The 72,089-nt window shown below is 39.6% G+C and overlaps 1 protein-coding gene across 1 annotated transcript; it reads right to left on the bottom strand.

The window, feature by feature from the left end:
• Positions 1 to 38,671: 38,671 nt before the first annotated feature.
• LOC126481364 (vesicle transport protein GOT1B) lies at positions 38,672 to 66,964 on the bottom strand. Its single transcript, XM_050105073.1, has 5 exons — positions 66,655 to 66,964; positions 65,766 to 65,857; positions 54,811 to 54,989; positions 41,287 to 41,368; positions 38,672 to 39,690 (listed from the first exon to the last, which is right to left on the bottom strand). The coding sequence occupies exons 1-5, from the start codon at positions 66,677 to 66,679 to the stop codon at positions 39,646 to 39,648; spliced, it is 423 nt and encodes a 140-aa protein (XP_049961030.1). The 5' UTR covers positions 66,680 to 66,964; the 3' UTR covers positions 38,672 to 39,645.
• Between the last annotated feature and the right edge of the window lie 5,125 nt (positions 66,965 to 72,089).

Genomic DNA, 72,089 nt, shown 5'->3' with positions numbered 1-72,089 from the left:
AACCCAGGTGAGTATCGTCCATAGCGTAATACTGCCTCAAATGGCCTACGTCCGTGGCGTGTTGGATGATTCGAGAGACTGTAGGACTGGCATATGTCGTGTAGAAAGAAAAGTGATTCATCCGACCTGGTGACATGTTTCCATTGATCCACGTTAAAATCTCGATGATCTGTGCGCATTGCAATCGTAAATGATAATGCCATTGGGACAACATGATAACACATAGAGGTCGCCTGCTGCGAAGCCCCCTGTTCAGCAATGTGTGCTGAACAATGTGTTCTGGAAAAATTGTGCCTGCACCAGCATCGTACTCTGTCTTCAGATGTGCAACAGATCGGCGCTTATCGCACTTTATGATGAAAAATGGGATGTGGTTGGGGTCTTCTGTGGCACTACCTCCAGCTCGGAAAGCACCAGTTAAAGCACAATGGTGTGACTTAGAAGAGCTAGTGCATGCGGAAGTCCGTCACTTTCGGAATTCAACGGGACGAGATATGCTTTCTATTGCCGTAACGACACAATTCCCAATCCACGTTATCATCTCTGTGCCCTATTTCACAACGGAAACACACAACACTCTGCATATAGTAGGTGCACAGCATCAGTAGCAATTACCAAGACACCAAAGTTGCCACTGGGTAACCACCCCCCAATGAATATTTTTATTCTTTAAATAATTGAATTCCATTTATAAAAGAACTTCAAACTCTTGATTAAAAATTTGATTTGTAAAGAGTTAATGTGTTAAATTCTTGATTTTAAGCATGTAAGCGAGAAAAAGTTTAGGATATGTTTGAAATTATGCTTACAGTTTGTTGGTAGTCACTAAGTGCTCTCATTATGAAGCATTGGATGAATATAGTCTGCGTAACCTGTGCTCCAATTTAACCAAAAGCTAGTCGTTTACGCACATCAATGTTTACGACTTCATACCTTCTGAACTCTGTCTCGTATAATGGCACGATTTTGCAGGTACATTCGCCGCGCAGGATTAGCCGAGCGGTCTAGAGCGCTGCAGTCATAGACTGTGCGGCTGGTCCCAGCGGAGATATGAGTCCTCCCTCGGGCATGGGTGTGTGTGTTTGTCCTTAGGATAATTTAGGTTAAGTAGTATGTAAGCTTAGGGACTGATGACCTTAGCAGTTAAGTCCCATAAGATTTCACACACATTTGGACATTTTTTTTTTTTTTCAGGTACATTCAGTGATATATGTAGGTTCTGTCTGCAAAGTATGTTGTGAATATGACTAGTAGTAAAGAGAAGTAATAAATTAAAATGTCGTGCCTGATGTTGTAGTTTTACTTGTTGCCATTTTAAGCAAAAGCAGTTAAGTCCCATAAGATTTCACACACATTTGGACATTTTTTTTTTTTTCAGGTACATTCAGTGATATACGTAGGTTCTGTCTGCAAAGTATGTTGTGAATATGACTAGTAGTAAAGAAGTAATAAATTAAAATGTCGTGCCTGATGTTGTAGTTTTACTTGTTGCCATTTTAAGCAAAAGCTAGTTTTTTTACGCATTTAAATGCTATTACGTCATATATCCATATATCTGAATTATGTGTCGTACAATGATATAATTTTGCATGAGCGTTTAGTAACATACGCTGATAAGCCAAAATATTATGACCACTGCCCACCGTGACGTTGGGAGTCGCCTGGGTTGCGGGAAAGTGACACGGTAAGAAAAGTATAAAAGTATGTAAGCGGAGCAAACGCGGACGGGGGTCACCCTAGTGAAGATATGGACTGCAAATGGGGAAATTCATTGAGATAAGCCACTTTGACAAAGGGCAGACTATTATAGTGTTTAGCCTGTGAACGAGTATCCCGAAAACGGCGAAGTTGGTCGAATGTTCACGTGCTACTGTAGTGAGCATCTACGGAGGGAGGCAGAAGGACAGTGAACCTACTACAAGGTGCTAAGTGGTTGGACATCCACGACTCTTCACAGAATGTTGGTTTCGGAGGCTTGCCTGCTCTGTAGCGTAGAATAAATGGTGACCTGTGGCATCTCTGCCGAAAGAGCACAATGTTGATGCACGCACAAGTGTTTCGGAGCATGCCGTTCATCGTGCATTGTTGAACATGGAGACCAGCAGCTGACCATTCCTACGTTTCACATGTTGACCCAACGACATCGTCAATTACGATTACAGTGGGCACGGGACCATCGGGATTCGACCGTCGATCAATGCAAACGTGTCGACTCTTTGGGTAAATCACATTTTTGCTACACTAGGTCGATTGTCGTATCCACTAACACCATCATCGAGGCGAACAGCGACTCTAGACGTGCAGGCTGCCACGGACTCAGGCAGGTTGGAGCAGTATTATACTATGCGAGACATTCTCTTGCACTTGTGTGGGACCTGTGGTACGCTATGTGATCAAAAGTATCCGGATACCTGACTGAAAATGACTTACAAGTTCGTGGCGCCCTCCATCGGTAATGTTGGAATTCAATATGGTGCTGGCCCACCCCTAGCTTGATGACAGCTTCCACACTCGCAGGCATATGTTCAGTCAGGTGCTGGAAGGTTTCTTGGGGAATGGCAGCCCATTCTTCACGGAGTGCTGCACTGAGGACAGGTATCAATGTCGGTCGGTGAGGCCTGGCACGAAGTCAGTGTTCCAAGACATCCCAAAGGTGTTCTATAGTAGTCAGGTCAAGATTCTGTCCAGGTCAGTCCATTACAGGAAAGTTATTGTCGTGTAACCACTCCGCCACAGGCCGTGTATTATGAACAGGTGCAAGGTCGTGTTGAAAGATGCAATTGTCATCCCCAAATTGCTCTATAGCAGTGGGAAGGAAGAAGGTGCTTAAAACATCATTGTAGGCATGTGCTGTCATAGTGACACGCAAAACAACAAGGAATGCAAGCCCCCTCCTTGAAAAACACGACCACACCACAACACCATCGCCGCCGAATTCTACTGTTGGTACTACACACGCTGGCGGATGACGTTCACCGGGAATTCGCCATACCCACACCCTGCCATTGGATCGCCACATTGTGTATCGTAACTCACCACTCTACACAAGGTTTTTCCACTGTTCATTCGTCCAATGTTTACGCTCCTTACATCAAGCGAGGCGTCGTTGGTATTAACCAGTGTGATGTGTGGCTTATGAGCAGCCGCTCGACCATGAAATCCAAGTTTTCTCACCTCCCGCCATCGGCGGTCTCTGTCATAGCACTTGCAGTGGATCGTGATGCAGTTTGGAATTCCTGTGTGATAATCTGGATAGATGTCTGCCTATTACACATTATGACCCTCTTCAACTGTCAGCGGTCTCTGTCAGTCAACAAACAAGGTTGGCCTGTACGCTTTTGTGCTGTACGTGCCCCTTCACGTTTTCACTTCACTATGCACATCGGAAACAGTGGACCTAGGGATCTTTAGGAGTGTGGAAATCTCATGTACAGACGTATGACACAAATGACACCCAATCACCTGACCACATTCGAAGTCCATGAGTTCCGCAGAGTGCCCCATTCTGCTCCCTCACCATGTCTAATGACTACTGAGGTCGCTGACATGGAGTACCTGGCAGTAGGAGGAGCAGAATGTACCTAACATGAAAAACGTATGTTTTAGGGTGTGTCCAGGTACTTTTGATCACATAGTGTATCTACCCAGTGCTTGGTCAATTATTCTTTAACTTGGGTGCTAGTTCCTCTACGTGCTCCTGCCCTGTGCTGAAAGTTTCAGGTTCCCCATTGACATATGACACTACTGACTTTTAGTTTATTGAACATATGTATCTTTCTGCTTGTTTTAGTTATCGTTTGTACTTTGGTAATCATTGATACCACAATACATCAAGGTCACTGATACCGGTTTCGATGTGGACATCATCAGAGAGGTCAGGTCTATTTGTTGCCATTAGAGCTAATATATTTCCATCATGATTAGGTTCCCAGGCAAACTGTTTTAGGTACTTTACATAGAATGATTTAGTAATATTTCTCCTCTGCTTATATACTTTCCTTACTCTGTCTCGTCCTCATAACGCCACCCGGCGGTTTTCAGTCCTGTGGTGGACATTAGCCATAATTCTGTTCCTCAGTTTGTCTTCTGCAATATAAAGAAGGTAAGCAACTCTGGAGAAACTTGACAGCTTTTCTTCGCAAAAAATGGAAGTCACGATTAGCAAGAAACGCCGGAATAGTATGCTATATAGGGAATTAAGTTTTCAAGGTGACGTATTAAGCAGAGGATGAAGTGAATGAGCTATAATTGCTGTGCACTGCTTACTTTATGGAGGTGAAATAGTTAGTGATGTCGATAAGTATAAATAAAATTATGCGACTCTATTTTTGATGACATGTTTGAGAGGAGCAAAATAGAGTTTTGTCCGAATTTACATAACAAACTGAAGAGTGGAAAATGGGGAATGGGGTATCAAATTGTCCAATTTGAGGTCTAGTTTTGCGAATAGACATTAAATTGCTTGAAAGTAAGCAAAGAAAAACTTAATTTGTGACTTGAAAAAGTTTTGTCCGAATTTTCATAACCAAATGAAAAGTAATAAATGGACAAATGGAATATTAAATTGAACCACTTTCTGAGCAAAACTCGAATATAAAAAAATTTGTGAAAAAAAAGAAAGAAACGGTTAAGTGTTCTGTGAAAAGATTTGTCAAAAACTAAGAAATCAAGTAGATTAGAGACACATTTCACACGCCTCTGAATCGTACTTTAAATCATGTACAGTAAACGAGGTGCTGCTTGAGAATTAAAGGTTCAATGTTTAATTTCGAATTTTAATTATCTTCTAGTACTCTTTAGAATTGTAAGATCCTATGTTAAACACTGAACTTCATATTCGTAGTTGGCACCTCATTTACTGCACATGATTTAAAGTATGATTCAAAAGTGCGTGAAATGTTTTTCCAATTCTCTTATTTCTCACCTTTAGACGAAACTTTTCACAAAACGTGTCACTTTTTTTCAGGATGTGTTCGGAACTGTTAGTTTCTTTCTTCGTAGGGAGGATAGAGGATTAAGTTTGGAAAGGTTAAAAAGGAAAGGCAGATCACTCAGACCTCAGAAGGAGGGGGGGGGGGGGGGGGGCTCTCATCCTGTTACCTGCTGGTAACGCACGATTCATAATCCCCCCATAATCACATTCTGTTGTAGACAACAACCTATGTATGCGTGTCGAAATAGTGTATAACGGCACAGCTGCGGAACCAGGGCTCGGTTCTGAGGAGGGGAGAGTGTGGGCAGAGAGGGGACAGGGGTGACACAGTTTCTTATTGCCCCCTTCTACTCTCCCTTATATACCTTGCCGTTACCCCGCAATTTTAACGTGCCACCTACGCCTAGAAGTTTAATAATAATAATTACAGTAAAATATATAAAGTGTTTTAATACAACAGTAATAGTTTGTTTACATCAGTGTTTAGCACATCACTCTAGTGTAAATTCCAAGACACTGCATTTCAGAGATATGCATGATCTTCAAAGCATTTGCCCAAAAATTTGTATAGCAAATGTGCCATGCAATTGTTTTACAAACTTTAAGAGTGTAGGCAGTGGGGGGTGGGCGTGGTAATCACGACGATAAATAATCACTCACACTCCTGTCACTTACTTGAATACTTTTATTGTCGCGGCGTATACACAATGCGTGTAGCATAGAGCACATACTACAGAGGACTGATTTGGCAAAGATGCAGGTGTTCTTGCTGTGGTAGGGCAGCGATATTATTGGGGCAGCGATATTATTGGGGAGGGGGAGCGGGGTAGAGCCAGTGATTCTCTGTCCCCACAAAAGCAACAAACTCGATCTAATTTGACAGTCTCATAATTTACACGACATAAAAATCGAACGTGCACCAACCACTATCACTGTTTCACTTAGCACTACGACTGTACACAGGCCCGCAAGCCCGCATCTCGTGGTCGTGCGGTAGCGTTCTCGCTTCCCACGCCCGGGTTCCCGGGTTCGATTCCCGGCGGGGTCAGGGATTTTCTCTGCCTCGTAATGGCTGGGTGTTGTGTGCTGTCCTTAGGTTAGTTAGGTTTAAGTAGTTCTAAGTTCTAGGGGACTGATGACCATCGATGTTAAGTCCCATAGTGCTCAGAGCCATTTTTTTGAACAGGCCCGCAAACTATCGCTACGCGAGCCGCAAATGTATAAATGGGCGCCCTTCTCCATTTCGGACGTTTCCTGCAGTTGCTCTGGCTGCAAACCCTTCCACGAAGGTGAGTCATCAGCCAAGGAACTGGAAAGTACACTGTGTCAAACATAGCTTGGAATTTTCCGAAATTTCTCGCCACTTTCTGGATTCTCGGTTTTCATGCTACAGTATCCTTCGACAGTTAACTGAGAAATTTGGAAACTGACATGCGTAATATACATTAAAGGCTTTTAGTACAACGATCTTTGGTTAGGGGTCATGCCCTCCGCCTCATGACCCCACCAGACCCCTCTCGGACCCATGCCTGTAATGGATTAACTTACACTAGGTTGACTAGGCGTCCTGGCTTTGTCGGACAGTCCCAGTTTTCACATAAATGTTCCGGTCCCCCGAGAAAATCATTCGGCGCCCACAGTTGTCCCTATTTTTAATCAAGAAACAAAATGTGTGCAATAATATTTCTCAGTTAATTAAGTATTTGTGAAAAACAAGTTTCCTAGAAGTAGAACGTTGTAGATATAGATTTCAAAGACCCAGGAAGAAAACCACAGTAGATACGACAACGAAAAATGCACCACATTATAGAGCATCCCAAAGAATTTATTTATTTATCATCAATACACCTCTAGATGTGAGCCATTTGTAGCACGAAGAATATCGAGTCTATATTCAATTTCTTGCCAAGTTCTTTGTGACATTTCATCTGTTATTGTTGCAATCGCATTAGTGATATGATGTCGCATGCATGCGGTCCTTCACGAGTCCCCACATGAAGAAATCAGGTGGCATAATGTCGGGTGAACATGGTGGCCAGGCAACAGGTCCTCCACATCCGATCCAACGATTGGGAAATTTCCTATCCAGGAACTTGCGAACAGCCATTGACCACTGCAGCGGAGCTCCATCTTGTTGAAAAATGATGTTGGGTTGCAAGTCTTGTATCTGAGGGAACACAAACTGCTCCAACTTGTCCAGATACACTGACCCATTCACTGTTTGTTCCACAAAGAAGAACGGTTCAATAATCCTATCGTGCATTAGCCCGCACCAGACAGGTAGTTTAGGGCTATCATGAACATGTTCAATGACAACGTGCGGATTTTGTGAACCCCAAATCCGAACATTATGCCTATTAACCCTTCCTGATAGATGAAAGGTTGCTTCATCTGAGAATAAACATCTTACCAGAAAGCTGCCATCCATAACAATACGCTGCAGCATATCTGCAGCAAATTGTTGTCGGCGTGGTTTGTCGTTTGGCGTCAGATGCTGCAGAATTTGCACTTTGTAAGCACACATATAAAGACGCTGTGAACTACACGATGCAATGTTGATCGAGGTACATCAAGTTGGCTAGATGCTTGACGAATTGACTTACGTGGGCTTCTGAGAAACGTTTGTCTGATGTTCTCCATCACCTCTTCTGAAATTCCATAACGTGCACTGCCAGAATGTTTCAGAACACTTCCTGTTGCCAGAAACTTCCTATACCAGTCCTTAATTGTTTTCACATCAGGTGTATGCTGTTTGGCACGAATACACACTTGCCCTAACAGTTTGCAGTCAAACAAAATCTGAAATTTTGGTATCAAATGTACAATTCGTATCCGATTACTGACTACTTATATTACATAGTTTTTAGGATTAACAAATTGTACCTAAGTACTAAGTAACTCACTAAATATTGCAGAAAATGCATCCACGCTATTATAACAAAAAATATAGACAGTCTTTTTTATTTTGAAGAAAAGTAACTTATTTATGCGTAATATATCTACGTTTTTCCTTTCCGATTCACAAAACGAAGATATTTTCAGGCTGTGGGCTTTTCAGCTGCTGCATCGTCACTGGCCTATTATCGATATCAAAATATCACGAAAACTGACGAGAAAGGTAAGCGTAAGTGTAGTAATGAAGTTATCTATAAACACAAATGTCCCGGTTTTTCCTCTTTGTAATCTGATCAGCCTGACTTAATGCGGATTCATGATGGTTTGTTCTTTTCCACGTAGCACAATGTAGCAACACATTAGCACAAAATTCAGCGTTGTAAAAATAATGATTTCAATTTTGTGTTGATGTGAGTTTGTTATACTGTAGGTAGAAGGGCTTGCTTTCAGCGTGCTGCTGTTTCATTGTACAGAGGGGGGAGGGGGGGCGGAGGGAGAGAGATGCAGGGTGCTGCGTCGCTGTCGGAGAAGCTAGTGTGTTGACCAGAGTGCGCCGCAGCAGACCACGGGCCTTACAGTTTGTAGGTACAGAGATGCTGAAATAGAATGCGGTAGGGCGCGTGACTGCGTGGTTATTAGTGCGCTGGCTGGGATCCAGGTCTGCTGACCGCCCACGGGCGGCAGGGCAGTTCGTGGGAACCCTGTCCTTCCCCGACTGTCGTTCGCTTGCCCCATTCACTCGTAAGTCAACGGGTCGGCACAGTCGCCACGCTAATCGCGCTGGTTTCTTTGTCCCTAAAGAAGTCCTCTGACGAGACGTGAAAACGCACGTGGACGAGGAGCTGGTGCAGTCACAGCGTGGAATCCCACTACGTTACGCACCGTGAAATACAGAATCTGGCATGAGAGATTTTTTCCTCGTGGAGTGGAACTCGGCAATGAGATGCGACATCATTTTACGTCACAAACAGTACTTCGGAGCCCCCATATTTTATGGCGTTAAACTTCTTATTTGGTGGGTTTCCTTTCTCATAGCGTGCATGGCATTAAGATAAGCTGTTTCGAAGAATCAGAAAATTGAGGATCTCTCGAAAAAGCGTCGTTTCAGCTACGGTTTGTTATAATAAAATGAAGAAACTGCAAATCGGTGGGTAAAGGCTTCCTGCAGTTCATTATATATATATATATATATATATATATATATATATATATGTGTGTGTGTGTGTGTGTGTGTGTGTGTGTGTGTGTGTGTGGTACGACACAATGAGGCTCGGTATAAAGTGCGTTTTTCTGAAATGATTTGTATTAAATATCAAAAATGACATCTATATAGGATGTTCATTTTAACTGAAACCACTGAACTTCTCGAAAACTACACATCGGATAAAAAAAGCTATAATTCATTTTGATTATTAGGAGGGGGCAACTTGAACTCTTCAATGGGAATACCCGTTTTTATTGTAGATTACGATTCTACGGTAAAATCTACATTCTTGTCTGAAGCATTTTCTTCGTTTCGCCACAGATGGCGCTGTAATCGGAGGAATAGAAATGAGTACACAATCGTAATTTACGACATGCTACTCATGGCCTTTGAATATCCAGTGGCGCGTGGGACCCCATCTCCATGCTGCGAGGGTAGGACAGGAAACCCCATTCGCAAAGTTGTATTTCCCTACATATCGAACAGGGCGCTACTACACGCGCCACTGTGGCCTCGTAGCGAGCTACGACGTATCATAACAGCAGTACACTGCGACCAGAGCTCACGTACCATACAGATAGCGGCTCTAAACATTACAATGCTGGTGCAGTGTTTATTGCCTGCACACCTACATATCATCTGGAGAGCAGGCATGTAAGTGGACGAAGAATGTTCCAGCCACAGAAAAAAAAATTGAAATGATCTTGATTTATGGAGAATGTAAGAGAAATGTTGAGGCTGCTGTAGCCTTGTATACCGAGCGTTTTCCAGAGAAAGCTCGCTCACGTTCGTTCTTTTACAAGGTTGTGAACGCCTGTATGATGGCAGCGTACAGACCAGCAACAGGAAACGAAGCAAACGTTACAGGAGAAGCTCATGAAATAGCTGTACTAGCGGCAGTGCACCACAATCCACGGGTAAGCGCCCTGTAATTACACCGCAATCCCTGTATGTCCGTCTGTAGTATCGTCACAATACTGCATCGTCGTAAGTATTATCCATACCACGTGTCGCTGCATCAAGAACTTCATGGCGCGGATTTCCTTAACCAGGTACTGTTTTTGTGAATGGGCACGTTAACAAATGCAAACAATCCCCATGGTTTTTGCTGAGATACTATTTTCTGATGAGTTTACATTCACAAACCAAGGTAGCATTAACCGGCGTTACAAGCACTACTGGAGTGTAGATAATCACCGCTGATTACGGCTAGTTGACCATCAACGAATGGTTCAAATGGCTCTGAGCACTATGGGACTAAACATCTGAGGTCATCAGTCCCCTATAAATTAGAACTACTTAAACCTAACTAACCTAAGGACATCACACACATCCATGCCCTAGGCTGGATTCGAACCTGCGACCGTAGCAGTCGCGCGGTTCCGAACTGAAGCGCCTAGAACCGCTCGACCACCGCGGCCGGCTGACCATCAACGACCTTGGTCAATATCATGGGGAATAAACTCATTGGCCCGCATTTTATCGACGCCACGTTGAATGGGCGCAAATATAGAACTTTTTGGAACATGAACTAGCGGCACTACTGCAGGATGTTGCCTTGGACGTTCGACAACGTATGTGGTTTCAGCGTGACGGTTGCCCAGCGCATTAAGCAATTGAAGCAGGGGAGGTATTAGACCGTATTTACACTGGTCGGTGGATCGGCAGAAGGTGCCCATTTAACTGGCCTGCTAGGTCGCCGAATTTCTTTCCGTGCGTATATTTAAAAGACAAAATGTACCAGAAAGTGCCAACAGGCCGTGAAGATATGGTTGACCGCATCAGAAACGCCTGTGCTGACATCCCCACAGATATTTTTCCGTCCTGTGTACGGTTATCTGAAGAGCGAATCAAGAAGCGCATTGAAGCTTGCGGTACTACGTTCGAACACTTACTCTAATTAGAAAAAGAGAGCAATGTTCGCCTAGAGCCACGGCCGTACTGGCGCAACGAGTAGTGTCCTGTTCGATATGTCGGTGGAATACAACGTTGCGTATTGGTTTCAAATTAGAAGTTATGAAATACTGACCTGTCCTACCCTCGTAGCATGGGGGTGGAGTCCCACTTGCCACTGGATAGTCAAGGGCTATTGAGTAGCATGTCGTTTTTTGAATTTCACATTCACGAAATCGTTCACACAGGAGAATCGTACAAACCTATCGTCATTGGACCATTAGACAGACTCCCGCATGGTAAGCAACTCGGGCGTAGAGAAACAACTGAAAGATTTGAAAGTAAATAAATTACCAGGTCCCGATGGAATGCCTTTTCGATTTTACATATGGAATTGTCCCTTTACTTAGCATGCATTTATCGTAAATCTCTCGCCCAGCACGAAGTCCCAAGCGACTGGAAAAAGGCGCAGGTGACTCCAGTGCCGTATATAAGAAGGATAAAAGAACGGACCCGCAAAATTACAGACCAATGTCACTACCTTCTGCCTGCTGCAGAATCCTTGAACATATTCTCAGTTCGAATATAATAAATTTTCTTGAGACTCAGAAGCTTATGTCCACGAATCATCATAGTTCTACAGAGCATCGCTCGGGCGAAACTCAGCTTGTCCTTTTCTCACATGACGTACTGAAAACTATGGATGAAGTTCAACTGGCAGATCCCATATTTCCAGATTTCCTGGAAAGCATTTGACACACTGCCCCATTGTAGGCTGTTAATGAAGGTACGAGCATATGGAATAAGTTTGCAGATATTTGAGTGGCTCGAAGACTTCTTAAATAATAGAACCCAGTGTGTTGTCCTCGACGGCGAATGTTCATCGGAGACAAGAGTACCGTCAGGAGTGGCCCAGGGAAGTGTGATAGGACAGCAGTTGTTCTCTGTATACATAAATGATTTGGCGGACAGGGAGGCAGCAATCTGCGGTTGTTTGCTGATGATGCCGTGGTGTACCGCAAGGTGTCGAAGTTGTGTGGCTTTAGGAAGATACAAGGCGACTTAGATAAAATTTCCAGTTGGTGTGATGAACGACAGCTAGCCCTAAATGTGGAAAAATGTAATATGGATGAGTAGGAAAACAAACCTGTCATTTTCGGATACAGTATTACTAGTGTCCTGCTTGACACAGTCAAGTTGTTTAAATATCTGGGCATAACGTTGCAATATGAGATGGAACGAGCACGTGAGAACTCTGGTAGGAAAGGCGAATGGTCGACTTCGGTTTATTGCGAGGATCTTACGAAAGTGTGATTCACGTATAAAGGAGACCGCGTATAGGACGCTAGTGCGCCCTGTTCTTGAGTACTGCTCGAGTGTTTGGGATCCGTACCGCGCCGGAATGAAGGAAAAAATGGAAGCAATTTAGAGGGGGCTGCTAGATTTGTTACCGGTAGGTTCGAACAACACGTAAGTGTTACGGAGATGCTTCAGGGACTCAAATGGCGATACCTGGATGTTAAGTGACGTTCTTTTCGAGAAACTATTGAGGAAATTTAGACAACTGGCATTTTAAGCTGACTGCTGTGCGATTCTACTGCCGCCAACATACATTGCGCGTAACGACCACGAAGATAAGACACGAGAAATTAGGGCTCATACGGAGCGATATAGACAGCCATTTTCCCTCGCTCAATTTGCGAGTGGAACAGGAAAGGAAATGACTAGTAGTGGCACAGGGTACCCTTCGCCACGCACCGTACAATGGCTTGCGGAATATCTATATGTATGTAGATGAGGATTGTGTACCCATTTTTATTCCACCGATATTACAGCAGCGTCTGTGGCGAAACGAAGAAAATGCTTCAGACAAAATGTATGCAGTTTTTGACGTAGAATCGTTACATGCAATAAAAAACGAGGATCCCCATTGAAGATTTCAAAGTTGCTCCCTGCCACGCTTGTGGTGGGGTGGGCGGGTCGAGCGTAGCGTCATTGGATGTCCCTCTCCCAGACAAATAAATTGGAATTATAACTTTTTATGATTCCGTGTGTAGTTCTCGGGATATTTCAATGTCTTCAGTTAAAATGAACATCCTGCTGGTACAGTTCAGACAGTGTGCGGCATATACGGAGGCCTCTTTGCAAAGAGTCGTACCGCAGTTAGTTGACGGCGTCGTGAGCTGTAACGAGACAGGAGACAGGATCGTGTTCACCTTCGTCCCCAATTTTTTTTTCACCTTTCGTTTTCTGAAAGACTCTGTGTCTTTCTTACTCATTTAACGGAAGTATTACGTCAGGAGTCAATTTTTGTATTATAAATAATGTATTCACTGCAATTCTTGTTGCATAACTCAAAGATTGGAATGTTTCCCTAATGGCCAGAAATCATAACTGACTGTCAGACTGTGTCAGAAAGCAACCACAAGTTAACATTGGGAGGTTTTGCTACTGTGAAATGACGGTAAATATATTTTTCAATGAGGATCAATAGCCTCAAAAAAGTCTCCTCTCCCATTCAGAAGAAGTTACGAAACGAATCCCGATCTTCAAATATGTGATGATGATGAGCGTGTGGCATTGTCGGTCGAGAGGCCCCATCCGGGAAAGTCCGGCCGCCGAATACAAGTCTTATTTCAGTCGACGCCGCATTGGGTGACTTGCGTACCGGTGATGAGGATGAAACGTTGATGAGGACAACACAACACTGAGCCCACGAGTGGAGAAAATCTCCAACCCGGCCAGGAATCGAACCCGGGCCCACTGCATGGAAGGCAAGCACATAACCACTTAGCGAAGCAGGCGGACATATGATGAAGTACGTTATTTCGGAGTCTTGGTTGTCAATGCAACATCGAGAATAAGGATATTAAGTGTGTGCAAACTGACAGACCTTAATTTAAAGCCGAAATGGATGAAAATTCAACTGAGTTATCGAATAACTTCTATTATTTTTATAATATGTATCTCAGATGGTTGTACAGCATTAAGTAGCGTTCCTCTACCAGCACTTCGCTGTTCAAGTCATCGACGAGTCCAGACTCTTCTCCGCGACCGAGCGAGGTACGCCTGCACGGTAGCTGAGCTAATCGATCAACAACGAACTTGAACGGATGTCTTACGACGTCCGCCCCGAGCAGACGCAGCGAACAAAAATGAGATTTTTAGTGGCTAACAGAATTAATGCAGCTGTTACGTGCTTCCATTTTCGTAGGCATGTAAGTTGCGGGCCAACTAAAGCCGACAACGGCAGATGGAGAGCGCAGACCACATTAACCAGCTCGTCCCGTGTGCCGACGGCTCTGACTCTCGTGAGGTCAGAGTCACTTCTGCGTCCACATCAAAGTTAGCTGTCTCATACCTTGTGAGGACGGCTTATTAGGGAGCGTTATCCCACTGCTTTCCCTCAGGGGAAACTAGAACCTGAGCAAGGTGTGGAGCGCTAGTTTTTTTCCGCAGTGATAAAACAACAAACTTCTAATTTGGTCCACGTAATTATTTTTGCTTCAGTAGCGAGTACGAAGGCAGAGACATTCTGTCATTAGCATAGCAAGAACGCAAGAAGCAACTAATGTAGAATAAATTACTCTAACTTCAGATGTTAAGGAAAGAAGACGTGTTTTCCTGGAATGTTCAATTCTTTATGTAGGTTACTTAGGCGACAAATTATCACGATCAGTGCCCACCATAAAACTAAATGCCACTCAATGACATTGTTGGCACTGGACTAGCTAAGGGAATAGGTATGTAGAGCAGAGACGAATAGCGAATCACTTTAACGGCGGTAAGGGCTGCAATGCAGTGTTCCACTGCCATAAGCAATTTTAACTGACGAGAAGATTGTTGCAGCCCGGCACCTGGGGACAAGCATCTCAGAAACGGCGAAACTGGTTGACTGTTCGCATGTTACTGTTGTGATAATCTATAGAAAGTGGCTGCAGAGCAGGGAGTTGGCGACAAGTTGTTGGACGTCCAAGTTTCATTTCAGAATGTGGAGGTCATAGGCTTCCCTGCTCTGTGAGGCAGGATCAGTGGTGATATGTGGCAGGACTGCAGGACTGAAGAAAGAGTACAATGCTGATGCAGGCACAAGCGTTTTGGACCACACCCTGCAGCATATGCTGCTACGAGCCCTCATGCTGACCCAACGACATCACCAATTGCAACTGCAGTGGGTACGGGATCATCGAGACTGGACCGTGGATCAGTGGATATGTGTCACCTAGTAGGGTGAATCACATTTTTTGTTACACCGTATCAATACTTCGTGTCCAGATACGTCATCACCCAGGTGGATGGCTGTTCAAATCTCGTACAGTGCCATGGATGCAGGCTGGTGGGAACAGTTGTATACTACGGAGGCCAATCACCTTGGCTTCCATGGTACCTGTGGTAGTAATTCAAGGCACCACAACAGCTGTGGACAACATGGACATATCACAGACCAGCTGCATCTCTTCATACTTGATGTTTTCTTCAATGGTGATGCTGTCTTTCAGTCACAAGGCCAGAATCTTGCAACAGCAGTCTGGGGAACTTGATGTCTGGTTGATGTCTTGGCCATTTATGGGATTTGCATCACCTGTGCATAGACATATGGAGCCACATAAGTCTGGAAAGTTACCAGGAACTTGTCAATTCATGCCACACATAATCGCTTCTGTATTACATTGCGAATGTGGACCAGCAACCTATTAAGCAGGTGATCAAATTGGTTTGGTTCATTAGTGTACAACACTGTTATAGGATGAATCTATAATAAATATACAAACAATAAATCTTGGTGAAAACATTTCACATTTGGCTACATTATTTATTTTCATCTGAGGTCAAATTCATGTTGCAAACACGTACTTTAAAGTGCAACAAGAATGATCTCAGAGCTAGTCACCCATCTACATCACATATTGATGCAAATATGGAGTGTGAAAGGCAGTTATTGCAAGAAGACTGTCATATAACTGTGCATGCAATATCAGAAGAAGATTTAGGGAAACAGAAACTTAATGCAAAACTCATCCCTCACACACTAAAAGATGAACAGAAAGAGGAAAAGAAGAATTTCTGCTGACCTACTAGATAGAGCCAGGTGCAGTCCTACATTTCTGTCAAAGATTATTGCTACCAGTGTGACCCTCACACAAAGGGTTGAAGGGCCAAATGTCAGAGTCCTGGATCACCAGCTTTGAAAAAAGTCAAATGACAACCTTCCAGAACAAAGAGAATGTTGACCACATTCCTTGACAGTAAAGGATTAGTTCACCATGAATATGTTCCTCCAGGTCAAGCAGTGAACCAAACTCTTTACATCAAAGTCTTTAATGTTTGCAATGAGCAATTCGATATCATCACCTCGATTTGTGGCGTTCTAGGACACGTCCTTACTGCATGACAAGGCAAGACCCTGTACTGCTTTTTCTGTTAACAAGTATCTGGCCAGAAGATCTATTATTGCCATCCCACATTTGTCCAACGTCTTGCAATTTTTTCTTGTTTCTGCAAGTGAAAAGGCGACTGCCAGGAAAGCTTCATCAACATATCACATACGTCCACCAGAATGTGGCAAATGAGCTTACAAGCATCACAGTTGAAAATTTCCCTGCTTGCTTCCAGGACCTCCAGAAACTTGGCAACTGTGTGCAGATAGCCAAGGGGGAGTAGGATTATTACTTGGGAAGTGCACTTTTCTGTTTTTAAAAAGAACCTGTCCTGGAACTTTTCTGATGAAGGGAGTATATATGTCTCTGTCCCCTTATTATTCAGCTTTGTCAGACTCAAGTACTACATCATGACTCATTCTAACTCTGTTCAGAAACACATATACATATCAGCTCACTAGTACAGACAAGAGCAGGCTGCTCTTGTTTTCTGTTATCTCACACATACAAAGGCACCCAATATTTCTGTTGCTCTGTGCTTAACTAAGTCTGTTGCTCTCCAAAATGGAATACACTTTTCCTCGCATATTGGTACTGCTGCATGGCACTCAGTACTGTGACATTAAGACTTTGTTGTATGTGTTTAGGTATGCTTTCCAACTCCAATAGCACCAATAAAACAATGGAATACACTTTTCCTCGCAAATTGGTACTGCTGCATGGCACTCAGTACTGTGACATTAAGACTTTGTTGTATGTGTTTAGGTATGCTTTCCAACTCCAACAGCACCAATACAACAATGGCTACTGTACTATTGCTCATTTGTGGTAGACTCTTACTTACAGTACACCAATGGCTGTTAAGCATGTCTTGTCACATAGCTTCTACATTCCCTTTCTGCTTTCCTAATTTCTGAAAACTTCCAATCCTGGATAGAGTGATTTTCAAATATGTATGGTCTTGCTAGCATATCCATGTTTAACCTGTCAGCTCATCTTGTGTTAGCTAGAGAAATGTTATTGTAGTGTAGCAAACTACTTGCCGTGGCCCTGCAAGCTGACATCACTATGTTTACTAGTCTCAAAAACTTACTGCCAATCCTGTGTAATATACATCAATGGGGCATCTTCCTCACATCAGTAATGTACATTCCCTTATGTTTAATGTTAATGCAATTTGATACTCATGACAGCTGTTCCTAATGTACATGGATGATAACCAATGTCTTTTAACAAAAAATGTAAGTTTACAATAGCATACCTGTCCATGTTAGAGTATTAAGCTGAAGCCAGTCAGACATGTTACTGTAAACACTGCATGCCAATGTGACAAGAAAAACTGATGCAGCTGTCCTGGCTTGGTTCAAAGTATTTAGTGGGAGGTTGGTTAATGATACAAAAAATGAAATAAATTAATAAATATGACACTTGCATAAATACTGCATTAGAATAGCTTATCAATGGGTCATGTAAAGCAGGACTTAAAGAGTAGCATCTCACAGTTAAAGACAAAACTTCCCAGGTGAAATAAATTCAGAAATATTCAAACAGTGCAGCTTAGTTTGAAATGAAGTGAGTGAGCAATTTAGAAATGTAAACAAGGACTTGAATCAGTTAAAAGTATTAAGTGAGCTGGAATTTAAAAAAATACATGATCAAATCTCAGGCACTCAAGAAAGATTAGGAGTGATGGAACAAAGCCGATTCAGATGAAGCTACTATTTCTGGCTCTACTCTTGCTACTTTGGAGGAGCATATAGTTGACCTAGTCAATAATAAAATATGAGAAAGGATTGAATCATCTGTAATAACACCTCATTCTAAGGCAAAAAGAGAGGACAGTGAGTGAGCTAGGCTACAGAAAATTTGGGATGAATTCATTAAAACTAAGGAAGTAGATTTTAAGCAAACATTTGTGTGGCCATGCGAATGTACTAAAGTACCAGTATACCATGCTCAGCAACCTGGCCTTGAAATGTATTTAAAACTGTGACAATGCTGATGAAGATTTAAGACTTGAGCAATGTCTGTCAAGGGAGGTTTCATATGAGTGAAAGTAACAAAGCGTAGTGTGGTTTTTATTGAAATTGTGAGAAGTATTGGAACAGGAATATGTATTTGAATGGAGAATTATTTTATGAAGATGTTCAACATAAACTATTATGCAATTATCTGTAGAAGCAGTAAAGTTTATTAGTAATGCATTCTGAATAAATTTAGGCATGCTACTAGATGCCTGGTGCCAGACAGCAAGAAGCGTACTGTTCAGTGAATGAGAAGCCTAGATTTAAAATGTGTCGATAACCCAAACCTCGGAAGTGTCTGGTTATTTAATGCATAGGACAACACAGTGCATGTCTGCTGTGGTGTGCCTCTCAAAAACCAGTATTTGAACTGGAAGCATTTTTATTTAGTTTACAATGATGGTTAAGATTTTTAATTCTTTTTATTTACCTGAGGCAATAACACTATCTATAAAGTTATTTGTTTATTGTTGGAGAAATTTAAAAGCAAGCATCCCTAATTTTAAAGTCATTGACATGATGTTAATGAAAGTCTTTCATCACAGTTCACAGTTAAAGAAAGATATGAGCAACTTTTCCCATCATTATGAAGGTCCATGCAAAATTATAAGGATTCCTCTCTTGAAGGCCTTTTTTTAGTAGACCCATTGAGCTGAAGAGAAAAAGGGCTCTATAATATAGGTACAATGAAAACACATGTATCATAAGAGAAATTCCTTTACAACATAGTTTTAAATTAGTAACACAATTTAGACAGCAAATAGACTACAGGACCTAGAGGAGTTTTTCCTTTTTCTAAGTGTAGCTGGCTGTTAGCTCTGTCACTTTTTGTTGGGGGGTGGGGAATCAAGGAGAATGTATCCTTAGCTATGAAGTGTAAGCATGAAGGGCTAATGTCTAGATTTGATTGTTGCAACATGTAAGAGGAGAGCATTCGCTGAAACATACAGTAGAACATTCAGAGTCACAGTAGTGAGGGTATGTACCAAAGTGTAAAATAAATACCTAAACAAGGAAACCAGGTATGAATACCAACTGCTGTAGGATTAGGTTACCCCGACACAAATGTATAAAATGAGGAGGTAGAGTTTTAAGCGATATTAATGGGCTATGGTACCATTAAATGGTACTCATTAAATGAGTGTAGAGATAATCTTTCTATGGAAAGAGGTGTATCTTGATGATTACCACACAACTTAGTATTGTTAGTTTTTAGGTTCCTCCAAAGCAGCAATGTAGAATAATTTACTTGGGGTGGTTAATCTGCTCCAATGCTAATTTAAAGATTACATAATAGGAAGACAAGTGTCTAAGTTTTGTGCGCTATTCTCCAGGTTTGTATTACGGGCACTGAAGACCTTGCTGTTGTGCACCCACAAAACCTTATCATCACCATCAGCGTCATCAAATCATCGTCACCGTCATCACCAGCATCACCAGCATCATCAGGTCTGGAAAGTAGGTAACTGATTACAAAACACCTAACAACAAATACTTGTTAATTGTTGAAAACATTTAACTCTTCTGGTTCAGTGGCAGAGTATGAAGGCTGAAGGTGTCTGCTTAGAGAACTGGCCTCATAGCAATGAAAATGGTGTTCCCCATAGTAACTATATAGGGCCATATACCAATATAGGTCTGTGATTTTTGTAGAGTCCCATATACTCCTTTTAGAAACACACAAAATATTCTTTTTAAATTTTATTGGAGATCAGTAATGTGGTTGGGTATATAAGAAATTTTTATTGGAGGTTTTGGGTAATTTAATCCATGGAACTGGTTTAATTTGAATGTGGAATTTACAACAGAAAATGTGATTATTTTGTCATGTTGCTTACCCTCTCCACATGGTGTCACCAATAAGGTGAATGCTGCATGTGTACTCTTGACTTCCAGCAGTAACTGCAGCATTTCGAGAAAACTGGTTCAATCAGAAAAGGTTGGCAAGCTGCTGAAATAATAAGGTGAGCAAGATTAAATAACAGAAAGTCTTAGCCCCCAATTAGACTTCATGACCCAGTATCACAATATACTGTGAAATATCACAGTGTTCTTATGAAAATTTCCCTTGGTCACATGGGTGCTGACATAAGATGGCCAGGAGTGGTGGAAAACTGCACTGGAGACACATTGGCTGTGGAGGTACCTCTTTGCAGCCAGTCCCTGCTATGGTGGTTGTGTGCGATCCCCACTATGCTTGTGGTGATACAAGTACATTTACATTGATCTATATAGAACTGAAGTAATATTTTAAGTGTTAGAAGGTCTTAATTGCTTATGGGAAACATCTTATATTCTTTAAAATAAACTAATGTAAATACTACACTATTATGAAAAAGATAGATTGCTGCTTGCCATGTAGAAGAGATGTTGAGTCACAGACAAACACAGCAAAAAGACTGCAATAAATGTGAGCTTTTGGCAAGAAGGCCTTCTTCTAACATAGAAAACACATGCACATTCATGCAAGCACAGCTCATACACACATGACCAATGTTTCTGGCCACTGAAGCTGGATTGCAAGCAACTACACCTGATGGGAGAAGCAATCTGAGTGGTGGGGGTAAGGAGGAGGTTGGCATGGGGTGGAGAGAATGAGAGATACCAGCGTGGGAGAGGGAGTAGTGCTGCTTGTGGCACATGGGGGTGGGGGGGAGAGGGTAGGGCTACTAGATGCAGTCAGGAGGGTTGAGGGGTGGGGTAAGGCGATTGGAAAGGTGGAATAGAAGGCTGTCTAGTGCTGGTGTAAGAGCAGGGATGGGGAAAGGGGACAGGTGGCAGTGGACAGTGACTAGCAAAAAGGCTGTAAGTTCTGCATTACATTTCGGAATCCTCAGATTTACTACAAGAAACAAACAACTTTTTACTCAAAATTTTAAAGTAGTGCCTAATAATGGATTATTACCTACACCAAATAGTTACTAAATCAGTGTTCCTGATTTTATATTATGTGTGGATGGTTCAGCAGTTAACATACCAAGACATTTTCAAGGTGGAAGTGTTGACAGATACATAGTCAGTGACTGCAGGGCAAAGTGTAATAAAGTTTTTGTGTTCAAAGAAAATGTCTCCATCTGGAATTAATCACCAACTAGTGGAAGTTAACAGAATGAGTGCAATGTCAAGGAAACACATGTGGTTTCAGTGCCAAGAATTTTATAAAGGCAGAAAAAATTGGCAAGATGGGGAAAGGTGAGTGTGGCCAAGCACATCCACCTCAGCTTGCAAATGTGCCATGTCGGAGGATTGATGCAGGCTGATCACTATATTCTTGTGACATATTTGCAGTGTAGTGGATAGCATGCACAATGCATTGGACTACCAGATGAATAGTTCTCACTGGTTACTGCAAAAACACTCAGACCAGAATAAAGATGTGGGTATCTCTCTCAGGCACTCAATTCAGTACCAAGCAAAGGGTGTTCCATTCCTGCACAGGAAACAAAACATGGGTGCATCATGTGACATTTAAACAAAAAATGTAATAACTTAAGATGTAATTCAGATATTTATTGACATGTGGTTCTACAAGCATGGCAACTCAAAATGTTTTCTGTGTATGTTTGTAGCAGTTGGTAACACATGCACAGGCATGTAACTGATATGTTCACGTGAACACTTGCATAGTAGCCTTGTGGACTCCATAGCAGATGACGTTCCTTGTGTGTAGGTGATCTTTAAACAAGATAGTTCACAATACCATTTTGTGAATATTACGAGGGAATTCTCGGCTGATGAGTTCCCAGATCAGTGGGCTGGCAGAGGTAGTCCATCAATTACTTGATGCCCTAGAAAACCAGACATTACATATGTGTGTGTGGGTGGGGAAGGGGGGGGGGCTTTCCCAGTGTGTTGGCACCTGGCTGCTGACCATACACCCTGCTGCTGTTGCTGCATTGCTAGACTCTTGGATTCCCCAGCTGTGGAAGGTGTGGCCAGCAGCAATTGCTGAGAGAATGTCTGGCTGCATCATGTGGAAGTGTCTGGACCCTCACATTGCATTCCTGGCACCCAGATGCTTAGGCAGCAGTTTGTGCCCTAATGGTGGGAAATATGTCTGTGACATGAACATGGTGCTGAGCAGCATAAGCTTGACATCACATAACCGCCCAGCTGCTAAAAAGTGCTAGTGGAGTGGTTCAGGTGGGCTTAAATTCTGCTGCTACCCACTGACTTTATGGTAGTGTCGGTGTTAGTGTCTCACACTGAATTATCTGGAATAGAGGCAATGACCAGTTGTAATAACTGGCAGCAAATCGGGCTGTAGTACTTTCTGATGACTGGCCCGGTTTTGTGATGTGGGAGGCCTTGACATGGGAGTGGTGGTCCACTTAGCACGTGGGTCACTTACCAGCACAATCTGACTTCAGTGTGTCCTGATTACCATCCTGGTGCTCCACCTCTGGCTCCAAATCCCATTATAACTATTTCCCTTTACATATATTTCACTTCTAAAAATTCTGCTACTGGTTAGAAGCAATGATCTAATAACAATGCCCTTAGGGTTTTACAAAAAAGTGAGAATGATGGTGCAATATAACTTTTATATAATGTAGAAGATGCTGATGTCCTTAATGATTGGTCATGAATTTTGCTGTGCATCATGCTCTTGCATATCAGATGGAGAGTGTTCCACTCCTGTGCCATGTCACAACAGGGGAGGAAACATGGGTGCATTACATCATCATGTGATCATCTGCGATGGAGAAATCAATTTCATGGGGATACCTCATCTCTCCCCATATGTTCAAAACAATCGTATCTGTGAAGAAAGTTAAAAAGCACAGTCTTCTTTGATACACAGTGTGTGCTGTAGACGAATTTCCATGTCCATGGAGATATTGTAAGTGCCACAGTCTTATGCTGGCATGCTGAAATAATTGCAGATGCTGATTCAGAGGAAATGACTGGGCTTGCTTATGACAAGTGCAAAGCTGCACGATCAACAACCTACAAAACGCAATCTCGGTTGTGCACAATTTGGTCACATTGTCCGGTAGACTGAACTGGAACACCCTTCATACAGCCTAGATCCACACCAAGTGATTTTCAGCCTATTTAAGGAAGCACCTGTCTGGTCACCACCACAGAACCAATGCCAAGTTTCAGGAGACTGCTGTTCAATGGTGCCTAGACCCTGAACTGTTTTCTTTCATGTCATAGGTAAAGTAGGCAACATACTACAGGACACTGGCAGTCAGTCTATAGAGAGGAGGCTTATGGAAACTTGGTGTGGCGTAACAGAGACCATTGCCTAAGTGTGTGGAATCCATACCAAATGAGGTTAACGGGTGATACTGAACATATTCAAAGAAGAGTCACACAAATTGTCACAGGTTTTTTGACTCATGAAACTGCTAAGAACTGGCAGATGCTTGCAGCCTACTTAACAAAGTTTCAAAAATCACTATTACTTCCATTTGTGCTGTCGAAGTGGGCAATGCAATTGCTGGTCCTAAGTTCCATGTGTTCAGTAACTGTGGATGTGATTCCCTGTGACTGACTGGCACGACTGCCACACATCTACATCTACATCTACATCTACTCTACCTCTACCACTACCTCTACATTGATACTCCGCAGTCCACCTGACGGCACACGGCAGAGGGTACCAGCCTCTATTTCTACTAGCCATTTCCTCTCTTGTACCACTAGCAAATAGAAAGAGAGAAATATGACTTTCTACATACGTCCATTTGAGACCTAATTTCTTATAGCTTATCTTCATGGCCCTTATGCACAATGTATGTTGGAGGCAACTGAATCATTCTCAGCTTCAGATGCCGGCTCTCTTAATTTTGTCAACAGCATTGCTTGAAAAGAATGTTGCCTACCCTCCAGGGTTTCCCATTTGAGTTCCCAAAGCATATGTGTAACATTTGCTTGTTCTTTGAACTTACCAGTAACAAATCCAGCAGTCTGCCTCTGAATTGCATGTCTTCCTCAAATTCAACCTTGGATGGATCCCAAATACTCAAGCAGTACTCAAGAACAGGTCACACTTGCATCCTGTATGCGGTCTCCTTTACAGTTGAACCACACCTTCCTAGACTTCTCCCAATAACCTGAAGTCAATCTTTTGTCTTTCCTAGCACAATCCTCACACACTGTTCCATTTCGTATCACTTTGCAGCATTATACCCTGATATTTAAATGATATGATTGTGTCAAGCAGGTCAGTATTGGATCCAAAAATTACAGGTTTTTCTTACCCATCCACATTAATTTACATTTTTCTACAGTTAGGGGTAGCTGCCATTCATCATAACAACTAGAAATTTTCTCAAAATCATCTTGTATCCTGCTACAGTCACTCAACTTAAACACCTTACAATAAACCACAGCATCATCAGTAAACAACCACAGATTACTGCCACCGAGTCCACCAAATCATTTATTCCTGCAACACTTCCCTGAGGCACTCCAGACAATATACTTGTCTCCGATGAACACTCACTGTTGAGGACAACATACCGGTTTTGACGGCTTAAGATGTCTTTGAGCCAGTCACATATCTGTGAACCTATTCCATATGCTCACACCTTCTTTAACAGCCTGCAATGGGGCACCGTGTCAAATGCTTTCTGGAAATCTAGAAATATGGTCTCTGCCTATTGTCCTTCATCCATAGTTTGCAGTACATCATGTGAGTGAAGAGCAAGTTGAGTTTTGCACAAGCAATGCTTTTTAAAATCAAACTGATTCATGGACATAAGCTTCTTGGTTTAAAGAATGTAGTGGTCCCATAATAATTTGGTGGCACCTGAAAATAAAGTTTTAGGCTTAAAAATTGGACATGCAATAAATAGACATTACTGGCAACTGAGGCATTTTTTTAAAAAATTCTATGAACAATTACATCTATTCTATTAACTACTGCATCTTTCTCAGCTGATCCTTTTAGGTGTATTCCTGTCTCCCTGATAATTCACAATAACCTGTCCTTAATTTTTTTTCGATTACAGCTTTGTGTCTCACTGTCACAAAATAAAACTAATATACACATTGATGTAAATTTCTCATCTCATAAACAGTAATGGAATGTAACATAATTGGTGATGTTCAGGGAAATAGATCGGCAAAAGCGACACAAAGAGTAGTTGATCAGTTTTATTATCTGGACAGCAAAATAACTGACAAAGGCCAAAGTTGAGAGGATATAAATACAGACTGGCAATGACATGAAAATACTTTCTGAAAAAGAGAAACTTTTTAATAATGAATGTAAATTTTGAATTTCTGGGAGTCTTTTCTGTCTAGAATGTAGTCTTGGACAGAAGGGAAATGTGGAAAACAAACAGTTCAGACAAGAAGAATGTTGAATACTGGATTGGTAGAGTGGATAACTAATGAAGCAGTACTGTATCAAACTGATGAGAAAAGAAATTTATGGCATAACTTGACTGAAAGAAGGGATTAGTTAACAGGTCACATTCTGAGGCACCAAGAAATAATCAATTTTGCAATAGAGGGAATTGTGGGAGGTAAACATTGCAGAGGGAGACCAAGATCTGACTACAGTTAAGAGAGTTCACATGGATGTAGGCTGCACTAGTTACAGCAAAATGAAGGGGCTTGCGTGGGACAGACTAGCAAACAGAGCTGCATCAAACCAGTCTTCGAACTACATTTAAGAAACATCATTTTGAAAACTTCAGGTAATTTTTAATCCCATGTTAATTTCTTTTGTGCAATGTCATTAGCAAGTTGGTTCAGGAATATCCCATTAACACATACTCATTGAGTTTCCTAGTTTAATGATCCCAAAATTTTCTCCAGGGCTTCGGAGGATAGTTCTAATGATAGAAAGATCCTTGGCAGATTCATTCAGTTTTGAATCCTGATGAAATGTTATGTGCATATTCCTGGGTATACTTAGCTTGAATCAACACCATATTTCTTATTAAGTGTTGGTACACATATTGCCCAAATAGGGTCACAAGGTTTTTCAAAATCCCATTGGGATGGGGGGTTCATCAAGAGAACTTTACAACAAGAGTGTTCAATGAAGGAAGACAGAGGTCAGAGAGGAGACTCCCAAGAAAATGCTATTGGAACACCAGACCTCTGTCACCTTTGTGAGAGGAAAATTTCTCTATTAGGGGAAGAGGATTTGGTGGTTTGGTATTGGGTGTTCAGGTTAGTTGCAGACACCTATTGCATCACTGAGTAAGTAATTGGTGGTGTCTGGTCTGTGGAAGAGGTGACTGTCCGCAGGGCTCATTCAAAAGGTGCAGTGGTGAACCAGATACAGTAGCTGTAACGTCAAAGGGGCCACTGTTCTAAAAGCCAGACATTCATAGTCCAGTTGGGGCAGGACTAATGCTTTGCACAGATGCATAACTACCAAAAGTATCCTCTGTCTTGCTCACTGTACAATTCATTATAAAGGTAAAGTTCTGGAAGTGGATGAACAGTTCTGTATTGGCAGAAGTGCATAATACATGTTTCTGCAGTGGAAAACTGGAAGAGGTTAGTGAGTGCAGGATTGTGCTTCCTGATGGCACATTGCAACTGACAGTCATCAGTCATAGAACTGGAATTATTACTTAAGTCATCCACACACATAGATTGCAAATCCATAAGCACCACAGCCTCTCCAAGTTAAATATTTGCCATCAGGAAAAGGCCATGTTCTGGAGAGATTCTGAGAGATTGTATATAGAGGGTACTATAGTCTCAACTCTTGATGCGAAACAACCAGACAAAAATGTCTTAACAAAAACTGGGAGAGGGTCACAAAAACACCACTTCTAGAGTGTGGTAAAGCTGTGGCAATGCCTTGAGGTCTACTAGGCTCAATTAAATAAAAAAAGATAGTGCTGGGACATTTGGAGATGGCTAAAAGCTGTCTTTATAGTAGGCTAGCTGAATTAACTGGTAAATTGTGGATTGGCTCTACCTAAATCCACAATGGCTGTTAAGTCAAAATGCACCCTGTCTCAAAGAGATGCACAACACAACCATTGGTCCAACATTTGTTCAAGCAGCTTACACAGAATGTTTGTGAGATTGATGGGTCTATGGCTGTCTACTCCAAGCAAGTTTATAACCAGTTTTAAAACTAAGACAACCATGCTTTCCCGTCACTTGGTCAAAAACACGTCCTCACACCAAACATGATTGAAGATCAAAGGTACGTGGTATCAGTAATCCACAGTTAGACATTGGAGCATTTAACTGTGGATGCCATCAGATCTGGGGCCATGCCATGATCATGGGACAGAGTGCTGAGGAGTTCCTATAGGTTCCAATAGGTTTGTTATATGGTTCCAGACAATGGTTAGCAAAGGAATGTTTCTTATCCTCTACCTGTCTTGTGTGGATAGGAGACTGAGATGATTGTTACAAGCAGATGCTCGAGTGAAGTATACCACAAAGTGTTCTGTGATAACAGTAAGGTCAGAATGAATATTACTGACAAAAAGGATAGTGAAAATAGTGGTTATTAGCTGTTGATCATACTTACACTGCAACTCAGCCCACACTTGTGAAAAAGAGGTATGGGTCCCTACTTTAGCACCACACCTTTCTCAACATTCTTTCTTCTGGTGCTTTGTAAGGTATCATGCCTGGGTACAAAGCCTTTTGAAGGCCAAAAAGATTTTCCAATGATGGGTGATCCTTATGTCAGTAGAGCACCCACCTACAATCTATGAATGCCTTAGATATTCCATTTGTCTACTGTAGGACAGGTTTCACACAAGATGTTCCCAAAGAAAGGGGAATTTTTGCCGCTTTTAGTATTGAAATGGTTGTGTCATGTATTAAGTCATCCATATTCCCTAGTAGAGTAGCTTTGGATGGTAGAACACCATTTACAGCATGACAATCAGCTTTCTTGAGGGTCCACTATCGAGGGCCCTCAGTTGAGTTGCTGTGTGTGAGGGTCATGACATTCAAGAAACTATCATTCTCAAAAATTTTGTCAATTGGATTGAGGAACATAGGCTGATGAGACGGATCAAGAGACAACAGCTGTATGTATTCTGTGCGCCCCAATAAAATGAATTGGTGTGTCACTGTTTAGTAAAAGTCAACTTGTTCTATTAGAGCACATAAACGAGATGTTCTGACACCACCTCACAATGGGTAGTGGGAATTGAAATTGCCCACGAAGAGAAAACGTGGAGCTGACAGGTCAGGTAACCTACCCTGTAGTATGTAAGATCCCTGTTTGGAGGGAGATAAGCATTACAGACAGTAATACCCATAACTGTCTGCATGATAAAAGGCACAGCCACTAACGCTTATCAAGTACAACTTTATCACTTAAAATGTCTGCAAGTGACATTCAGCATCAGTGGTGTTGGAGTCAGATGCAACTGGGGCCACCAGTCCACCTTTGCCATTGTTCTCTTTTCTTATTTTCTTTCTTCTCGTTCTCTTTGTTTTTCGTGTGAAGTTTTAACTGTGGATGGGGGTTCCTTTGTTGTATGTAAGGAAGGGAGGACAAACAAGCTGTCTTACTATCCATGCCTGTGTCTTCATAGTGCACTGGCTGATGTTCGGCTGCAAGGTAGTGTTAGTCTGTCAAGAAGTTTCAAAGGAATGTGGCCCTCTGCTGTGGAAAGTCGTTTGAGAATGACTCTTTTGAGGCAGGGATGTGGGAACCAAGGTCCCCTCTGCTGAAGTGGGGTGGGGGTTGGGGTGGGGGGGGGTGGGGCGGGGGGGGGAAGGCATGGGGAAAGGAGGATCCTGTACACCTCACATACACATGCAGTCAGGTGGCCAACAGGGTCTGATACTGAAGGGAAAGCAGATGACTTCACCTTTGCTATTGATGGACCCTTCATTACTTCATTTACAAAGTTAATGGTCATTTGAATTGGATGTAAGTGTTCATATTTTTCTCTGGCCCAGAACATGAAAAGTTATCAAGGATATTGTATCTTTTAAGTAACTGCTTTGATCTTTTCAGGTAATCCACCCCTTTAAAAAGCCAAAGAAAGCTCCAGCATCCACTCAATTATCCTTTGGCACTGGCACTGGATATGGGAAAAAATGGATAACCTGTTTTTCCAAATTTGAACGTGGTTGTCTGTAACGTTAGACCTTGATGAAATTAACAACCTGAATCTTGTTGAGGCACGAGTGGTGGTGGTGGTGGTGGTGGTGGTGGTGGGGAATGGGATGTCACTGAAGGTTTCACAAGAGAGCACTGCCTGTGAATGTTTAAGTACCACTGTTTTAGTGAGGATGTACCCACTTCATGTTTTGTTAATGGACACTACTTCTCCATATGTTTCTTCAATGTTTTCAATGAAGAACAATGGTTTGCACCCAAAAAGGTACAAACTAGGTACTGTGGAGATTATTTCTCACCATTTCTACTTAAGTTACTTCTTCCCTTGCCATGGCCAGAGATGGGAGAGCCTTTGGGTCGTACCTTTCCACATTTAATTGATCTGTTTTATCTGCCTCCTCCCCCCCCCCCCCCCACACACACACAACAGACTGCCTAATGCAGTTTTGGGCACCAAATTTGATCTCTCGCACAAGAGGTGCTTAAGACAGTATTGCACAATGGATGGCATCTGGGATGGTGGATGATCTACATAGCACAACAATTTTGAAGGAGCAAAAATGGAGGTAAAATCTGGTTCTGGGGTCAGAACATAGTTTAGCCAAATGTGTGGCAATGGGGTAAAAAATGAAGTTTCAATAAGTAACCTTAGTCAGCATCAGAGAAAAATTTGAATATTTTTAGTATGGTGCAGCAGAGTCAGCAGCTGTAAAATGTAATTATATTAAATTTCTGCCTCCAGTTGCATAAGCAAAGAAACTTTACCTAGGTTTCGTCTATAATAATGTAGCCTTCTCCAGAAATGTCACAATATAAAATTAAATTAAAACATGCCAGTTTGACAAGGCCAATATCTGGCATGTTTTAATTTAATTTTATATTGTGATATTTCTGAAGAAGGCTACATTATTATAGCCGAAACCTAGGTAAAGTTTCTTTGCTTATGCAACTGGAGGCTGAAATTTAATATAATCAATGAAAAAAGGCAGACTGTCAACAGGGAAGCCACCCAACGGACCAAATCAGAGAGAAGGTACAGTCACAGAATAAAATTGCAACATTGGAAGAGAAGGAGTATTGCAACTGTTCAGGACTCCTTGCTTATCATGCACATAAGCACAAAAGAATTGTGAGCTCCTGGGGAGTGGAGTGTCAGAGAGTTAGATTTATGACACAGAAAAAGTAGTATTGCAAGGGCTTGGCGTCCTGTGTTAGCCAAAATGTGCTTACAAAAAAACTCTGTGCCGCTTCAAGTGTACATCACAGTCAAAATGGTACATTCACAGTCTTTTCATTAAAAACTTGTTTGTGCTCTATTATGCTATATCAGCTTCAAGGCTACCTTGTTTCTTTAATTAAATTTTTTATCTATGTGACTTTTTGTAAATTTATCAACAGAGGAGGAGGCTGATAGGTCTATGGATAATTATAACTTGTCTGCCTCATTTTGAGTGAAGTACAACTATAGCATCAATCCTGTTTGGGAATAGGCAATGTTCCTATGTTAAAAATATGGTTTGGATTGTTGTTATTCTGATTGATTATAACATTCAAATAGCATTTATGTGGACTATTTACCTAAAGACCTGTTATTTTTATGTAATTAAAGCTTATAAATTATTAAATATCAAGATTTGGCCATGAGACTGAAAACGCGCTGTGTTACTGGCTGACACTCTGGTGATGTCACAGACTAAGAGTAACACAAAGCTATACATGTGTTATAGGATGTGTTAGCTGAAGTTACAATGTTTTTATGTACTTTTTCTGCAAACACTTTACCTATTCAGTGGCAAAAAACACATTTATGACTTAAGTAACAATAGAAAGGAACTTTGTGAATGCTGATAGTGGAAACCTTGTGGAAGTTGACACGTTTATGCTCCATCCATTTTGAGCGGCGATTATGTGCCACAATGGACATTCTTGTCTCTGCTCCCTGCAGCATCATTAAACTTATTCAAAACTAAGGAAATTCAGAACTTTTGCAAATGGGTCTGTATATTACAACTAGATTGTCGACTATCAGTCATTAGCTATGGCTCAAAACACTATAAAATTATTCTTGGCAAATTTTTGTGCTGATTTCTGCTATAGAAGGTACTCAGCAGAGATCTTGTACCAAAAGCAAGCACTCGATGGCACAAAGGATAGCACACCTGACAGTGTACAAAGAGGTCACATGTTAGATTCCCAGGAAGTTCATATATTTTCAAAAGTTTTACACAAAATACAAAAATAGCTTTAGCAAGAATTGATAGTAGCAGTTGTTTTGATGGTGGGATGTATAGCTTCACATTAAGCTTGTCTGAGAAATCGACAACTGAGGACAAATGCATTTACTTTTTGAGCAAACAATTCAGTTTTTTGGAAGGAATTGCTAGTACTGAAGATATCATCATATGCCCACAACACAACAGGATGTAGGATGATGAGATACAAAGCATGTACAGCATACACGTAACACAAATGTAAGGGTTATGATGTCTGTAAGTGTAAACTAAAATCAGTGTCTGAAGCAGACTTACTTCATATTTATGTAAGATAATGAAACTTCAAAAGTTTAAACAATAAAGATTATAGCTGGATAACAGGAATAATAATAATAATTATTATTATTATAATTAAAAAACATTGTTTCTAATCAAGTAAAAAGTTTGGGGTCACATTAACTAGAAAATATTTTTCTGAACATGAGGTGTGCAAATGGCGCTTGCAAATGTAAGCACACGTAAACAGCAAGGAAAACAATAATGTTCTGTTTCTGATCAGTGTGGTGAAGTTTTGTAATTGTGATTTGTTTTTCATATGAGAGGACTGTCGAGTCCCTTTATAAATAAGTTAAAATATTCTTTTGTGTTGGATTCGAACCAGTGTTCTATGGACATCGTCTTCCACTATTCAATGGTCTACCACTTGTGTTCGGTCACAGTGGTTCTGATATCAATGGATTTCATGGACGACAGACATCAGCCAGAAAAGGCCAATCTTTCCAAATCAATACATCACGTGCGCAGCCACACAACAGCTGACTTTATCTTACAGACTTCAGACGATAATAGGTGAAATTCAAATCAGTTAGTTTTCTTTGGTCAAATCGACCAATGTTCTCGCAAAGGAAATATGGAACTTGAGAAACTGATAAGTTAAGTCCAAGAAAGAGCGAGTTTGTGGCATCCTGAGGATGAAAATATCATAATCAGGATATAGTTCAGAATCTATGAACTGAAATCGCAGTTTTATTCGAAACTTCAAATAGGCGGAATCTTTATTGGAAATTTTAGGCATCAATTATAACCTCAAAACATAATTTGCTCAAGTGCAGAGGAGGGCATATCTTATACGCATATAGCTACTGTACTGAATCTTTTTTGTGGTAGGTTGTCATTAGTTGTCTACAAATTATTATTACTGCTTAATGGCATTTTATGCCAGTAGGGTAGTAATTCTGTTAATATGAAATAGTTGCAAATGTGGAGTACAGTACGTATTTCCACTTTTCCGTGCTACACTTCATGCTCGTCGTTCACTTGCATGCTAAACAACAGTCATTGCAGATTACCTGATGTATGTCTGCACAACTTCAGTGAAACAGAGTGTTTATAATTTGCTTCTCGAGGTCACCACGAATTATCTCAATTTATGTAACAATGATTCTATCGTCTCATATATTCATAAAACTTGTCTGGTTATTCTGATAAATGAGGAGAGAGCGTATAGTACTTGCCAGGTTCTTTACGAGACAGGAAAGCTCAATCACGCGAGTTCGGCGTGTCTCTAATAGCAGAAGCTGCTATGCAACACTCGTATGCAGGCACAGAAGCATTTTGGTATCCACCCCACCCTACGACGTTAAAACCTAAACTGCTTCATACATCGAATAGATTCTAACCTAGCCTCCTTCAGCCTGCCAAAAACTGATGAAGGAGATCGGACACACCATGACCACACTGCCAGCCGATGTTATCAGTTGACCTCTGGCAATAGTGCCTGACAACTCTTGTCAGTGCCACAGTGAACACAGCCTTATGCCGTTGTCACACAGACCCTGCATCCGAATATTGAGCATTGAGCGTGCCAAGTCTCCGACAACATAGTGTAGAATAGTGTGATGGGAAGTCCTTCTGAACGTGCAGAGCAATATCTAGCATGTACGATATTGAACGTGCGATTGAACGTTTACCAATGAGAAGGCAGAATGTCACATGCATGCCATCTCTCTTCAGTGCAGAGTTCTGAGGCACCGTATTGGCTTGCAGTTGAGGCCCATATGTATATATGCCATTTCTGAGCACCAGTAACTGGGTAGCTCCCAAACACACTCCTTTAATTGTATGATTCACTGTAATAAAATGACAAGAAACATCATATTCGTGGGAAAAGTATTATTGTAACTAGTGTATTTTGAGAGTAGGCCATTTGAAATCAACAGCATGTTGGGGATCCATTAAAAATGCATTGTTCTTGGTACAATTTGCTATAATTAAATTTCAATTAGTAATATAGCTATAATAAAACTTTCAAGGTACAGTAATAAGCTAGCAAGCTGGATATGGTCCTTGAACAGCCATGGTTGTGGAAGTGTTGGTGGTTCGCATCCCATGACAACTAAATTTTTTTTTTCTTCTGACCTTCACTTTTTTAATAGGTTCTGATACTTCATCAGTTTAATATACATACTTACTATAATATTCGATGCTATGTAAATATAAGGGTGCTCTTTTTGAGGGAAAAGTTAGTTTGATTTGCTTAATCTATAGGGCACTTCGCACTACTTGCAGTAAGACATTTTGCCCTTTTTCCTTATAAGTTTTGCAATTCACATGTAAAGATCCTGCTACTGTGTAGAAACAGTGATCATATAAGAATGACCTAAAGGTTTTACTAATAAGGTAGAATGATGAAATAATTGTTATCTTATGTTGAGAACTACTGCAAATTGGTATAGGACTATTTATAATGGAACTTTTATAAGCTGATCTCCTTACTGACTGGACACGTTACTTTCCCTATTGCCTTATTTTCACAGCTATTTAAATTTGTATTTATATATACTACAGACAGAAAAACTTGACTAACATATGGACATGGGAGAAAAATTATATTAGACTAATATGGGAATCTTAATGCCCACCCATTTCCTAAACAATATTATTTATGAGCCAGATACGGCCGACAACTGCCACTGGAGTGCACTGCAATCGTGTATACCATGTTGGGGCCCATGCACTGTATGTACAAGTCGCTTCGTTTCTGAGCGTTCAGCAGCACGTTGAACTCGACATGCTCAACGTTGATGTTCGACAGCACTGTCATGTGGCAACAGCTTTAGGCTGTGGTCACAATGGCACCAATATTGGTGGATTCCACCAACAACCATCATCCGAAGATGGCCAGTATTTTCAAATCACTTGTCACCTGAAAATACAGATTTCACAAGACAGTTGGCAAAACTCAAATCAGTTTTTATTTATTTATTTTTTTTCTCCAAACATAACAACTGACACGACATAAAACATGGACTGTGGGAAACTGATATGTTTGGTCAACGAAATAGTTTGTAGCATCCTGAGGATGAAAAATATTATAATCGGGATACAACTCTGAATATTTGGATTGAAATTGCAGGTTTATTGGAAGCCACAAGTAGGCAAAATCTTTATGGGAAATTTTAGCTTTAGATTATTATGGTGTATCTTACAACTAAAGGTACTGTAGTGGAACTTATTGGGTTGTGGTAGGTGAACATTAGCTGTCTGGCATTTTTATGCCAGAACTCTGGTCATTCTGTTCCATGAAATGGTTTGCAAATGTGGTGCACATATGTTTTTCTACTTTACAGTGCTTTAAGTGTACAGAGTACCTTATTCCAGACTTTGTCTTTCACAAGTACGGTTTGCTGAATTGCAGTCACTGAAGGTTAATTGACACATTTCTGCAGAACTTGAAATAATTTCAGCAAAACAGATTTCTAGTGCTTGCCTAGAGGTGTGATTTGAGCTCTTTTAAGAAATCCGATACTCACATTAAAGATGCAATTCTGCAGATCACGTCTTTCCAGTGATTAGGCCTTTAATGCGTTCTAAAATGCACAGTTTCAAAGTTTTTTGTGATATGTTGGATGTTATTTACCATGCTCTAAATAATAATTTGAAAGTTAATATTTTAAATCTTGCACCTCAAATACCATATTTTGACACAATGCTTCATACAATCCCTAAAAGACACTGTAATATAGTTGGGTTTCCTTATTAAAAGTAAAACTCAATCTGAAATAACCACCAGAAATCTTGTTTCATCCTTTCTCAAATCCAGTGGGCAAGTGGTTAAAGGGCAGTGACATTTCCATTACTAGAATCTGATTATCTGAATATACCTACTTCCAGTATTGCATTAATATAAACCGTTTTTAGAATAATGTGAGCTGCTGTGAAATCACAAACCTATTTTTCATTAATGATTACTTACATACAAATTTAGTCCAGTCATCGTATACAAGGAACAGCTATTTTCACCAAGTAAATTAAGGATTATGTGCACATAACATCATTGGCAAAACCTTTATACACCGAAGTCACCACTGTAGCATAATCAATCACATTCTGAACAACTTATTTTGGAGAGATCCTTAGTGTGATGTATAATTGAAATTACATATTTTTGTAATACATGAGTATTTCATAAAACTTCTCTAATAACTGAAGACAGAGCATACATTACTTTTCGAGCCACATATAGCTCATTAGGCATCTTTTTAATAGCAAACACCGCATTACAGCACTCATCTCCAAGCACAGATGTGTCGTGGTATCCATCCCACCCTTTGGAAATTACAATTTAACTTACTACATACATAGACTAGATTCTAGCCTAACATAACCTGCTCAACCCAGCCAAAAACTGACAAATGAGATCGGATGCACCATGACCAAGCTGTCACCCAATACAGACGACCTCTGGTGATGGCATCTGACAACTATTGTTGTACCACTGTAAACGCAGCCTTAAACTGAGCGACCTAATAATTAATGTAAAGAGGGATGATAATATACAGGGTGAACCAGAACTCCACAGGCAAACTTTAGGAGGTGGTAGTATGGACAAAAATGTGAAAAAACGTCTAGTAAAAATGCACTCTTATGTTCCTATATTAGGAGCTATAAACACTTTTTGTTCTTTGTTAGTGTGAAACACCTCTTCTAGTGAAAAAGTACCACAGCTCTTAAGGTATGCACTTTCAAGCCCATATTCACTAGACTTTTTTATTGTTCTGATTCATACCAGCAACTCTAAGTTTATCTGTGGAGTTCTGGTTCACCTTGTATAACAGAAAATTAGACATTTCTCAGTGCAATTCACTGTCTGGTTTTAAGAACAGCCTTTCAACTGATCATGCAATAATGCCACATAATGGACAGTATTCATGAAAATGGCTGCCACTAGGTACCTTCATAACAGAACAGAAGCTGCTTCTATGAGATTTGGAGTAAGGAATAGAATTAATTTCAGTTTTAACTGGAGGAAGCACAATACATCTTTACACTGTTGGATAACAGAAATGAGTACTGGGACAGTAATGTGTGGTGTTCTGCAGCATTCCATGTTAGCGTCATATCTTTACAGACACATTAACGACTGTATCACATTATTTTACAGACTTTTGGTTGTACATCATACAACCATAATTGTTACAGACGCTCAGCAGAAAATGTGTAATACAATGAATTATATGCTTTGGAGAAGCTACAGCAATAAAACACAGTACATCCTGTTCTTTACACACAGTTCTGTATGTAAGAAATTTGTGGCAATTACTGATATAAAAGAAACCACATTTTTGGCACTGGGGAAAGATGGTAAGCTTTGTAAAATGCAGATATTCTCAATCTCTTGCCGAAACTGAATGCAAAGTAATTTTACAATAAAAATAAACATCTGCAGTTAATGCTACTAAAACTGAATCTTATATACTTCACATATTTTCATTTCTTAATTCCCTACAACATAATATTTTTAGCCTATGAAGGATTCATTCTGATAAATGGTAGTATTAAGCTAAAGGGGCCTATTTAACAAGCTAGCAACTTATAACTGAATATGCTTACGTTTCCAAAATTTGAAGGCAACAGCAGGAATTTGAACGTTTGTGAAAGTTAAGACTGTATGCCACACTGCAACCCAAATCAGAATCCCTAGATTTTGTGGACAGTGTGCTATTGATTAAGCCATACAGGCGTACCCCATGGATAAACTGAGCCTTAGCGCATAACTGCACTAAATTGAGCAAGGGCTCCTCTAAGTGTAGGATTAGCACCCTTGGGAAAATGTATATAATGGACAATTCAACTAAATCAGATACATGCAGATGTTTCTGAGATATTTTTACACTTAATACAGCTTTGCGGAACAACCTCTGCAAAGTTTAGAGGAGAGATATGATGGTGATCTGAAGATCTGAGTCTGTTCTTTAGGTTTGCTTGGTTTGCGTACTGGTAGCACATAGTTTTAACTTGTCATCAACTTTCAGTATTACGCCTGGATTTCTTTTAACAAGTGAAAGGTACCTTGATGAAGTTTTGAAGTTCCACAACCTATTGCGATTTTTGCTCAATTTTCTACATACTGCACAAAGTACAATCAATAAGTTGTCCTAAAAATAACATTTTATATACTGCAGAGAAAGCAGATGACGACGCATGGATCTGAACTTGACAAAATAATAAGTTTCCTGTTATGAACCCACTAAAATGTCAAAGGATAGAGAAATAGTCTTTTTACAGAAAATCAATGCAAAATCTATTCAACAAAGAAATATTCATATAACTTGTTCACAACTGTTTTTCACACAAACTGCACTGGTTTCTTTTCTTTTTCCAATATGTGATAGTGCAATATCATGCTATAAAATTACAAATCAAAGTACACAAAAGTGTCACAGCATGTTTTTCAATAGAGCCTGTTCCCCAAAAAGAATTTTTCATTTAAATGGTTCCACAAAGTGCCTTGTAATTACAAAATCTTTTCTAAACAAAATATTACTGGACTCCATTACAAATAAGAGGAAGACTGTTCTACACAGGAAGTTATGATGATCTCACTCAAAATTTCATAGGACGATTCAGTTTGTCTCAAAAAAACTTAAAAATAATTTATTGTATCTGCTACACAAAAAATCAGTTTGCATATTTGTAAATGCAGTTCAATGAGAAATAAATACTTCCTCCATTCCTGAAAATTTCAAGTGTTAACTCACTGTTAGAATACACATATAGGGCTGTGTCTCTGCGCTAATAGCACAGCATAATGTTTCCAAGAAAGTTGGACTGTTATTAAACTTTTATTTAGTTGTACAACAAAACCATCCCACTGCATGTGGTTTTTAAATTTCGTTACATGGCAGGTAAAATTTTGCACAACATGGTTTTAATTTTCTATGATGTGATACATTCTGGAGAAAGCAATCACAATCTGCTAGAAGTACTGTTATGTGGGAATGCTACTTACTGGTAATTACACAAAATTAATTCAGAAATGAGATATTCATACCCAAATTAAAGTGTGTTTAGCACACAGCCAGAACAATACTGACAGATAATTTATTCTTTTATGCACACAAAAAGGGAATGTTATTACATCAGAAATTGACGATATGTATCAGTGTTTGGATGCACAGTTATACGAGCATGAGGAGATGATTACAATTTACAATACATTTGTAATACCGGTCTTTGCACTTGCAGTTAAATCTTTCCATTACAACTGATGGAACTCACAGAAAACACTGGAAAATTCACTAAGAGAAACAGATTGTATAAAACATTAGCACAAAATATGCTGCTTTATATCCACTCATCACTGTGTATATCACAGATCATAAAAATGTTGAGCTTATGACTGTGCATATAACAAGTAAGTACCTGATAACACCACTTAGCAATCATATGTAGCAGCAGTGACTCCACTGCCACCACGAAAATCTCAAGCAGGATTGCACATATTTACATGACAGAAACATGAATATGTGTCAATAGTGAGAAATGTTCTCCAACACTCCGAAGGAATGTCACAATTAACACTCCCAAGAACACTCAGGAAGGCAAGCATTTTCAAGTGTCATTGTGAACGGCTTCACATCATGTTACACTACTGCTTCACCATTATTCAATGACGACACCGCGCATAAATTTTTCTTAAAGTACACACAAAAACCTTCACACAGTATCACACAAAACTTCCCACACTTTCAAAGTGCTGCACATTGCAAGTTGCTCACTGCAAAGTTAATCTTGCTGTCAAACCATTGTCCTTGAGGAGTCTCCTGCCAGCTTGTCAATAATCTGGAAAAATGATGCAAAATCATCAGTATGATTAAAATATATAAACAACAACTACAATTTTAATGTTTAACATTTTATTTTCAAAGGACATATTTTGGCCACAGCAAGATTCACTCTTAAAATTTGTTTGCATAAAGTATTCATCTAAATTGATTAACAAAAAGTTTTCAGCATGTTGAAAGTGTTGCACATCATCATGAGATGCATTAACAATTTGTTTCAGTAAACCAAAATGAAAACATAGAACAGTTCTTCCTGAAAACATTTAGTTCTATCTTTAATCAGTGATGCGTACAAGCGAGCAAGATCAGTGAACTTGCTATTTTAAAGTGTTCTGAGCAAGATACAACATTATTCTGCTCTGCAACTTCTCATGTAACTACTCATGGCATTCCTTAAGTAATTCTAAAGTGAATACAGTTCCAGCAACCAGTTTGAGTGTTAATTGAGGAGCAAAACTAACAACAAAGAGAAGAATGTATATCATGAGATGACTAAATTTGCTTAAGTTGTGATCCTTATTTTCTGTTTCCCTCTTTCTTTTCAGTGCATGTATAAAGAAAGACCTGAGAAATTAATACACAACTTCCTCGTTGCAGGAATTACATTTATGTCTAACACAGCCAGTTTCTTGTCTTTGGCACACCTTACCAATAATAGCATAAACTGTGACAGTGTTCATACACAATGAATGAGTATTAATATTGAAAATACTAATTTGTAAGGTATAAATATAAAAAAGTAAATTTTTACAAGCTCCCTGAAAATGCAAAATCATATACTTTTAATACAACAATAATTCTTTTTTAAATACATGGTTGTCATGAGTATGTTATATGCTTTGTGTATTCTTTTACACAGTAAACAATGGTTTTTTGGGTTTAATTGCAGCCAAAATCCCAATAATATTTTAAAAATTAAATTTTCCATCTGGACTGTTTTGAAAGCAAAGAAAAAAATGTTGTCTTTATACATATACCAATGATATCTGAATACACAACCAATCATCATAAAGGAAAAAGTAAAAAAATAAATACATACATAAACAAAGTGTTTGACCCTGTGGTTCAGTTTTTGAGCTGGACGAACACAGGAATTTTTATACCCGACCAAGTGTCAAAAAATGCCAATGAACCTTTTTAATGCTGTCTGGAGAGAATCTACTTTCAATATTCCTCACATAAGAATTTTTTTTATGTCCAAGTGTTATGTTCCACGACTACTAAAACTCAACATTTGGATACTGTGCATTGACTTGTAACATAGGTACCCACTTATGCCAGGTCAATGACACCATCCTGGAGTAAATTAACGAAACCACAAAAAAGTGACTGATCAGATAAATGTTCCTTTAGGCATGTGCTCAACATTTTGGTGCTTCATAGTTTTCTAATAAATTTTCTGTTATATCCACTATCATCGACACTACATAAGTAAGACATACCAACAGATCTTCAACAACATTTAAAATTTCCTACTAGTTTTCAACAAATTTTCAACAATATTTAAAATTTCACACACATTTTTAATCTTAAAGATTAAAGCACAACAGATGTTAAATAAAGAGAAACAACATGATTATTCAGCTCCACATACCCCTCTAATTCCAGGTAGATTTAATACTGTTCCAAGAACTGGTACCCTTCGTAGGAAATTGATTGCAACAGGAAAGAAGCCACTGAAAAAAGAAAAAAAAAGAAGAAAGTGAACACTATAAAATAACATTTAAAAACTTTGTTTTATCCTTTTGTAATACTTTGAAATGAAACTAACACAAATATGTAATGATAGCTCACCTAAAAGAATAAGAACCCAATAGCAAACAAAAATAAATGTGCGCGACTTCTGGACAAAACCTTTCTATAGAGGGAATCCACATCTGCTTCATACTCCAGTCATACCTGACACAAAACTCCTGATCTCTGTGGCTGACTTCTTAGAGAGAGAGAGAGAGAGAGAGAGAGAGAGAGAGAGAGAGAGAATATTGCCCTGTCATTTAAAGTTCCAAAGCTGTAAGTCAGAGTTGAGGACTCTTAGCCAGGAAGTGCAACAAACTGCTCACATTGCTGACAAATAAATTATCAGTTAATTTACTTGGTTAGTGTTAGTAACAAAGAGAGAAAAAATTAAAGGAAGTTTTGGGAGTGGACAGCCAAGACTAGTTGCTCCTGCCCAAGGGTGAGATGAGGAGCACCCATCTCTATAGGGCAGTGTTGGAACAGCCAGGTATATAGGATAATCAAACATACGCAAGGAGAATTTGCCATGCAACAAGTTCTATGTTTCCTTGGTGGGATGTGGGAGTACATTATCACATATGACACCAAAGTCCTGCAAAGATTTGCTTCTGTAGTTGTTCCAAATGGTATGCCGAAAATTATGAAGTTTCATAATGTATGATGTGTTGTGGGGAAATGAAGTCAATGAATATAATCCTTTAATTACAACAGAAAACAAGTATCATTAGCTTTGAAATGAGGAATTTTGTTTGTTGGTTGCAGCACTTAAACTTTCAATCACTGTTCCTTTGTTTGCAACTCAAATGTTTCCTCTGCCACAATTTCATGTCATAAAGGACAGAAGATAGGATTTAACACGCTATCTATGATGTGATCATTTGAGATTGACAACAATATTAAATTGTGGAACAGAAACTGTCACATTTCATTCAAATGGAAAACCTTGGAATTTGTTTCGAGCAATTTTAGGGAAATCATGGAAGACTTAAATCTGAATGGCTGTGTAATGATTTTAAATTACATGCTCTCAAATAAGAATCAAGTATGTTAACCATTATGCCACATCATTCACTTTCATGTCAATAAGATGATGACAGTCAGTATGCAGACATACATAGAAGTATTCACTCAATAATTACTGTGAAGTCATCAAATCCAACATCATGAGTAACTCTTTCCAAATATGTTGCTGTAAGTGTTACATATTTGTACTATCAACCAACACAGTTTAGCAGAATTCACTGAAACAACAGTGTGGCATGTAGCTTTTATCCACAACTACAACTCAACATTTAATATTTAACGTAAGAAGTAAACATCTCGTAATAAACAGAGCATACCCAACTGCAAATCCTATCCCCAAAAACTAATAAGGATTCTGTACTGTCACTTAAAAATAATATATAAAGGTAATCTTTCAGGGCTACCACCACCCGCATAGTACTGTAAAACACCAAGACACATCTGACAAACAGAATGGAACTATGCGATGAAGGGAATAGATAAATGCTGATAAAGAGAAGACAGTTCACATTGTTGTGGAACTATTTGTTATCTCATGTATGGGCACAACTGTTTTTCCACTCTTGAATTGTGTCCTTTCAATACAACAAGTTTCATCAAATGGGGCTATTTCAAAGCAATTAAATAGTTTTCTTTAAAACACATTCTTATCTTACGCCAGAAAGCAGAAATTATGGTGTCCCTGCAAAGCCTTGAGAGAAACAATATGCATAAATTTAAAATGTATCCTACATAAGGATATTTAAAGTATCAGTCACAATAGTTCAGTGTTATCTTAAAAGATATTTTATGACGGTGCACCAATTTCACTGGAAATTAACAAGTTACGCTTAGTAACAATGTTATTGTCGTTAACACAGTGCTTAGGACCTAATTACAGTGAACCATTATTTGAGAATAATTGCTAGTGAAGTGAAACTCTCGACTAGTGACTACATTTTATTGTGTTCAAGACCATTAAAATTTACAACTACTAGTCTGATAGACTCTAATTAAATTTACTATAGCATAAGGACAACAGAGAAACAGATGCACATTAATATGTCATGTTAAATAGTTACTGTCAAAAATCAGATTAAAATGTCATGATTGCAAAATATAAATTACTTACAGAAAAATGGAATGACTTACAGAAGTTGATTTCAGACAAGACTGGTCTGGGTTCAGGATAAATGTAAGAACAAGTGAGGAAGTACTGACACTACAACTCAAATTAGAAGCCAAGTTAAAGAACCTTAAAATTGACATTTACAGCATCTGATTTAGAAAAGCTTTTGTTGACTAGGAAGTCTCTGAGATTCTGAAGTTATCGGGGATTAAAAAATTAGCTACAAATTATACAGAAACCGAAGTGCAGTTATGAAAGTCACAGAATATGAAAGGCAAGCAGTAGTTGAGATAGAAGACAAGGTTGTAATCTTCCCCAGCCTCCTCCCTCCCTCCCCCCTCCCAACACACACACACACACACACACACACACACACACACACACACACACACACACACACCAAAGGTTTTCCAGCATGATGGAAACCTGTTCAATACAGAAACAGCCACAGTTGCAAGTTTAACTTCTTATTTCACTGGAGACTAGGAAACCCGAAACTAGTCATCAATTAAATAAAAAGTGCATCTTGCAACTTCAGCTGTTTCTATACCTAAATGTCCCAATGTTAGGCCACCTGTACATAGAGCAAGCAACAAAAGAAAGTTGTCTTTTTTTGTCCTATGTCCTCAATTATCTGTTGAATATAATCCAATCTCTGTCTTCCCCAACAATTTTTACCATCTACAGCTCCCACTAGTACCATAGGGGTTATTCCCTGACACCTTAACACATGTCCTGTCATCCTGTTCCTTCATGTGGTCATTGTTTTCCAAACATTACTTATTTCACTGATTCTATGGAGGATCTCCTCATTCCCTACGTTATCAGTCCACCTAATTTTCAACAGCCTTTTAGAATACCTCATCTCAAATGCTTTGATTCTCTTCTTCTTGAGTTCTCCCACAGTCCTTGATTCACTAACCTACAATGCTGTGCTCCAAACATACATTTCTAGAAATTTGTTCCTCATATGAAGGCAAATGTCTGATACCAGCGGACTTCTTTTTGCCAGAAACACCCTCTTTGCCTGTGCTAATCTGCTTTTTATGTCCTCTTTGATCCATCCATCATGTGTTATTTTGTTTGAATGGTACCAGTATTCCTGAACTTTGTCTATTTCATAGTCCCTACTGTTTTGTTAGGTTTATCAATAACCTTATTTCTGCTATTCCTCATTACTTTTGCCTTTCTATGGTTTACTCTCTACCCATATTCTCTGCTTATTACAGCTGTTCATTCCATTCAACATGTCCTTTAATTTTTCTTTATTTTCAGTGCAGATAGCAATATAATCAGCGAATCTTATAAATGATATCCTTTCCCACTGAATTTGAATCTCACTCCTGAATCTTTCTTTTAGTTCCATCACTGTTTCTTCAATCACCCTTTTTAAACTGAGCACTTTATTCTTTATCTTCCATTCTTATGTTCTTGATCTTCCATTCTTGTTGTTCTGTCATTGATTCTTGCATATATTGTATATTACTCAACTTTCCCTATGGCTTAGTGCTAGTTTTCTCAGAATTTCAAACATCTTGCAGCATTTTACATTGTCCAACATTTTTTCCAAGTAGACTAATCCTATTAACATGTCCTGATTTTTTTGTTCAGTTTTGTTTCCACTATTAAGCACAATGTCAGAACTGCCTCTTTGGTGCTCCTACCCTTTCGAAAGGTGACACAATCTTAATATAAAGGATCCTCACTTCTCTATCCCATTCTTCAAAATTCTTCTGAATATTATTTTTGCCAGTTTTTTGAAGTATGAGCCTTTACACTGTGTAACATTTATCACACTTGCCTGCCCTTGCCGTCTTTGGGATTGTGTGAATTACATTTTTCCAAAATATCTGACAGTATATCTCTAGGCTTAGATTTTATACAACAACTCTGATGGTAGCTTGGTTGCCAATCCCCCCTCCTCCCACCAATGATTTTAGGGATTCAAAGCAATGTTATCTACCTCTTCTGCCTTATTAGATCACACGTCTTCCAAACTTCTATTCAATTCTGACAGTAATAATGGATCCCCTGTGTCTTCCATATATACTCCCATTTCTACCTCTATCACATAATCAAACAAGTTCTCTCCTTGTAGTGCAGTTCAATGCACTGTTTCCACCTATCCCCTCCCTCCTCTGTGCTTAAGTGTGAAATTCCCACTGTATTCTTAATATTGCCACCCTTGGGTTTTATTTGACTAAATGTTGTTTTGAGTTTTGTATATGCTGAATCAGTCCTTCCAATAACCATTTCCTTTTTAATGTCTTTACTTTTTTTCCTGCAGTCCTTTTGCCTTGGCTTTCCTGCAATTCCTATATATTTCATTCCTAAGTGACTTACACTTCTGTATTCTGGGATTCCCTCTGAACATTTTTGTCCTCACTTCCTTCAGTCAATAAGTTTTATTTTTCTATTAATTAAGGTTTTTTCACAGTTACCCCTTTTGTACCTACATTTGTCTGTACACCTTCTGTGGTTGCCCAAATAGCGTATCGATTCTGGACAGTACAGCCTTCAAACAGAAACTTTTTGATCACCTCCAACAGTATCTTCAAATTGCTGGAGAAAAAATGGCAATAGTTTTTTCTTCTTCTTCCAGAGAACTTATTCATTTCCTGCAGGATGCTAGTGTTCTGTGGGACACAGTTTGGGAAACCCTGATGTATGGCTACTTCAACAGCACAATGCACAGAAGCTCCTGCCCATGCCCCTCTGGATGCACTGCTTGGAAGAAATGCTGCACATGACGAATCTTGCTCTGAGACAGCTTGGGGTGGGGGAGAGCGAGCCACAGATCAAACTATGCTCTTGTGAAAAACTGGCAGACATTTGAGAGCAGTGTGATGATGATGATTTTATTTGATTTGGTTATCACATTAACGTACTGCCAATTGGAGATCTAACACTGAGATCTGTTCAATGACTGAGTAACCTGTTATCTACAGAAACCTCGGTGCAAGGATGCACAGGTATGAGCCTGTGATGATGATTGTTTTCATATGAGAATATTGATATTCACAGTTCAGAGAATATTTCTGTGTCATGTATACAACTCTGTGGAATCAGCATTCCACAGTGTACAATGATACAAGACTGCACCGTAGACAAAAGTCTCGCACATGCAGTAATGTGAAACTGTGGGTCCCACAGCAGCCATGGTATTAATTTCAACTATGGAGAGGGTAGCACCGAAATTTCATCACCATGTGATCCCGTCCATATTTGACAGTTGTAACGACCCAAGCAGATGGAGTCAGTCAAAAATAATTGGTAGGTAACTCCCAAAATCCAGGTATTATCAAATATCACTTGTATATCATAGAACACAGCAAACCGGTGTTAGCAACAGTACAAGATCTTTTCAAACTGCAGATTCCAGCCAAATCAAATGGTCTGTAATGGAACACATTTCTCAAAAGTAACTTGAAATCTGGGAACTGTCTGTTGGCTTCCAGGTACTAACACAGTTGTTAAACAATTGTGTCAAACAATATACATATTCCTTGATATGGTTATAATAGAGGGAAACATTCAACACATTTTGTGTGTGTGAATTTTGTGTGTGTGAATTTTGTGTGTGTGTTTGTGTGTCTGTCGACCTGCCAGCACTTTCATTTGGTAAGTCACATCATCTTTGTTTCAGATATAATATACATATTCCATTTAATAACCATATCGGACTGCAGTTATTGCGGATTCAGGATAGAAATGATAATACTCTTCTTTACTCCGAGTGAAATTTTCCTTTTCACCAAATATAATTATAAAATCTTAAGTATGTCATCTTTCAGAATTATTGCTAAAGTCATTTGTGGATTTTTATCAGATCTGGGAAATGTGAGTATATGCTGCTAGAGCAACAAGGAATTCGCAGTCATTAAATGGGCCTTATATGGTACCAGGTACTGCATATGGAAAGGTTCGTTCTCTCTCTCTCTCTCTCTCTCTCTCTCTCTCTCTCTCTCTCTCTCTCAGTACAGTCCTCAGTACAGTCAGAAATTTCACTTGATACCCACATACAATTGTACTTTTGACAGTAAGTGTAGGTGTGGTACTGAGTCAAATGCTTTTCAGAAATCAACAATTATAGCATCTACCTGACTGCCTTGATCCAAAGCTTTCAGTAAGTCATGTGAGAAAAGTGTGAGTTGGGTTTCAGTGATCAATGTTTCTGAAATCCATGCTAGATGGCATTGAAGATGTCAATCTGTTCAAGATACCTCTTTATATTTAAGCTCACAATATGTTCCAAGAATCTACTACAAATCAATCTCTAGGATATTGGATGGTAGATTTGTGGATCACTTCTGCTATCCTTCTTGTAGACAAGTGTGACCTGTGCCTTTTTCCAAGAATTAGGCATGTCTTGATCAGCAGTGCAGCTCGGTCTCTCATGGTGCACTTTTTCTAATGTGTTTTATTCTTGTTCTCTATATTTAAAGATAAGCCATTGGGATTATTTAAATTGTGCTGTTATTCTGGACCAAATGTTTATTGGACTTTCATGTAGTTTTACTTCTGGGTTGACACTAGTTTTGTGCCACATTAATAATTTGTTTCACTAATCGTGGTCTGTTTGCTGGTGAGAAAATTCTGTCTGCACTAAGAAATTATTGTTGTCTTGCAAACTGTCTCTAACATTACCGAACTGTTACTGCTCATTCAAACAACTACAAGTGTGAGTCATTATCTCACAAACCTAACAACCACAAATTAATTGACTTCTACTATATAGTACCGCTTCAAGAAAACGAGATTATTTTTACTCTGTGTCATCACGTTAACACTTTAAAAAAAAGAAGCTACGATTAGATCTGTGGACAACTCGTTTATTTATTTATTTAAATTGTTCAATTAACAGTCCGACTGCCCTTTGTATTTGCATTCGTTACATCTGTGTTAAGACACATTGTATATGTCTTCTAAAAGTTCCTGGCACTTGCAGTACATGACCAGTGTGTGCTGTGGCACGTCCAGACTAGTGGGTCTGTGTGTCACCAGGGGGCAGGCCTATTGTTCTCGAGAAGCACCTCGTCTTTGTAACTGCATTGTCGAATAATTACTCTATCTATTTACCACACCAGTGGGAGTTCAAATAAATTGTGTTATTTTGCTGTGAATGATGTTCCATTTCCCACTGCCTAGTCCTTCCACTGCGCAAGTAACCACTGACAGCTAGCCACATATCAGGTACTTCTGTCTGATTTAAAGATCAGCAACCTTAGCGCAAACTACTGGTACTATTTGTTTGTTATTTTTTTGAAGGTAGCTAGTAAACAAGAATCTGTTTGGCAACCCAGGAAATATTAATCATAATCTTTCTAAGAAAAAGGATATCCATTTTCTTACTCGTATAAGGTGGTAGGCCCAAATCTCATTGACAGTAACAATTAATACAGAAAATCATCTGGAAACATTGCAAACATTTGTGAGGTTCTGGCGAAAAGTCAATTAAAAAACAATTGTGGCTTCCACTTGCAAGAAGCTGTCTCACCGTTATCCCTTCATTCAAACAGTACTGTAATTTTTTCTTCCATTACACCCAGTAACTACGGCTATTTTCTACACTGTGGTATCCCTGGTGGATATAGAAATGTGCTCCAACAATGAAGAACTAGAAATGCTACAGAAGATGTCACCAGCATCTGGTGGCAACCTCCACTGTAAGTGTCAACAGCAGTGTGTGGTGTGCAAACCACCACTGGAGATGGCTCATGCTTTCAAGCACTGCCTAACACTTCAGGTGATAGGGACTGATCTACTCCCAAGCCTCTGTACTGCGAGTAGTGATCACACCTCTTATTCTGAAATTGGGCTTTGATTCTCTCCCAGCTTTATCTTTTTTGACTGTGTCGATTGCCTACTGAAAGACTTCACATTTCTTTCAGTTATTGCTTGGCTCAAAATTTGCACTGCCTTACTTACAATAACTTGGTTTGAAATTTAATTCTAGACCATGTACTCCACCCTAGAGGTATCTCTTATTCAAGTTTCTGTTGGCAACAATACAAAAAACGTCTTTAATCACAGATTGTCCAACAAAACATTATGTAATTTCTCGATTTTTCCCACTGATATTGAATATCTGTAATGTCTATCACAAAGATCTTCTTTAAAAGAAATTTGACATGAATTTTATAACTGTTAAAAATGAAGCAGCAGACTCATTAATATTGGCTTTCTTTTCAATGGGTATAATCTTTACAAAAAAGAATTTAATGGTAACATCCAAGTTCATCAGTTTGAACAAAACACACACTATGTGACAACATTAAAATTTGTATAAACTGTTACACAGATAAAATTGATAGTTATAATGTCATTAAACTACCTCGCAACCTTTGACAGTTTGGCCCACTGGACGGAACATGTGACTGTTGCCCAGCTAACAACGAGCCAGCTTCTCCTCCGATGCCACCAATAGCTCAGCAGCTGAAGCAAAACCTGTTGCCATCTCATTGGTAAATGGTAGCATGCTGTGTTGAGCAATTGTTTCCAAGTTTCTCATTTCTCATAATGAAGTATAATTTAGTAAAGTATTGAAGAGTTTCACATTTTGTCACATGCTGTTATGAAAGAGTTTATATAGCAGCATTGTTTTAGTAGCAGTGTGAAATATCTCAACATGAGTTTTGGTGTAGTATCGCAAGCTGAATGGGAAATTCAAACCCACAGACTAGGTCACTAATTTTTGAGTGTGACTACTTTTAAGTCAAGTGCAATTATAGGGATCTAAGTTCAGATGTTTCAAGAGTAGTGGACAGAACAGTTGCTGCATTTAATAAGAAACGGAAAGCAAAAGGAAAGGAAGGAAGATTATAGTGACGAAATATCAACAGGCCACTCTCTTGTGGAACCACCAAGAAAAGAAAAAAAAAAAAAAAAACCAGGAAACAAAGATGGATGCACTCCAGAAGAATGAAGCACAGATCTGTTCGATATTATTAACACAAGTAACATACACATTACATTTCTTTCTAATGTCAGAAAGGAGAGTTATTTAACAGGGCATCAGTCAGATCTTCAGAACTGTCATCGTGAGTGAGATTCTGGAATGAAAAATTTTCCATGTGCAGAAGTTGATTACCAACATAAGTAACATATCAGCAAGAGGATGCCAGTACAGATATCTTTATGCAATGAGGAGCATTTTGTTCAGAAACAAGTTGGTGCTTGCCAAGACATACATCAATGTGTGTCACGCATTGACAACGGCTGCGTTCATTACACCTGAATGATTAACCATAGCCCCCTACTACGCTCTAACAGCCTCAGCACTTTCCAGGATCATATGGCAGTGAGTGATTCAGAGTATGCAACTTTTTCCCCCCACATCTGGTGCCACTCACCAACAATACTCCAGGCAGTCCTTAATTAAGGAACTGTTTATATTGAAATCACATGTGCTTGTGTAGGCTGTGAATAGTGAACATGTAATATATGTTTGCTGGATTTATTTGTTTGGAGATTATCACCTAATTGCTGTCATCTTTAAATGAAAGTAAGCAATACAGAAAGCCTATAATGTTGAAATCATTGTTGTATTCATGTTACAGCTCTGTCTGTGTGTGTGTGTGTGTGTGTGTGTGTGTGTGTGTGTGTGTGTGTGTGTGTTGAATATCTGCACTGAAAGTAAGTTGATAGTATGTTTCTGTAACATATAACATCTGAAATATACTCATTATTTGTTACAGCTGCCTTACTGCTGTATGCCGCTGTGTAAGAATGAGAAAGAAAAATCTGGATGCATCAGTTACTGCAAATTTCCAGTTGATAATTACCAAAGAAATACTTGGTAATGTGTGATTTCTTGAGTAAACTTCATGCCAAATACACTGTAAAATTCATCATTAGTTTGCAGTCAACATTTTTGGTGTATTATAAGTCTAACCCCAAGAGAAAGATTCAGAAAACAGTCAGCATTACCAGCAGATTTCCAAACTGTATTTTCTTAGAAACGTAGAATTTAAATTTTCCATAAGTAAATCACTTTTTAAGAAACTTAAGAATCAATCAATTAGACATCAGAAAAATTTTAAACTAAGCATCCTCATGGAAGATTTTGTACTTTTTTTTATTTCAGATACACAGCTTAATATTGTTAAACTTTCATCATCGGTCTAAGTAGACAGGTCTTAATAAAAGTACTGAAGGAAATAGCCTCATAAACATGCAAACATCTGATTTCAATCAATGTACACTCCTGGAAATCGAAATAAGAACACCGTGAATTCATTGTCCCAGGAAGGGGAAACTTTATTGACACATTCCTGGGGTCAGATACATCACATGATCACACTGACAGAACCACAGGCACATAGACACAGGCAACAGAGCATGCACAATGTCGGCGCTAGTACAGTGTATATCCACCTTTCGCAGCAATGCAGGCTGCTATTCTCCCATGGAGACGATCGTAGAGATGCTGGATGTAGTCCTGTGGAACGGCTTGCCATGCCATTTCCACCTGGCGCCTCAGTTGGACCAGCGTTCGTGCTGGACGTGCAGACCGCGTGAGACGACGCTTCATCCAGTCCCAAACATGCTCGATGGGGGACAGATCCGGAGATCTTGCTGGCCAGGGTAGTTGACTTACACCTTCTAGAGCACGTTGGGTGGCACGGGATACATGCGGACGTGCATTGTCCTCTTGGAACAGCAAGTTCCCTTGCCGGTCTAGGAATGGTAGAACGATGGTTTCGATGACGGTTTGGATGTACCGTGCACTATTCAGTGTCCCCTCGACGATCACCAGTGGTGTACGGCCAGTGTAGGAGATCGCTCCCCACACCATGATGCCGGGTGTTGGCCCTGTGTGCCTCGGTCGTATGCAGTCCTGATTGTGGCGCTCACCCGCACGGCGCCAAACACGCATACGACCATCATTGGCACCAAGGCAGAAGCGACTCTCATCGCTGAAGACGACACGTCTCCATTCGTCCCTCCATTCACGCCTGTCGCGACACCACTGGAGGCGGGCTGCACGATGTTGGGGCGTGAGCGGAAGACGGCCTAACGGTGTGCGGGACCGTAGCCCAGCTTCATGAAGACGGTTGCGAATGGTCCTCGCCGATACCCCAGGAGCAACAGTGTCCCTAATTTGCTGGGAAGTGGCGGTGCGGTCCCCTACGGCACTGCGTAGGATCCTACGGTCTTGGCGTGCATCCGTGCGTCGCTGCGGTCCGGTCCGGTACCAGGTCGACGGGCACGTGCACCTTCCGCCGACCACTGGCGACAACATCAATGTACTGTGGAGACCTCACGCCCCACGTGTTGAGCAATTCGGCGGTACGTCCACCCGGCCTCCCGCATGCCCACTATACGCCCTCGCTCAAAGTCCGTCAACTGCACATACGGTTCACGTCCACGCTGTCGCGGCATGCTACCAGTGTTAAAGACTGCGATGGAGCTCCGTATGCCACGGCAAACTGGCTGACACTGACGGCGGCGGTGCACAAATGCTGCGCAGCTAGCGCCATTCGACGGCCAACACCGCGGTTCCTGGTGTGTCCGCTGTGCCGTGCGTGTGATCATTGCTTGTACAGCCCTCTCGCAGTGTCCGCAGCAAGTATGGTGGGTCTGATACACCGGTGTCAATGTGTTCTTTTTTCCATTTCCAGGAGTGTATATAAATCTCAATTAATGGATTTGATACATTCCCATGATATTAATTCAAGAATTTGCTAAACATAGTGTCGAATTTTGTGGCAAGCACTCTCCCACACTTACGAATTTGTGATGTAAGAAAACAGTTGGAAACACACATATCACCAGAACTAGAAAAAGCAGCTTCTTTTACCGCAACAGTAGGAAAACCATCTCATACTGCTTACTGCTCTCGTGTGTAAATATTTCCCATCAGATGTAATGAAGCAGACAGCTTCCTTTGCTACAGGAGCTCACAAAAAACTGAAATTTTTGATCTCCAGACCACTGAATGGAAAGGTGCTGCATGTTTAACACCATAAACTCTCCATCTGGTATCAGGTAGTAACAGTCTGAAGTCAGCGTTCTGCAGCAACTGGCTGAACTTCATATCATAACAAGTGCTGGTAAGGAGTGTTGAGGCTGGTAGAGCATGTTAGCGAGCCATGGAATAACAAGAGCAGCAACAGGGAAAAGTGGCAGGACAGAAGACAATGTCCACTGCTGCACACGGTTCTTCCCCAGTTGAGTCATACCAAGAATGTACTTTTGTAAACATGGATCCAAGAGGCATTGCTGGAAGAACAGATTGAAGTGAAGCTCATTTCTATCTGCTCCATGCATAGTTCCTGGTCTGTGGAACAGAACAGTGATTCTTCCCCTGGAGGCATGCCACTTACTTCATAATATTGTAACATTTTAAAAATTTTCACTGCTGGCCAATTAACAACCACATGCTGAAAGTAGGCAAGGTATTCACAGTGCAAGCTGACAACGCACTTCCTCTCTTCCTGCTTTGCATGGAACTGTCAAAAGTCAGAAGTTATTTTAATTGCACAATAACTTACGTTGTTTGACACAATCAGCAACATAATAAAAACAAAATTATATTGTTACCAGTGCTCGGCCAAGAACATTTCATCTTGCACTATGGACTAGGTAACAGTTAATCTCGTCTTCCCCAAACCCAGTCTTCTCTATTTGCTTCTTATGAACCACAATATAACACGTTACGGTAAAAACTAATGTTCCAAAACAATACAAGAAATTAAGTTTCATCACTTTTTCCAACAAATAAAAAAATGGTTGAAATGGCTCTCAGCACTATGGGACTTAACTGCTGAGGTCATCAGTCCCCTAGAACTTAGAACTACTTAAACCTAACTAACCTAAGGACATCACACACATCCATGCCCAAGGCAGGATTCGAACCTGCGACCGTAGCGGCAGCGCGGTTCTGGACTGAAGCACCTAGAACCTCTCGGCCACAGTGGCCGGCTTCTAACAAATAGACATATTTAGCCAATAACAGCCCCTTTGCAATATTTAATCAATACCATGTTTCAATTTGAAATGGCACCATACTTAGCATTTACTTACAAATTAATTCAAATCCTTTTATGACAAAGTACAGAAATTAGAGTTTTAATGCCTGTAGACATGTATAAATTTAAGTGTTATTTCTTTGATTGTATCCTTCAAATAACAGGACAACAATAAAAATTTAAAGATTTACAAATTCACGCAAAATTTCAAACCTTTAAGTAGAAACAACTAGGAGTAAATTCAATCACATCACATAAACTTTCTAGGATTACAAACCTGAACAACAACACAAATCCATATGTCTCAATCAGCATACCGACTAATGGCCAACCAAATAAAACAACAAGAATGCCTGCAAAGAAGGCAACAGACGCTCGAACTTTGTGTCTCTGGAAGAAGAATCTGAACGTCCGTTCTAATCCAATCACACATGCTAATCCTGAGATGAAAAGTATCTGTAACAAATGGAGGGATAATTTCAAAATGTTATACCTGGAAGTTCTAGACAGCAGTAAAAACATATTAAAGGAAAATTTAATAATAATGAAGTTCATTGCAGTCAGTTTCACAGAATGTTTCAAGTCTGCATTGTAATAATGTTGAAAGAAACTATTTGTGAAAAAGTAAACTGAACTTCATAAAACTGCAAACAGCTGTTAAGCTGCTTAAGGCTTTTACCAGTAGAGTGGTAGGAGAAACATACAAATGGTGAGTCAGCATACTTCAATGCAGCCTTCGACAAAGAATTAATCATGAGCTCTTGAAATTATTTATGCAAGTATTTGATTGCAATAAACTTTGTGGTCAAACAGAGTGGCAACTTTGTTGCATTAAAAGAATTCCCAGTATTTTCAGATTGAAATTCTTAACTCACTCTGATCCAATTTTTGTTGTATGTAGGACCAAATTTTACTTTACTAATTTTCAGAGCAAATTATATTTTTTTAACTACCAGGTCACTTGTTAGCAATTATAACGATTTCAGCTAGGATTTACAGTTTCATCATTAGCTCTGTAAGTGAGAGGCTCTTCCTGCCCCTGGAAAATTCATTGTTATAGTTTTCTGTTACCATTCCATACCATGCTGTGTCACTGTATGAAAGCCTCAAGGACATGAGAAAGCCTCACAGCAACATGCTTCAAACTGCTGTAGCTGGAATATACCAATAGACAGCGATAGCAAAGATGTATCATGTTTCAGACTGAACACTTTTCACATTGTAGTCACAGTTAACTTTCAGCATGTCATTGCAAGAAAGCAGGTAAAGTACTACTTCTCACTGAAATTAGTAGAAAAAGAACTGAAGCCTAAATGTTTAATGTGAGCTACAATGTGTGTGTTCAAATATAGATTCATTTTTATATCTCATATAGAATTAGGAAAAAGCCTTGGCATTTGTGAGAATGACAAATTCACTGCTACATGATAGAACTCACACACCTTACACACTGTCACACCCACAATCACGCAAAACATAACTGACCTGGAGCCCGACAAGCCAGGAACAATAACGATGATTTCTGGGTTGACAAGCAATAAACACAACATTTCAATGCTCTTCTCAGACTTTCCTTACACAACTTCACAACAGATTACTTCTGAACCAGAATCTTCAAGCAATTCAAAACAAATTTCCTCTGAACTCTCCTTTCCATGAACAAACAGTTCAACTCCCCCTAGGGGAGTTTCCAGTAATTCAGTTTCCCTGAGAATTCCCAATTTTCCGCCCCCCCCCCCAGAAAAGTCATTACCCTGTCAAAAGAAATGTGGTTGCTGATAGTTTCTGCTAGTAACATGGCAAACACCAGTGTTTTACTTTTCACCAACATCAATGTAAAGACTGTCCATTACAATAGTTACAAGTAATTTGAGGCAATATAAAAATGAAAAATTGATATCACTAATAATAAATTTCCATTAAAATTTTAGTCTCAAAAAACTGCAAGAAATGCCAAGTAAATCAGCACACTATACACAACTTCTTTTCAATATTTACACTCATTCATATTATAATTACTTTGCCTCTATTTTCTTCTTCTTCTTCTTCTTCTTCTTTTTCTTCTTCTTCTTTTTCTTCTCCTCCTCCTCAAGAATTTCTCTGGCAATATTTTGTGGACAGTGTAGAATAACAAGATGACAGAAGTTATTTTGAATATATTATCACTATAGTATAAACTAAACAGAACTAACTGAAGGCATCACTTGTTACATTCTCTACTCCCTACAATCTTGTTTTGGAGAATCCTGAGTGTTCCTTTCCCTTATATAATTACACAACCGGGAAAAAAATTAGTTCATCCTTTTAGAGGTTTCCAATTCACTCAATATTTATTGCTGCAACATTGCATAAGGTGTACATGAAATGATTACATTTCGACATCACTAACACATGCGATTCTGAGGTATCACCCATGCTGGAACACCCATATTAGTATGTGACGTAGCCTGCACGAGTGACAATACAGGTACTGACTAGCATCCAGTTGATCGTACAAATGGACAATACTGTCCTGGGATGTATTATACCATGCCAGCTCAACCCGTCCACTTAGTTCTGTAAGAGTGTACAAATGTTTGTTTGGAGACAAGTCTGCAGATTGTGCTGGCGAGGCAAGTTGCTGTGTACTGGTTAGCATCCCCTCCGGGAACATCAAAGATGAACGAGAGCTGTGGCTTATCGTACCCCAGACCACAAGGCCTGCGGTGGGGCCAGTGTGACCGGCGAATGCACTCTATGGGACAGTGCTCTCCAGGTCTAGGTTGTGCAATTGACTATCACTTGCTTGCAGGCAGAATCTAGTTTCATTGCTGAAGGCCATGGCACACCATTCCATTTTCCAAAAGATCCTCTGACCGCTCCAGTCAAGCCGTGTACATTGGTGCTGTGGCATGAGTGGGAGACGGGCTAAAGGTGTGTATGCCTGGAGTCCACTACTAGTAAGCAGTTCGCAACAGTTCACGTTGACATGCCTGGGCTCACAAGCCCTCTTATATGTGTTGTAGCTGTACGATCTGCCACTGCTGCCCTTACAATATGGGCACTTGTGCTGTGGATGACCAGAACCTCATCTATAAGTGAGAGACCACTGATACCAGCACCATTGCACAACTGATCCAGCACGTCCAACTTGTGTGGCAATTATCCAAAAGGACCATCTCATTACTCATAAGACCATAATTTGACTGCTTTCGAACTTTCTCGGTTGGCTGTAGGAAGCAGAGTGTGGCTTGATTGCTTCACATGTTTGTACCACACTGGCCCTTCTAGCTGTTACCATTCCCTATCTAAGGGTAGGCACAGATGATGCTGTGGTGCTATGCCAATATGCTATCTTTTGATGGATGATAAACTATTATCAGTATATCTACTATCTTCAGGTGGCATATGCTGTCATCAGATAAGAATCTGATGTCGTTTGTACAGGTGGCCTAATTTTTTCTGATAGTGTATTTGCTTTTTGTACTTTTTCCTTTTTCTGAAGAACAAAGTAGTTGTTTTAAAACTTCTTTCGTCTCATTATTAGGTCTGCTATGTGTGATAATTTCAGTAACACTAATGCTATCAGTATTTGAAATACTCATTTTCTATAGGGCCTATATAATATTTCACCGTAAGCAATAATGCTAAGAACAATTAAAACCATAGCTCAAAGCAACAGAACCAAAGGAAGCAGGTACACAGGCTTCAAACTTTGCTTAAAATCATCCAAAAATCATTAACTCAACTAAATTTCTCTGCGTGGTAATGCTGTCTAGAAGGTATGTTATCAAATTAAATACTTGATTCGTCTTCTTTGCATTTTCATCATTTCCAAATTAGTTACAGTGGAAAAAATGAAAAGATCATATTTGCATCACCTGGGAAAAGAGGAAGACAATATTAACACTATTAGTGTTTGTGGGATCATTGCAGAATGACTCACCTACCCATACCACAAAATTATGCATAGAAATCCGGCTGATTCCAGAAGTAACAGGGGTGACATTATCTCTTATTTGAACCATACCACTGAAAATGAAAGATGAAAATCTCTAAAAAGGTGATCATTTCAGATGACAGTAGCACAAATTATGATCAATGCTGCACCCAGAGTGACAACCAAGAAAAGTAGTCTGGACGGTGAACAATGAGCAAGAGCACTACTTGCCAAGCTTCCTTTTACATCTTGGCATTTTGCAGAAAGCATCTGATGGTGTGTACATTGGAGGGGTGTCTGGTGCAGAAAGTGACCTTTTTTTATAAAGAAAGCAGATTTTGCCTTTGAGTCCACATCATCAGCTACCACAACAGTATTGAAAAGTTAATGAGGCTGTGGCATACAGAGACAGATATCAAATTGTATGGGGAACTGAACACCACAATCAATGAAAATTAATTGCAGGAACTATGAACAGTGCCTATTCTTTCATAACCTACCTACTCTGTTGCTATTTTGCAATATCAGAGGTGTTTTCCAGTAATACACATAGCCTGTGCAGTCTTCTCATATTACCTTGCAATCTAAGATAATAAATTTCCCTGGCTGTCTTGTGCACCACATGTGACCACATCTGGCTAAATACATTAGCGTGAAGATCCTTCAGACAGCTTTGATAACAGATGGTGGATAAGAAAAACTTCTCAAGACGAATTCTCTATGCTTGATGAAATGACACTGCAGGTAGGAAGTACTTACAAAACTTAAGTTATCTACGAAAATCTGTTCATAGTTCCACAGCAGTGTTTGCCCTTCTTCAGAAGGTTTTTGCCTTAGTTTCCTTGTGGGTTTTCTTCTTTTAACTACACTTCTCTAAGCAGATGACTAGGCAGCAGGGCAGAAATAGCTGTTTCTGGGCCGAGACTCTCAATGGCGTTGCTGGTTTGTAGGGGGCTGTAGCATAAAAACATCTGTTTTTTATAACTTTCCATACCACACAATGCTGTAGTGAAAGATGGGGCAAATTCCAGAGATAACAGTGGCTTTGAAGTTTTTTAAGTATCAACATACAAATTTCTCATTATCCTGTAACTCTGAATTCTTTATTCGTCAGCATCTCTGCTCCCCACATGTTATGATTGACTATGCAATAAACACCAGTAACAAGCTGAATTAGTTGGTACTGTTTCACCTATCACTGAGCCGCAGTTATTAATGTAGCTTCACCGCTATATGATACGGGACTGATTTGATACACAACACATGTTCCAAACCACCAAGTCTTCCAGTCAGTTCTGCTAAGACACTGAGCAATAAGACCCATCCTGTATCTATAAGCTAATCTGTACACAATTGTCGACAAACATACGGGGAAACCAAGGCGCACAGATGCCTTAGGTATTGCACATTAACAAGAGAACACATTTTATTTATATGATATTTTGGAGCCTGTCTTGTTCTGAAGTATGATGCAAAGTTTCTTCAGACATGCACGCATTCTGGTTGAAACCTGAAATGGATAACAGTGAGATTTTTGGGGAAAATTTAAGTGTTTATCAAAAGGATAGGCTAATGGGGAATGGAAATGATGTATTAGTCACACTACACAAGAAACCCAAGAAAAAGATAGAAATTGAAGTTACATGTAACACTGTTAGGGCAAAAATCAATATCAGCAGTGAACATAAATTGGCAATTGGATCCTCCTATTGCACACCAGAATCATCTCTGGATGTTAGCAAAAACTTTACAGAAAACCCCAATTCGTTTGTACATAAGTTCCCCAAACATAATCTAATCATCAGGAGACATCAAACATCCTGTTTACTAAATGCATTCTCTGTACTACCTAAAACAGATGGTTTGGAACCCCACTCATGATGGAAACATATTGGACCTAATGGTAACAAACAGACCTGACCTCTTTGAGCATGTCCACATCAAAACTGCTATCAGTGATCATGTTGTGGCTGTGGCAACAATGATCACCACAGTACAAAGGACAACTAAAACAAGCAGAAAGAGTCGAGTAGTGGCACCTCTCAATGAGGAGCTTGAAACCTCCAGCACAGAGCAGGAGCAAGCAGAAGAACTATGGCTCAAGTTTAAAAGAATAGTTGACCAAGCACTGGATATATACAGGGTTATTACAAATGATTGAAGCGATTTCACAGCTCTACAATAACTTTATTATTTGAGATATTTTCACAATGCTTTGCACACACATACAAATACTCAAAAAGTCTTTTTAGGCATTCACAAATGTTCGATATGTGCCCCTTTAGTGATTCGGCAGACATCAAGCCGATAATCAAGTTCCTCCCACACTCGGCGCAGCATGTCCCCATCAATGAGTTCGAAAGCATCGCTGATGCGAGCTCACAGTTCTGGCACGTTTCTTGGTAGAGGGGGTTTAAACACTGAATCTTTCACATAACCCCACAGAAAGAAATCGCTTGGGGTTAAGTCGGGAGAGCGTGGAGGCCATGACATGAATTGCTGATCATGATCTCCACCACGACCGATCCATCGGTTTTCCAATCTCCTGTTTAAGAAATGCCGAACATCATGATGGAAGTGCGGTGGAGCACCATCCTGTTGAAAGATGAAGTCGGCGCTATCGGTCTCCAGTTGTGGCATGAGCCAATTTTCCAGCATGTCCAGATACACGTGTCCTGTAACGTTTTTTTCGCAGAAGAAAAAGGGACCGTAAACTTTAAACCGTGAGATTGCACAAAACACGTTAACTTTTGGTGAATTGCGAATTTGCTGCACGAATGCGTGAGGATTCTCTACCGCCCAGATTCGCACATTGTGTCCGTTCACTTCACCATTAAGAAAAAATGTTGCTTCATCACTGAAAACAAGTTTCGCACTGAACGCATCCTCTTCCATGAGCTGTTGCAACCGCGCCGAAAATTCAAAGCGTTTGACTTTGTCATTGGGTGTCAGGGCTTGTAGCAATTGTAAACGGTAAGGCTTCTGCTTTAGCCTTTTCCGTAAGATTTTCCAAACCGTCGGCTGTCGTATGTTTAGCTCCCTGCTTGCTTTATTCGTCGACTTCCGCGGGCTACGCATGAAACTTGCCCGCACGCGTTCAACCATTTCTTCGCTCACTGCAGGCCGACCCGTTGATTTCCCCTTACAGAGGCATCCAGAAGCTTGAAACTGTGCATACCATCGCTGAATGGAGTTAGCAGTTGGTGGACCTTTGTTGAACTTCGTCCTGAAGTGTCGTTGCACTGTTATGACTGACTGATGTGAGTGCATTTCAAGCACGACATACGCTTTCTCGGCTCCTGTTGCCATTTTGTCTCACAGCGCTCTCGAGCGCTCTGGGGGCAGAAACCTGAAGTGCGGCTTCAGCCGAACAAAACTTTATGAGTTTTTCTACATATCTGTAGTGTGTCGTGACCATATGTCAATGAATGGAGCTACAGTGAATTTATGAAATCGCTTCAATCATTTGTAATAGCCCTGTATATGTGCCCAGCAGAACAGTCCATAACGGGAGAGAACCTCCGTAGTATACAGTCACTATAAAGGAACTTCTAAAGAAACAGAGATTACTGAATAATAGATGAAAAGCAAAGTTTAGGACTACAGACAGAGAGATGCTGAATGAAACATGTTTGACTGTCAAGAGAGCAATGTGTGATGCCATCAATGACCACTACAGCAAAATATTGTCAATTGATCTTTCACAGAACCCAAAGAAATTATGTTGTATGAAAAGGCACCAAGCCATTGCTAGCGAATGAGATAAGAACTGAAACAGAGGGTAGCAAAGCAACAGCGGAAATGCATAACCCTCTATTCAAAGGTTTCTTTACTAAGGAAAACCCAGGAGAATTGTCCCAATTTGATCCTCATACAACTGGAAAGATGAATGAAACAGGCCAACTAGCATCAATTCCGTATACACTGATCATGTGAAACCCAATTTGCACTTTTCTCACATGACATACTGAAAGCTCTGGATAAGGCAGTCCGGTAGATGCAGTATTTATTGATTTCCGAAAAGCATTTGACCCACTACCACACTTATGCTTATTGTCGAAAGTTCCACCACATGGAATATCAAGTGAAATATGTGACTAGATTACGCACTTTGTGGTAGGGAGGGCACACCAGATTGTTTTAGAAGGAGAGTCATCGTCAGATGTAGAAGTAACTCCAGATGTGCCCCACCGAAATTTGTTGGGACACTTGCTCTTCATTTTGTATATTAACGTCCTTGTTGACAGTATCAACAGTAACCTCAGACTATTTGCAGATGATGCAATTATCTGTAACAAAGCACTGTCTAAAAGAAGTTGTACAAATATTCATTCAGGTCTTGATAAGATTTCAAAGTGGTGCAAAGATTGGCAACTTGCTTTAAATGTTCAGAAATGTACTAGGTCTACAACTTTGCTTCCGCCATTTTTTCTCGAAGCTTGGGGGTTTATTGTGATAAACTTACAAAAAAATTATTATTCATAGCATTGCCCATCACTGGCCACTACATTCTCCCATCTTTAGGATAGCATACGAATCCTGTGGCGGAAGAACTGGGCATCTTTTGTGGGGATCCATGAATCAATTCAATTTTGCATTTGTCCATATGATCGGAATTGCTGGTCAACCAGACTGTATGCCACTGATCAAAAAAGGTGGTAGTAAGAGAGAGCAATATATGGAGAATACAGCGGGAGGGATAGGACTTCTCATTTCAACATCTACATGTATATTCCGACAGGTTCTGCTACATGGGATCGAGCACTGACCAGCTGCAAACTTATCTTTACGTGTCTATCACTGTATTGTGGCCGTTTGTGTTTCAGTGCTGGGCTCGAATGCATCAACTGCTTTCGATAATAATGTCCTGTGACTGTCTCCGTCTGTTTCAGTAGCTACGAAAACTTTCTGTCTTCCACTGCCATGCCGGTCTTTGACATCAAAATCACCGTTCTTAAGGCGTTGAAAACATTCTCTGCATGTTCTTCCACTAACCGTTTCCTCACCATTGGTCTTACACAGCATTTTACGAGCCACAGCCGCAGATTTCTTCATGTCTAGGCAGAAAATTAAAACTTCCCGCAAATGGCAAGAAATGGGTTCGTAAGTTGACGTACTTAATTGAGAAAAACCTTATGATGCAATCACAAATAGACTAATATTTTTATGGCATTATGTTTACAGATGCCTAAGCTTATTGTATTACACCTATGACCAACCACCCGAAACCCAATTGCCGCTACTGCTGTCTATTGCAAAATGGCAGAAGCAAAGTTGTAGACCTAATAAAACTATGCACTTCATAAAACGAAAGAATGTAGTATCCTATGACAATAATATCAAAAAGGCACTATAGGAATAGGCCAATTCATACAGATACCTGGGTGCAACGCTTTGTAGGGATATGAAATGGAATGATCATATAGGTTCAGTTGTGGGTAAACCAGGTAATAAACGTCGGTTTATTGGTAGAATACTGGGGAACTGCAATCAATCTACAAAGGAGATTGCTTACAAACCACTCTTGTGACTCATTCTAATATTGCTGAAGAGTGTGGGACCTGTACCAAATACAAACAACAGGTGACATTGAACATATACAGAGAAGGGCAGTACGAATTGTCACAGGTTTGTTTGACTCGTGGGAGAGAGTGATGATGAAAAAAAAAAAAAAAAATCAAGTGGCAGACTAAGACAGACATGAACTAACCCAAGAAAGTCTACTAAAATAGATTCAAGAACCAGCCTTAAATGATGATTCTAGGTTTATACTACAACCCCATAAGTATCACTCACACAGGGATCATAAGAACAAGATTAGAATAATTACAGCATGCACAGAGGCATTCGAACGATCATTCTTCCCATACTTTATACGTGAGTGAAACGGCAAGGAACCCAATAACTAGTATGACAGTATTCTCTGCCATAAACTTCGCAGTGATTTGCAGAGTATGGATGTGGATGTAGCTGTAGCTGATGTAGGGGCAGACATTGTCATGACAGTCATTATGAAATACATGAAATGTATTCACATTTGCAAATATGGACTACCATCAGCTATAGGCCTATAATGGAAAGACAGTAACAAAAATTTGTGCTGGACCAGGACTCAAACCCAGATTTCCCACTTATCATGAGCTATCTGAGTGCCACTCACAGCCAGACCAAAATACTGTATGTCAACAACTATGTCTCTACAACATGCAGTAGTACATTCACTATGTATAGTCCCATATAGGCGAGACATCTGAAATTAAAGCCATTTGCCTAGTGTCATGATTCCATTAGCAGATGGTTGCCCATATTCACAAGTGCTAATACATTTCGTGCATTTCATTTATATTTTATTTTCACATGCTGGGCACTGTTCACATCCTCTACTTACCACACTTGAAAATATGATTTTCTTTTTCAAACTATCACAGACAGACAGGTAATATGCACTGCAGTCAACAGAATCATAAATAGGCTATTGCTTCTCTAGTTTAATTGATAGGGGACTGCTCAATTGTTCATTACCAGTACCCAAATAATTAAGGTGGGGAAAGCCCACTACACCTGAACTGTGTCTTTTCCTAAGTCTACTGTTACATTTATTTTTCACAATGAACACTAGGATGGTTAAGTCCTCTACTTTACCCCCTTGCATTTTACATCATTTATGTATGAAATAGGTACATTATAAGCACCAAATAATTGTTTGAGACTTGTCCATATTATATTTGATCCATCAACCTCTCTAGAAGTGTTTTTCTACAGCAAAAAGTGTGTTAAATATGGTAAAGCATATCAAATATGAAGCAAAAGAGGACATCAAGCTTTGCTAGAGATTAATCTGTTTATCACCATCTATTCTGCATTCACATTCATTGGCTTAATCAAGTCACAACCAAATAATCACCTTTAAATGTAATCCAGACAGTTAAGTGGGATATATATCAGTTTCAACACAATCGGTTTTTCTGAGAGCTCACAATCACACTGAACACCGAGATTTGTGTTGTTACAAAACATCTTCAGAGCAATTTGTTTCAAGTCCTGGACCCATGATCAATGTAAAAACAAATGTAACAGTAATCTGCAAAAGGAGTCTATACAATCCTAACAGTTAATAATTTTGTCAATTTAAGATATTCCTTAAACGCTTGATCAAAATTATACACTGACTCAGAAAATCAATTCCTAATATTCTTTTACACACACACACACACACACACACACACACACACAAATCAGCAACAGAGAAACATGGAAAGTCTGCAAATAAAGTAGTGTGACAATGTTTTACAGTTATAGACGCAAATACTCACATTTCCAAGGGCTAACAGGCCCTTGTCAAATAGGAGCAGCACGCCAAGGAATAGAAATGCTATCCCGAAACCAGCCAAACCAACACCAATTTCTGAAAATGAACAATATTTCATACGAAAATTGAATTCACAGCAGAGCATAATATCCCATTTCACCAGCTTTGCAACATGTAGCTATTAACAGCTCATATTATTAATAAAAAAATTAATAAAAACTGAGCCGAAACTTTTCAGAATAGTAAATTAAAGAAAGAACAAGTTAGACCTAGTAATATTCTGATGTGTCACTTTTCGTAAAACATTATTCGATAAATGGGGTAACCTGTTGCTTCCAATTGAAAAACTGCAATATAGTAAGTTATTCCAAAAACATTAAGCGAAATTAACAAACTGGACCGCAAGCTATGTCTTTTTCCATTTTAAAGTATGCAAGTCTTAACCGTTAACTGCTGACGATAAACGCGCTGAAAATGTTCGTATACATGTAACACTCATATAACATATTAGCAGTTCCAGTTTACTATAATGTATTCGAATATTTCGACATCTCCTAACAACTGTTGAAAGAAGTTAGTACTACATTTAAATGTTCTGGATTTGTGTTATGCTTTCTGACATTCTCCAGAGCCACGAGAATCATATCATTTTTAGGCCGAGGGAACGAAAACTGAATCTAATCTGATCTTTATTAACCCATTTCATAAGTAGCACTCTTATGCCGAATAAGATTTACAAACTACTGTTAAAGAGGGGATGAAACAAATTACTTTTTCTAATATTGTTCAAATAATTTGGCTCTTGAAAGAATCCCAAGCTCTCATGGTGTATTTATAAAATATAACACAATGTCATATATTTGTCTGGAGAAAATTTAGTGCGGCTCACTTACTTTGAACATCCGTGATTTCGAACATTTTCTTTCTATTTCTATACGTGTATTCTGCAGTGAAAACACTTCTCACAAATCCATACGGCGTCTACACCTCCACGTCATCCGCGCATTGTCGGCGTCTCGCAAACTCCGAATTTCGGATAACATCAAGCAAACTATAGTCGTGCATCACCCGTATTTATTCACAGCAGCTAGTGTTGATAGACCCATTTATCACACAAATATCATAAACACTATTCATCACTTATATGTCAGAGATGTGCCAAAATTTCAACTACATTTCGCGCACTGCGCAAAGAGTACCAAACATCACATAGGACCGCGAGAGACAAACTTTCGCTGGAATGCGCGAAGTGACGTTAAAAAAGTACCTTTTATTAATGGATTTTCTGCAATCCGAGTAGGTACTAGTTAATCAAATGCCAGGATTATTGCATTTATCTTAAGTTTACTGACAGTTCCCGGACGATTTCAGTGCCATTACTCCTGACATCATACACACAGTAGCTTTATTTTGAAAAGTGCTGAACTATTGGATTAAGAGGTGGACGAAATATCCATTTAATAGAAGCAACGACACTAGAGGTATGTTCCCTTTGCACAAAATTAAAAATCTACTTTTAACAACGTGTCTTTTTAAATAAACAGTTCTTAAAAAAGTTTGTTTTCATAAATAAAAATAAAGGAACAGAATTTGCTGAAGGGCAGACCATAAAAGCAGTTTAAAGGTACTAGATAAAGAATAATGTGTAAAGGCCCGTCCACACGCAACGATCTCTCTGCGCAAATGTCTGCGCACATCATATCTGCGCAGACAGATCGTTGCGTGTGGACAGAAGATTTGCGCCAACCTGAGGTGTGTGCAAAACTGGAAGTTGGAGCTAGAGGTCTGAGCGAAACCTCTCAAATCTGTGGGTTCAAACCACATCTGCGCAGACAAGTTGGAGCGTGTGGACAGGAGATCGTCGCAAATCTGACGCGAAACAGCTGTTAGCTCAACCTAGTGTTTGTATTTGAGCGCACAGGGCATTAAAATGGCTGATACTCGTCAGTGTTCTCGAGAGTTTGTAAGTGAATTCATTGAAATAAATAGAAACCACCCATGTTTGTGGAAGATTAAGAGTAAAGAATATAGTGACCGAGACAAAAAGACAGCAGCATACAATGTTCTAATTGAAAAATTGTGGGCAGTTGACGCCTCGGCAAACAGAGAAACAGTAATTTAAAAAAAACTCGTTGCGAACTGTTTATCGAAAAGAGTCATCCAAAGTTCAGAAATCTAGAAGATCTGGTGTAGGAGTACATCAAGTATACCAGCCAACGTTATAGTATTTTGATCTGCTTGGCTTTCTTAGTGATCAAGAAACGCCAAGACCAAGCAGGAGTACAATTGAAGATGAAATTGGATTGTCAATATGCGAGGAAATGGAACACGAGGTAATATAAAACAATATATTTCACATACGTTTATCAAAGGTTTATTCAAAATAATATATTTGTGTGCAAACATAATAGAAAATTAACTGCTGTTATAAAAAGAAACATGAATATACTTGTCCATGTTTTAGGTTCGCCCTGCAACTCTCGCAGTAAATCTACGTGAGAAAACTGCTTTCGCTTTAGCAGCCACTGTCTACACTGTTTGGACCGCTTTCTATGTTTCCTGTGGTTGGTTTGAATGTTTCTTGCAACACAAGTTGCGAACACAGACCACAACAGAACTTCCTCCATTTCTATATTTCGAAATAACTTAATTTAATTTTTGACGTTTACGGGGAGCGTATTCGCTTGCCACTGATATTCTTTTCTATACCGACAGATGGCGGGCGAGTAGTAGATTGGGGTTTGTGTCGTGTGAACACACCACATTTGCAGCGATCTTTTGCATGTACAGACATCTGCGCCGATGTCTGCGCAGACAGATCGTTGCGTGTGGACTGGGCTTAACATGTCTCTTATAGCGTATCGCCAAAGTGTCTGCGCAAGTAAAGCATACAAGAACGTTGAGAACAACAGGATACCTTGGGATTATGCGCCCCCTAGATAGTCAATAATACTGCGCAGGAATATCGTGATCTGAAATGTTAGGCAGACGCTCCAGACCGATAATGCTGCAAGCAGAAAACAATGTGGATAAAAAATTGGTTCAAAGAGCGTCAAAGATCACTCATGTATACTTGTCAAGAGAACTGAATTGAAACTGAACGAAAAAAAAGATTGATTTTTATATGTTGATGGTCCAACATCTAACACACTACTGGAAATGCTTGTGCCCCTATATAGGCGCACCTCCCGCACCGGACTCATTAGCAGATGTATACTGGAGTCATTGAGGCATTTTATATAGAAATAATCGTAAAAAATCAAAAGCTCCAATTTTTAGATAAAGAAGAAGGCGACTACGCGTGTGTAAAATGACATTTTTAAATATAAATAACCGCATAAATGCAATTTACACACTAACCCCGCCCCATGAGCGCATATAAGATAGCTGAAATTATACTTTTAACTATTTTCGAAGTATAAAGAATATAAATTACAGGTATAAATTTAATAAAGTAGCTGAAATTTTACTTTCATCTACTTTCGAAGTAAAGCAATGCACAGTCAGATTCAGAGTAAAAATTCCACTCATGAAATTCAATATCATTATTTATAAGCTTCTTCATTCCTTTGTATCTCAATCTAATACTACCATCATCAAAAATTGAAATTCCCAAACAGTACTCAATTTTGAGTATCTATCTGGCAAAATTATCTTACACACGTTATCAAGCTCCATACAAATTTTCTCCTCTATCTAGTTTCTAAATATTCACAACCTGTAATGTAATGCAATTCATTTACTTGTAGCTCACTAATCTTTTTAAACAAATTGGAATCGCTTGCATTCTTAAGTATCTTCAGTAGAGTATCCATTTATATAGATTAAAAATGTAATTAGTATATAAATTTTTAATCTTATAAATATGACTAATAAGTAGGATAAATTTGCTACTTCGAAAGTAGATGAAAGCATAATGTCAGCAACCTTATTAAATTTGTTGTTTGTTGTTGTGGTCTTCAGTCCAGAGCCTGGTTTGATGCAACTCTCCATGCTTCTCGATCCTGTGCAAGCTTCTTCATCTCCCAGAACCTACTGCAACCTACATGCTTCTGAATCTGTTTAGTGTATTCATCTCTTGGTCTCCCTCTACGCTTTTTTACCCTCTGTGCTGCCCTCCAATACTAAATTGGTGATCCCTTGATGCTTCAGAATATGTCCTAGCAACCGATCCCTTCTTCTAGTCAAGTTGTGCCACAAACTTCTCTTCTCCCCAATTCTAGTCAATACCTTCTCATTAGTTATGTGATGTACCCATCTAATCTTCAGCACTCTTCTGTAGCACCTCATTTCGAAAGCTTCTATTTTCTTTTTGTCTAAACTATTTATTGTCCACATTTCACTTCCATACATGCTTACACTCCATACAAATACTTTCAGATAAGACTTTCCTTGCCATTGCCAGTCTACATTTTATATCCTCTCTACTTCGACCATCATCAGTTATTTTGCTCCTCAAGTAGCAAAACTCATTTACTACTTTAAGCGTTTCATTTCCTAATCTAATACCCTCGACATCACCAGATTTAATTGGACTACATTCCTTTATACTCGTTTTGCTTTTGTTGATGTTCATGTTATATCCTCCTTTCAATACACTGTCCATTCCGTTCAGCTGCTCTTCCAGGTCCTTACAATGTCTTAGGCAAACTTCAGAGTTTTTATTTCTTCTCCCTTATTAAATTTATACTTGTAATTTATATTCTTTACATTTCAAAAGTAACTGAAAGTGTAATTTCAGCAACCTTATTAAATTTATGCCTGTCAGTTTCCGCTCATGGGGTGGTACGAGTGTGTAAATTGAACTTTTGCAGCTATTTATACATAAAAATGTCGTTTTATGTGCACATAATTGCCTTCCTTTTTATCTAAAAAATTGTAGCTTTTGATTTTTATGGGCATTTGTGTGTAAAATGCCCCAATTTGTAAATGTATGCCTGTGACCTCAATATATATCTACTCTCATTCCTTTTTGGAATCTGGAGTACAGAGATTTATGCATTATAAAATTATCATACACTTCTAGAAGTGATTTCCCATAATTCCACTAAGCCTTTCGTTTAGACAAATTTATCACTACATGGGAGTCACAGTGAGACAATACTATGGCTTTAGCAGTTGCTGTGTAGTTGTTTGTTTGTTGGCTGAATTATCAAAGTAATGTACCTGTGGCAAATATAGAGTAGATAACCATCAGTTCTGAGGACTATAATGAGTTTTTGTGTCAGCTGTAAACTTTAGTTCATCTGGCGTAACCCACCTCGAAACCGACCAATTTATTTGTATAAAAAAATGACAGTTCAACGTCTTGCCCCCCTCCCCAAGCCCCAAAATGGATAAGTTTCTACAGGCATCCATATTCTTGCAATTAAAAAAACAAAGTACCTCAATAATGAGAGACTCAGTTCTGCCAAATAAGCGCTTGTTTGTTATGCTACAACACCTTGCTGCTGACAGTTCCTTCGAAGACTTGAAATTTAAAAGTGCAGTGTCACCTTAAAGTATTCGAGACATAGTTATTCATAACTAGCAGCAGAGCTGCCTACATACATAAATTAAGTGTCTATAGCACCCTCAGAGCACGAGTCGTACTCGCACTTAGCCAATTTTTGTGATATAATTATTTGGTTATTGATTTTTCACATTTCTGTATTCTTGAATTGCTTTGCTTGAACATGCTATGCAATAAATGTTGCAATAAAATTAATTTCTCACGTGTCGAAACAAAGATTTAGAAAGATGTGTGCACCCAGTGAAGTGAAGTGGTATCTGGGAACCTGGGAGGATGATTTTTTCTTTATTTAGAAAGGCGACATTTCTGAGACAGAACCCGGACTATAGATATCCTTCTTACAGGGACCAAGTACACTTGTGGTAGTTTTGTCATTCAGTCGATCAGCAGCTTCATATATTTTTATTATAATTTATTAATAATAGTTGGAGTTTGTTGACATCTAATCTTTCTTTTCTTATGAGCTACAAATGTTTCAGAAGATCTAAACTCCTGTGCATCCCGGCCATAGAAATGTAAATTAAATTTTGCGATATAAGTACCACACTCTATTTAATTTTTCAAGGATGACGATTTCATTCTGTAGATGTTTGTGATTAACAGCCATTTATAACACAATATTTCATTCTTTAATGTGGGAAAGAAGTAACAATGCATGAGCCTCTAGGAAAAATCCAACAATTTTGCTAGAGGATATATTTGTATACATTGAAAGTAAATTGATGGTTCATCTGCTTAACGTCTTGATAAACAAGGCCAATTCACACTGGCCGTCCCATGATGTGACGTCATGACACCTCACGTCACATCAAAATC

This window comes from Schistocerca serialis, chromosome 5 (assembly GCF_023864345.2).
Source record: "Schistocerca serialis cubense isolate TAMUIC-IGC-003099 chromosome 5, iqSchSeri2.2, whole genome shotgun sequence".
NCBI lineage: Eukaryota > Metazoa > Arthropoda > Insecta > Orthoptera > Acrididae > Schistocerca > Schistocerca serialis.
Note: the sequence above shows the minus strand (reverse complement) of the source record. Positions and strands in the feature narration are given on the sequence as shown.

What these genes read in the sequence shown, in the direction of transcription:
- LOC126481364 (XM_050105073.1), bottom strand. Translation starts at nt 66,679, where the DNA reads ATGTTCGAAATCACGGATGTTCAAA. An exon ending in CGAAATCACGGATGTTCAAA is followed by an intron (nt 65,858 to 66,654) that starts GTAAGTGAGCCG and finishes GTTCATTTTCAG; the next exon opens with AAATTGGTGTTGGTTTGGCT. An exon ending in ATCTACCTGGAATTAGAGGG is followed by an intron (nt 39,691 to 41,286) that starts GTATGTGGAGCT and finishes TCATTTTTCCAG; the next exon opens with ATTATTGACAAGCTGGCAGG.